At 37.6% G+C, this 52,827-nt stretch overlaps 5 protein-coding genes and 1 long non-coding RNA gene across 10 annotated transcripts; 4 read left to right on the forward strand and 2 right to left on the reverse strand.

Annotated features, from left to right (window-relative positions):
• The first annotated feature begins 1,623 nt into the window (after nt 1–1,623).
• On the forward strand, nt 1,624–7,767 carry LOC103946157 (protein ZINC INDUCED FACILITATOR-LIKE 1). 4 transcript variants are annotated; one of them, XM_009356799.3, is made up of 17 exons: nt 1,624–1,972; nt 3,230–3,270; nt 3,393–3,453; nt 3,542–3,644; nt 3,766–3,868; nt 3,975–4,028; nt 4,117–4,179; nt 4,987–5,036; nt 5,152–5,227; nt 5,690–5,896; nt 6,020–6,107; nt 6,254–6,339; nt 6,478–6,585; nt 6,873–6,917; nt 7,029–7,117; nt 7,467–7,510; nt 7,597–7,767. In XM_009356799.3, exons 1-17 carry the CDS (start codon nt 1,828–1,830, stop codon nt 7,683–7,685), a joined length of 1,452 nt encoding a protein of 483 aa, XP_009355074.2. In that variant the 5' UTR covers nt 1,624–1,827; the 3' UTR covers nt 7,686–7,767. The 4 variants fall into 4 exon arrangements, with proteins under 4 accessions (XP_009355074.2, XP_048428596.1, XP_048428598.1 ...); XM_048572639.1 differs by lacking the exon at nt 3,230–3,270 and having other exon boundaries at nt 1,836–1,972; XM_048572641.1 differs by lacking the exon at nt 3,230–3,270 and having other exon boundaries at nt 1,836–1,972; nt 3,564–3,644.
• A 4,427-nt stretch (nt 7,768–12,194) lies between these two features.
• On the forward strand, nt 12,195–20,121 carry LOC103946159 (AP-4 complex subunit epsilon). The gene is given in 11 exon segments (XM_048572650.1): nt 12,195–13,136; nt 13,269–13,484; nt 13,599–13,709; nt 13,801–13,998; nt 14,104–14,235; nt 15,267–15,323; nt 15,416–15,532; nt 16,635–16,708; nt 17,224–17,371; nt 18,550–19,246; nt 19,249–20,121. Coding segments are annotated over 11 exon segments (2,910 nt in total). The 5' UTR covers nt 12,195–12,347; the 3' UTR covers nt 19,620–20,121.
• A 6,656-nt stretch (nt 20,122–26,777) lies between these two features.
• LOC103946160 (mitogen-activated protein kinase kinase kinase 20-like) lies at nt 26,778–29,519 on the forward strand. Of its 2 annotated transcripts, XR_007253987.1 has the most exons (3): nt 26,778–28,012; nt 28,236–28,520; nt 28,604–29,519. XR_007253987.1 is itself a non-coding variant. In XM_048572797.1 (2 exons), exon 1 carries the CDS (start codon nt 27,017–27,019, stop codon nt 27,989–27,991), a length of 975 nt encoding a protein of 324 aa, XP_048428754.1. In that variant the 5' UTR covers nt 26,778–27,016; the 3' UTR covers nt 27,992–28,012; nt 28,236–29,519. The 2 variants fall into 2 exon arrangements, 1 of the variants encoding a protein (XP_048428754.1); XM_048572797.1 differs by having other exon boundaries at nt 28,236–29,519.
• A 3,880-nt stretch (nt 29,520–33,399) lies between these two features.
• Nucleotides 33,400–36,400, reverse strand: LOC125471851 (histone-lysine N-methyltransferase, H3 lysine-9 specific SUVH3-like). The gene is made up of 2 exons (XM_048572709.1): nt 36,237–36,400; nt 33,400–36,002 (listed from the first exon to the last, which is right to left on the reverse strand). Exon 2 carries the CDS (start codon nt 35,762–35,764, stop codon nt 33,695–33,697), a length of 2,070 nt encoding a protein of 689 aa, XP_048428666.1. The 5' UTR covers nt 35,765–36,002; nt 36,237–36,400; the 3' UTR covers nt 33,400–33,694.
• Nucleotides 36,401–44,637: 8,237 nt separating this feature from the next.
• On the reverse strand, nt 44,638–48,089 carry LOC103946163 (MATH domain and coiled-coil domain-containing protein At3g58370). The gene is made up of 5 exons (XM_009356807.3): nt 48,062–48,089; nt 47,866–47,990; nt 47,593–47,768; nt 45,659–46,543; nt 44,638–44,948 (listed from the first exon to the last, which is right to left on the reverse strand). The coding sequence occupies exons 1-5, from the start codon at nt 48,062–48,064 to the stop codon at nt 44,929–44,931; spliced, it is 1,209 nt and encodes a 402-aa protein (XP_009355082.2). The 5' UTR covers nt 48,065–48,089; the 3' UTR covers nt 44,638–44,928.
• A 1,024-nt stretch (nt 48,090–49,113) lies between these two features.
• Nucleotides 49,114–50,221, forward strand: LOC125471858. The gene is made up of 2 exons (XR_007253926.1): nt 49,114–49,266; nt 49,877–50,221. It is a non-coding gene; the product is annotated as an uncharacterized LOC125471858 (long non-coding RNA).
• Nucleotides 50,222–52,827: the final 2,606 nt, after the last annotated feature.

The following is a 52,827-nucleotide window of genomic DNA, read 5'->3' on the forward strand; positions in this document are numbered from 1 at the left end:
TGGCTAGCCCGATAGCCAAAAGACCATCCTTTGGTGAGATGGGTTCCACTTATTTTTGGCGCAACCCTCTATAGAAGTTGGGTTTTTTTTACCAAAACGGGCTAAAAAATGGCCTTTAGACTTTTAGCCATCTCCAATGAAGATGATCTTACATGACACAAGCACATCTTTATATAAAGTCTCATGCCAATAAAATAAGGACATGTTTTTATTTTGTTCGCGCACTACATTGTTAATAAATCATTTTCTTATTAAAGATATATCATGTTTACAAAAATATGATATATCTACGACTTTTCATGTCACGGTAGGGTTTTTATTGTTCTCAATCACATGTTAGAGAAAAACTTGAATTTGTCCATTATATATAATAAGTTCGTTTGGCGTTTAGTAGTACATGATTGACATAAGGGAAATTTTATTTAAACCCATTTAACCTCTTTCTACACCCAACTTAAAATTTAAATGTTAACTGTCTGTTTTATCATCTTGCATAATTACCATCAAGTACAAGATAAAATTAATAATAAAACTACAATTTATCAATAAACCCACACATTAGAATTAAACGTTACCATCACTCCTTATTTATCCTATGTTCATTCCGACTAAAACTCTAATAACTCTTATACAAAAAAAAAAAAGTTTTTTTTATCGATGGCTAAAACCTTATTTCTAGCAAGGATGGAGGTGTTGGATGAACCAACATCTCACTCTCAAACCATTCGAATTAAATAAACAACATATAAAACAAGCAAAAGCCTTGAAGAAGTACCTGAGTTACAGGTCACATCCTTTATGTCAATTGTCAACAACCTTCTATAATCATGGTTAGATGATGTGCTCTGGACTCAAATCTTCAAGGAGTCCCTCAAAATAATAGGACTTGCATGAAAACAAGGAGGGAATTTATAGGCAACACGAATCGAAGTTCAGCACTGTGTTCAACACTGCCACCCATGAACGCTCTATAGCTTCGTGAATTTTTTCCTCCTCTTTCTTGCCTCAAATACTGCAATTGCATCTGCGAGCAGGTACATAGGACCTAGAAAATTCTTGACTTTCGAATTTCTTTGAAAACAAAACTACTTAGTTTGAAATTTTGTTTTATAAATGGGTGTAAAGAGAAATTAACATTTTGAATTGGGTATGGGAGGACATTTTAGGTAATATATTTAGGTTTACAGAGAGATTAATTATTTAATTAAAAATAATATGAGTGTATAGAATAAGTTAGGTGTAGAAAGAAGTTACATGAGTTCAAATAAAATTTTCTTACCTAATTGTCGAGCAAATATTTGGAAAGTGGTTGAATATCGCCACGTCATCAACAAACTCCAAAACTCAGTCCACAACAGTTCCTACTCCGCTAATTACAATCCTAATTGTGTTTTGCTTTCTTTCCTTGTCGTATCAGTAACAACAAAACATAAATATCAATATTTTTTTGTTCTGCAAAATCTACAACTTATATTTTATTTCTTATATTGAAAATTTGCAGGTTCATTGGATCTTATATACTCACTTTTAATAATGATGACCTAGTATATGTTTTATTGAAAAAAAATACGTTAATTAAATACTTAAGTAATATGTATTTTTTGTTCTGAAATAAAATACGTCAATTGCAAACCAAGCAGCCAACCCCCACTCAAAACATGATTAGCAGTCCATGATATTTTTTCAGTTTTCATCTTAATATTAATTCTGACGTATACAAAGACAAAAAGTTTTACGTCTCCTCCTACTCCTCCTCAGTCAGCTTCAAACAGATTCAGAAAGCCAATTTTCTGGGTTTCGGGTTCGAAGCGATTGATCGTTCGAACCATGGCTGAGGAGTGCAGAGAGAGGCTGCTGAAGAAGGTTTACTATGACGATTGTCCCGGCTGTGTAGTGGAACAGCGTAAAGAGCTGCAGAGAGGCCTTCCTATTAAAATGCTTGTTTCTATATGGCTTATTGCTCTTTCATCTGGTAAGAAAAGTTTTTTTTACTTTCTGATGTTATTTATCTGTTGGAGTGGAAAATTTTGGATACTAATTCTCCATCAACAAGTAATCTTAAATTTATTGAGAAGATTTAGACACCATTTTCGCTTGCCGATGAGGGAGGAAGGGACCTGCAAAAAATCACTCTAAAGGTCAACTTAGTATTTGTTCAGAATGCCCTAAAATATACGATCTCACCTCTATCTTAGGGATGCGTAAATACCTATTGGTTATGGGTAATTGCGGTTATCAGCTTATTTAAATTAAACGGCTACGGTTATGAGTAATCGTTTAGATAAATAAACGGTTATAGGTAACCGTTTACCCGCGAAATTTAAATAGGCGATTATGGATATTAACCGCGGTTATAAACGGGTAACCGTTTACCTATTTATTTTATATATGTAAAATTAATACAAATCATGTTCTCGATCCACTAATACTTAGCACCTAATAAATTAGCAAGGAATTCATTGGTCATTCTCTCAATAACACTGCTACAAGAATGATGATTCTCATCATCAAGGAATTAGCCAAATTAATTTAAATTCCTTATGGGTAACCGTGAAATTTATAGAAATGCTTTGATAGAAATGTCTTCTAAACAATTTTTGTAACCCAATAATACTTAGAAAATATTATATTTACCTTCATTGGTAACAGTTAAAAATATCGTCTGTAAACAATTATTTCAATTATTGGAATGGTATAAAGACTTAAAAAATTAAAATATGGAAATGTATGATGGATATACCTATAACGGTGTTTAATTGTCAAAAAAAAAAGAAAATTATGACAATTTTTTTTTAATTTTCAAGTTGTTAAAAAGCATGTAGACGAGTGAAAAAGTGATAATGATAAAAGAAAAAAAAGATAAACGGGTTAAAAAAGGGTAAATAGATAAATGGGTATTAAACGGTTACGTTTAAATGGGTATGCAGTTATGGGTATGGTTAACCGTTTATAAATGGTTATGAGTACAATATAACCGTTTAGACAATTACCCAATAGATAAACGATTATGCAGATATGAGTATAAACGGTTATCGATAAATAATCATGGTTACCCGCCCACAATAACCTTTGCCCATCCCAAATCTTCAACCCATGCTGGTGTGATTGTTGTATTAGGTTGCTTGATTGTAGCTACACTGCCCATTTTTGGCATGCTAGTGACTTGTTTAGTGGAGTAATTTTTTTAAATGGTTTAACCCTGATCTATTGTTTGGTGATCGTTTTGCAGCGCTGCCAATATCATCTCTCTTTCCATTCCTTTATTTTATGGTCGGTGCATACTTATTAATACTGTTGTTACCTGTATTTCTAAAATTTTATAAAAAAATGCAACCTTCAAAACCCGTTGAAGTCGATTTGGTATCTCAGGATTCCAAATTATTGTTTTGCAGATCAGGGATTTGCATATTGCTAATAGAGAGGAAGACATTGGATACTATGCTGGATATGTAGGTGAGTTGATGATCGTCGCTAAACTTTCGTATTCTTCACCATTTTGTTCCTTAGTAAGTGCCTTTACGAACTTCTGTACGTTGTGAAGGGGCTTCATTTATGCTTGGCAGAGTTCTGACATCAATTTTGTGGGGAATGGTGGCTGATCGCTATGGCCGGAAGCCTGTCATAATTATAGGGATTGTTGCAGTGTTAGTAACTTCTGTTCTGCAATTGAGTTTCAATTTGATCATTTGGCAATTAACACTGGCTGTTTTCTTCAACACTTTTCTCTGCGTATTTACAAATTATTTTTACCATTTATTGGCTCAGGGTTATTTTCAACACTCTATTTGGACTCAGTGTAAACTATTGGATGGCTATTTCTACACGGTTTCTTCTTGGAAGTTTGAATGGTTCACTTGGGCCGATTAAGGTACTACATCGTGTCATGTACGATTATTAATGATGTCATTGCAACTGTACAACCACGTATGTGATGTCCCCGTTACTTAGAATATATGATTTAACTGCATGACCAGGCATACTCATGTGAAGCCTTCCGAGAAGAACACCAAGCTTTAAGCATGTCAACAGTAAGCCACATTGGCCTCTGGGTTCTGCAGCTTCTTTTAATAAATGTTCTACATCATCAACATTGAGAGTTATCATCTTTTTTATCAGGTTAGTGTAGCCCGGGGTATCGGATTGATCATTGGCCCAGCTATGGGAGGTTTCTTGGCCCAGGTAATTCTACCTCGTGTACTTTCACGCTAGGAACCACACTTCAGAAAATCCCTTAGTGTGCGTGTATTTTGTCGTGCTAATTGTTTCAAGACCATTCAATGAAACTTTTTTGTGACTCCGTGTGTGTCAAATGATGGAAGAGGTGTATCGTTGATGTGCCTTTACCTAGACAACTTAATTTCTTTAATCCTCTAAAAAGAACAATAATAACTAGCTCCATTCCAAACATGATACTTCGGAAAAGTCACAGAATGTTTCAATGCATGTTCTTTTGTGGGTTTTTCAAGCGTCAAGAACTAGATATGTTTAACACTACATGTTCGACAGTCAACCACATACATGAATAATTCACGAAAGCTGCAACTTACTGCAAAAATCATGGGAAGCGTATGTGGTATCACTAACACATGGGAATTAATTTTAAGGCTGAAAGCAAGCATGAGGTGTCCCAGTCGGTTCTGAATTAGTACAGGTGTTAGAGTTTGAGAACGTTGGTTTTAGAAGGAATAGGCTAAATAGAGCAAATAATGGCTCACTGTCGAGTACGCTTAGTGAAAATTATGGGGTAGCAGATGATTTTAGTATTTCAAGGCTGTTTCCTGCGAGTTTAAGGTTGTGGGATACTAAAACGATCTTATTGCTGCGCAAGCATGTCTGTATAATATGATGACCATTCAGAGCTATTGGACACTAAAGAAGAAACTATTCTATTTCTTTGTTAGTTTTTCCTGGTTGATCTCTCTCTCTCTCTCTCGCTTAGCGTCTTGTCTTCTAGATTATTAATGTGATGTACCTAACAATATGCAGCCAGCAGACAAATATCCAAGTATATTTTCCCAAAACTCTATATTTGGGAGGTAAGTTTGGCTACTTATTAAGTACACTGCAAGTGGATTGTCAAATTTCTAAAGTTTTCGTGTTATTATTTGTTGCAGTATGATGTTCCATATATAATGTGAAATATTTGTGCAGGTTTCCGTATTTCTTGCCTTGCCTATGTATATCGGCTTTAGCGTTTGGAGTAACCATTATTTCTTTCTGGCTTCCGGTACACATCTTAGTATAAATTCCTTTATGCTGATGAATCTCTTTTATTTTTTTCTCATTGCTGTTTTTGGCCTCTTATAATTTTTTTTCTCAATTTTCTCAATAGATGCCTCCATGAAATCTTGAGTGCAGGTCTCCCTTACTGTCCTGCATTGCATATAGACGCAGTTCCTAAATAAAAAGTACCTGTTAATACTAAGTTCCATTCTTATATTATATTATCTAATCATATATTCCGTGCGTTCTATACTCATTCATCCTAGCACGCCTTAACGTATTTTTACGTGAATGAGAAGATTTCAGACATCTTGTCTTTCACTCTTTATTTGAATTTAACTTCTTGACAATCTCCCAAGAAGAAAGAAACTAGTAATGCTTGGTTCATCTTTAGCACATGCTTACATTAAGTACTCTTTGAAACTATACGTATTAACAGAAAATTTCTGTATTTTGATGGCTGCAGGAAACTTTACACAAGCACAACGGAAAAGCTAGATTACACGATGATTCTTATGAAGCTTTGGAAACTGCTTCTGGTGGGTCTGATGCAAATGAAAAGCAAAAAACTGATGAACAAACACCTAAAGAAAACCTTTTCAAGAATTGGCCCTTAATATCTTCAATCATTGTTTATTGCGTTTTCTCACTTCATGACATGGCTTATGGAGAGGTAATTCCGTGCGTTTTTTCATTTTAACACAGTATAGTACAAATTTCAGCAGTCTTCCCTTTTCCTTTTCCTCTCTTTTACTTGAAGTGATACTATGTGTTTCTTATGATTCATTTGAAACAGATATTCTCATTATGGGCCGTGAGTCCTCGGAAGTTTGGGGGTTTGAGCTTTACAACTGAGGACGTTGGTGAAGTTCTTGCAATTTCTGGTAATGCTTGATATTTCTACATGTTCCTAAAACACATTATGATCTGCATAACATATCTGGGATATTTTATATGCAGTCTCTGCTTGTTTCGGTTTGTGACTAACTACATATACAGAACAATGGCTGACAACTTAATCAACTTGTAGGTTTTAGTCTTTTTGTCTTCCAAATTACTCTATATCCACATGTTGAAAGGCTTCTTGGTCCTGTTATGATTGCTCGCGTTGGAGGGGTAAGTTTTCCGCTCCTGTTCCCCGTGAAGTATACTACCTTCCGCACTTCAGTTCTTTTTGAGAATAATTGTCCTTTGACCTAATTCCTGGTGACTGATAATAATTTTTATCTCCATGGTTTTTTCATTCGCGTGCAGATTATATCCATACCTCTGTTGTCAAGTTACCCGCTTATAGCAATGTTGTCCGGTTTCTCCCTTTTCGTGCTGTTAAACTGTGCATCTGTGCTGAAGAATGTCATCTCTGTATGTGCATCCATGAATTTAGAGCTCATTTTAATTAATACACTGTATGCATCATTGCATGAATGCCCCTCATTCAGTGTATTAATCATAATACGAGCTACGAAAGCAAAACTCTACTTTTATCTACTCCATAGAAATTGATACATAGTTTGTCAAATTTTATTTACTTTTCTTTCGGGGGAATACTCTCTGGTACCGATAAAAGATATCGAGAGGCTTCCAATTGCTTACCATATCTTCTCTTATACGTGTGTGCTCTAACTTATAAATTTTTTGTGTACAATTAGATCACGATTATAACCGGCATGTTCATCCTTCAAAACAGAGCGGTGGTAATTTTCTTCTCGAATTAACTGTTTTAAAGTTCTCCCCTCGTCTCAAGTCATGAGATTATTGGTCTTCAATAGAAAATGTGTCGTAACTTGGTCGTGATTAAACAACAGGACCAAAAACAAAGAGGCGCAGCGAATGGACTTTCTATGACAGCAATGTCACTGTTCAAGGCAATTGCTCCAGCTGCTGGTGGTGCATTGTAAGTTCAGCTTTCTTTTACTTATGGGCGATGCTTAAATCCATATATTCGTTCTACTAAGTACGCCAACTGGGAGCTGACGTGATTTTGTTATACGATGTTTCTTGTTGATACTGTTCAATTACATGAGTTTGTGTATATCTTATACATACGTTTTGTTCTGCATATAGTTTGAAGATTACTAGTAGACATTAGTATTGCATGCTGTAAATCGGTGAAGGTGAGTTTACATGCCCGAGTTTACAAGCCTCACACTTTACCAACGATATGAAATTTGTATTGCATGATCGCATCGTAAAGAATTCAAAAATCTTCCTTTCTTATGTTAATCATGATTTTGTGTCAACAGGTTTTCTTGGGCACAAAAACGTCGGGATGCTGCTATCCTACCTGGTATCATACTTGACCAACTTTTCATCCTGGATTTACTGACAGCTCGAATGGTTTAGAAACATAACCGTTTCAATTTTTGATTGCAGGAAGCCAGATGATATTCTTCATCTTGAATGTGGTCGAGGCAATTGCAGTTCTGATGACATTTAAGCCGTTTCTCACTCTACGTGAATAGATCGAGATCAATGTAAACGGAAGTTCATGTCGATGTCTAAGGAAACTCCCTCAAGATAATTATGGGCAGATCATTGCATGCATTATAGTTGTCCACACTCTAGCAAGGATATAGCTTAGTAGGAATATTAGATATGATCCTCATTATTAACATAAGAAAGGACTTGGATAATAGGGTTGCGATCGAGCGATTTTGAGTGCAAAAGGCACTTGGATTAAAATCGTATGCAAATGGGACTTAGATTGCCACACAAGAAACAGTGCCTGCATATGTAACTTCACTGTCAAGCAACAAAAACGCCGTGTTTATAATCGGAAACATAAAACAATAAAGAAGACCCGAATCTACATGAGACTTCATGAAAAAAGTCCCCAACATTGTCACGATGGAGCTCTAAATACCATTATCGTAAACAGCTCAGCTAAATTGTTCCTAATATCTGTTTTCAAATGCTACTTCCAAAGTTTCTTTTCATTTGATTTTGGCACTGCACGACCACTAGGCTTAAGCTTGATAAGCTCGGAGGCTTGGAGCATCGCAGTAAGGTAATCTCCAACCAAGGGCTTGTTTTAGCCTTCTGGCCCTCTAAAATATTAATATTTTAATGAACCATCAATGGCCATATTTGCCTCCGTCTCCAACTGAGGGTCAAAGGGTCATAGAGCTCGTTTTAGCCCTGTCACAAAAAACCGTCTCCAACCGAGGGCCAAAAGGCCAAACATAATTTATTATTTAAATTCAAATCTAACAACTTAAATTTAAAAACTACAACTTATATTTAAAAACTACAACTTAAATTTAAAAACGACGAATTAAATTTAAAAACAATAAATTAAATTTAAAAACTACATTAACTTGAATTAAAAACTATAACAACTTAAACTTAATATCCATAATCAACATCATCTTCATCATCCGCCATTGTTGGAGTATAGTCAGAGGTAAACAACTGCCTCCGGGTCATAATTTCTTTTTTTTTTCTTCTATCAAAATAGGCCTTACTCATTGAAGTGTAATTCGAAGTGTTCATTTCCATATTCTTATCATCCATCTCTTCTTGTATTTATTTGGCCCATTCTTCATGCCTACTTTTCCTTTCTTCCGCCTCAAGGGCATTTTGCTCCGCCATTAATTGCAATGAGGCCGCCACTTCATGTTGAGCAGCGTAATCATCATTTGCCTTGCCCTTTTCCTTCAACCTTCGCGCCTTGTTTCGTCCCATAGCTCTAGGTATGGAACTTTCACTCCAAGACGGATTTTCTACCCTTGTTTGTTGAATGGTTGGAGATCCATTTTCATCCATATCTGCAGCTGACGATGCAATTTTGAACTCCGACGTAGGAGCTCTATGTGGTGGATCTTCAAATAACACCCACCCTTTACAAATTTCCCAACAACTGTGAAACTGAAAGGGTTTCGAGCTGCTCTCCATATACAATTCTTTCGCTTGGCGTACCTAGAAAAAAATTAAAAGAAATTAATTTATGAAATTAAATGTAATATAATTAAATATTTAAAATAAATTATGAAAACACTTACTTCGTCGTAGTAATTAACGCCGCTTTCATGTCTACTTGCGGCTACTAACCATACTTGATGCCATTTGTTCAAACTTGGCTGAAGATATTTCTTCCATCTTGAAGAACAACTCTCGTGGTTTCAACTATTCACTGGAGTGGTGCCTTCATAGAACTCTAAGTATTTTTTGGACACACGAGTCCAAACACCATCATTTGTTTGACAATTCCCTCTCACACTATCTTCCGACGCCCATCTATAAGCTTTGCGAAGAGCTTCATCTTCTTTTCGGGTCCAAGTCTTACCTTTCATTGCAGACGAGGTCATTTGAAAATTATTGAAAAAATTGAAGAACAGATTTTTGAAAGAGGAAAGAAAGTATAAGAATTGAAATGGTGTAGGAACGGTGAAAATTTTGTGACAAATGGTGAAAATTTTTGAAAGATGATTAATATTTTTTCTGGCCAGCCCGCAGCTAGCCCTCCAGCCCTTTGGCCCTTTTAGATTCCGTGGGACCCTCTCAGATTCCACTAGCCCTCTGGCCTAGCCCTCGGTTGGAGACGGTTTTTGAGTTATTTTCAACCCTCTGAACCCTTCGGTTGGAGATGGCCTAAGGTTCTTACTGTAATGGCCATAACATGGCTGATGAACCTGCATTTACGCTTTCAGTAAATCGTGCAGGAGTCTTATCACGTCGAGAGTGATTTGAAGTGGCTTTACCGCCTCTCAATATGCTTCTGCTTTTAAAGATTCATTGATTGCGGAGATGAAAAAGGATTTGGTTTCCATGTGGAGACACTTTTATACTTTGCTTTAAGGTTAGCACTGTCATTTGGTATCATACACTAGGGTAGGGGGTTGATGCTGCAATTAGATCTCACCTCTATATTAGAAATTTAGAAAGGCGCTACAAATATGATTTCACAGAATAACAATATTCCTAGCATTTTCCTCCAACGAATATAGTAAACTTTTCCGAAATTGGATGCCAATTTGTTGATGGGTAAAACTGGTCAGTCAACTAAAGATCATCTTTAAAAGAGATGTCAAAAAGTTCACATTAACAATAACAGTAAAAAAGACAACATTAGTTTTTCCTACCGAACCAATTCTTATGTGACATGACATGGATCAACAGCAAAGGTGGTTGCTGTAAAATTTGATAGCAACTTCAAATTCATTTTTAAATGATTAATAAATGTTTTTTTTTATCATATTATTATTGATTTTTGTTCTAAAAGTATTTGTTACAATTATGAAAAATTAAATTATTCTTTAATTTAGTGAAATTGCCTAAAACGACCCATTCTCTTAATCTTAGAATTGAAATAGGACAAACTGAATATACACATAGTATGCACATGCCATCCACATCAATAGGACAAAAATAGGATTTTTCTAAAACTTACAATTACCAAATTGCACTCTCATTTCTTAAACTTACAATTACTCAAAAATTCCGACCCTCATTTCTTATTTTGTAGAGAGAAATAGAGAGGAGAAAGAGAGAAAGATGAAGACAGATAGGGAGTTGCTGGACAGCTGAAGGCTTGTGGGAAGTGGTGATATAATTTTAATGGGTGGTACTAGGTTTGTGGGAAGTGGTGATATTCTGCTTGGAGTGGCTGGTGCTCATACTCGCCTTCTTCTTGAGTTACTATGCCTGGTGGTGGTGGTGCTGCTATGAGGAGCTCCAAGGTGCAACAAGCAGCTGACGAGGATTTGAAGGACCATCCATAGCCTTTCCAAGTCTAACATGGAACATCCAACATAGATCGATTCGATTCCTAGAACATCAAACATACCCCGCAGCCATGGCGTCCCTATTTGCTTCCACCACTAGAACAATTTCTCCCTCTCTCGATTCTGTTACTTTTCTTAGCGCATCCTATTGATGCAATGGGTCATTTTTTGAAATTCGAGTGTCGCGACAAAGATCAGAGCTTTTAAATTTTAATTTGAGATTTTTGTTTTTACTGTGAGAAATTAGGGTTCTTGATGCAATATTTAGAACGTGTATCAGTTTTGTTGTAGACATATATCGTGCAATAAACGGCATTGGGAGATATGTAGAGGCCTAGATTTTGGAAATCCGTAAAGATTTGTAATTTGTTGTTTACAAATCTTTGACCCGAACTTAGATTATGGAAATCCCATTAAAAATCATTTATTTCCAATGACATGCACACTACATGTACACGACATGCACACGATATGCACATGATATATGCTCACAAATCTAAGAACCTAGCGCTCACAATTCTTTCTTCAAAAAAAAAAAAATGACATCATCACTTGTGAAAGTGAAATTGTACATTTTTTTTAACAAATGATATTATCTACACTAAGTGAAGGGGGGTTAGGCTTAGCCTTTACATTTTATATGTGGGTATTTTCGTCATTTCGCTTTTGTACATGTTGTGTGCATGGCGTTTTGTCATATTTCAATCCTAAGATTCAGAAACTGAGTCATTCTTGGCAATTTCCCTTTAATTTAACATATCGGATGAATGATAAAACTTTAAAAGATTAAAGTGCTAGATAAGATTTTAAATTTAAATTTAAATTTTAAAATTTGACATCTCATTTGAAAATGCTATCAGAACATAATAAGTCAAATTCGAACATTTCATGTGAAACAAAATACATATTAGCCATAATATTGTATTAATTTGAATCTTAACAGCTTAAAATATTTTACCAAAAAAAAAAACAGCTTAAAATATTTCACCTCCAAACAGAACCAAAATACGGTTAAATTAGAGAGACTAAATTTAGAAACTAAATTTTGGAAACTACATATAAGTTGATAATTGGTTTATTATTAAATATTGATAGACAAACTCATCTCAGTTGGTAACATATAATTTAGTTTGCAATTTTAGTCTCTAATTTAGTGTCGCTAGCATTATTGTAACCTATTTTTTGTCACCTCTGCCGTCTTTCTTACTCTCACCATCCACCTTGAAATCATAAACACACACGACACGAGTCATGACAAACACACTCTCCCTCCGGGATCAGATCTGCCCACAGGCCCTCTCGCTCCCTCTCTTTCTGCAATGGAAATTAACTCATTACTTCCCCCAAATTGAAACCCTAATTCTCCATCCAAAACCCTAATATTCCAACCCCCAATCATCAATGGAGCAGCTCAAGACCATCGGCCGGGAGCTCGCTATGGGCTCCCAGGGCGGCTTCGGCCAATCCAAGGAGTTCCTCGACCTCGTCAAGTCCATCGGCGAAGCTCGATCCAAGGCGGAGGAGGAGCGCATCGTCCTCCTCGAGATCGAAACCCTTAAACGACGTCTCTCCGAGCCCGAAATCCCCAAGCGCAAGATGAAGGAGTACATCATCCGCCTCGTCTACGTCGAAATGCTCGGCCACGACGGCTCCTTCGCCTACATTCACGCCGTTAAGATGACTCACGACGATAACCTCCTCCTCAAGCGCACTGGTTACCTCGCTGTTTCTCTCTTCCTCAGTGACGATCACGATTTGATCATCTTGATCGTCAACACCATCCAGAAGGATCTCAGGTCTGACAATTACCTCGTCGTTTGCGCCGCCCTCAATGCCGTTTGCAAGCTCATCAACGACGAGACTGTGCCTGCCGTTTTGCCCCAGGTCGTCGACCTCCTCGCCCATCCCAAGGAGGCTGTCAGGAAGAAGGCCATTATGGCGCTTCACCGGTTTTATCAGAAATCGCCCTCCTCTGTTTCGCATCTAGTGTCGAATTTTCGGAAGCGCCTTTGCGATAACGATCCGGGCGTCATGGGTGCCACGCTCTGGCCGCTGTTTGATCTCATTACCATCGATGTGAATTCTTATAAGGATTTGGTGGTCAGCTTTGTCAGCATTCTCAAGCAGGTCGCCGAGCGCAGGTTGCCCAAGGCCTACGATTACCATCAGCTTCCGGCACCCTTTATTCAGGTTTTACTTACTATGATTGGAGCTGAGCTACTTTATGTGTGAATTTATCTTTTTTGGTATAACAAAGTAATTGAAATATAGCTCTCCTAAGTGTAAAGCGATGTAATTTAGTGATTGAATTTGACAATGCAGATTAGGTTGTTGAAGATTTTGGCATTGTTGGGGAGTGGTGATAAGCAATCAAGTGAGAGCATGTATATGGTAGTCAGCGATATATTTCGGAAGAGCGAATCCACAAGTAATATTGGAAATGCTGTTCTTTACGAGTGCATTTGTTGCGTTTCTTCCATATATCCTAATCCTAAGTTGTTAGAACAGGCTGCTCAAGTCATCTCAAGATTTTTGAAGGTTTGAACTTTTTGATCTTTTTTGTTTTTCAGTGTAATTTTGTGCAAATTATGGTCTACATCTAGACGTTTAAGAGGGTTAAACACCAATTCATGTTAGTTATTTTGTGGACAGAGTGACAGTCACAATTTGAAATATATGGGCATTGATGCCCTTGGTCGACTGATAAAGATTAGTCCAGAGATTGCCGAGCAACACCAACTAGCCGTCATTGATTGCTTAGAGGTATGAGATTCTCATTTAGTTTTAGGTATTCTGTTTTAGAGTTGTGCTTGTAACGTTTTAAGTTAAGTGAAGTTTGATGTGCATGATGCAGGACCCAGATGATACTCTGAAGCGAAAAACGTTTGAATTATTGTACAAGATGACCAAGTCCTCCAATGTGGAAGTAATTGTGGATCGTATGATTGATTACATGATTAGCATTAATGACAACCATTACAAAACATACATAGCTTCTAGATGTGTGGAGCTTGCAGAGAAATTTGCACCAAGTAATCAATGGTTTATCCAGGTAAGTGTAATACATGCTGTAATTAAATTCTAGTTCTGTTAGGGAGCAATTTTGTTAATGCTTATTGAACATCCAATGTCATTGTCTGATATGTTTTCACTGCAGACCATGAATAAAGTCTTCGAACATGCCGGGGATCTAGTGAATGTTAAGGTGGCACATAACTTGATGAAGTTGATTGCCGAGGGATTTGGAGAGGATGATGATACTGCAGATAGTCAGTTGAGATCATCTGCGGTATGTAACTTTGATTTTGCACTTAGGTTTATAACTGTTTCATTCAATATTAATGAAAATACACCCTCCTATAGTTTTATTTGATTTCAAAGGTTCCCATTAAACTCTAAAGGATAATTTGTCCCTTTAATTGTAGATTCCTCGAATAGTCCCATAAATACTCAGACCATCTACAATTGATGGGAAAGCATGGACACATCATTTTAGAAGGATGCGTTACTTCAAAAAATTTGATACATTAACCTACAAGGGCCATGTGTTCTAATTTGTATGAAATTATGTAACTTACCCTCAAGCTTCTGTCTCTTTTTACTCTCATTTCTCCATTATTTTTTAATCTTCATCTGTCTCCACCACACTACCACCACCTCCTTGTCTACCACTGAACTGATAAGGGGAAATAATGAGAAATTAGTGTATACCAACACCAAATTATGTATAGGGGCAATGTGGAACACAACCTGCAATTCAGGGGCATTAGCAAACTTTCTCGTATAATGTATATTGTAGCCAACAATAGGCAACCTGATTTTTGTTGCCAAAGAGTTTGTTCTTTGAACTATGTTGTAGTTATGATGTAGAGCGATGGTGGGTTGTTTTGCAAAACCACCACTGGACCTATGTATTTTTTATTCTGACCTTTTTCACCTGTCTAATGCATATCTCCTATTCTTTTGAGGCCACAGAGGTAGATATTTCTTTGTGATTTAGTTTACCTCATTGGGAAAGAAGCATTACTTGTTACTGCCTTGTTCATTGATTGGGATGAAAATTTTTGGGGTTGCTAAATCACTAAGTTTTCGTTTGTTTGCCATTAGTTCAACAATCCCCATTAAACTCAGCAGAGAAGATATTTTGCTGCAGTTACCTTTTTTCTTTACCTTATCTAGCTTTAAAAACATTGGAAAATTATATCAAAGTAGCCTGTTTACGATATTTATGCATTGCTTGCTTCTGCACTCTGTCATTCACCAGTTCCTTTATTTTTCACTTATTGTGTATGGTAAAGAAAAAAATTTCTTTGTGTGCAGGTGGAGTCATATTTACGCATAATTGGTGAGCCAAAGCTTCCATCTGTATTTCTTCAGGTACATTATCTCCTCTTTACTTTTTTTCTTCTTTTATGTTAATTTTTTAGAAAGAATTTTCCTGTCGATGTCTTAATTTTAGTTGATCTCAGGTTATTTGTTGGGTTTTGGGGGAATATGGAACTGCTGATGGAAAATATTCTGCTTCCTATATCACTGGGAAGTTATGTGATGTTGCAGAGGCATATTCAAATGATGAATCCGTCAAGGTATTCTTCGAAGTCAGATTTTCGTAACTAGAGTTTGCATTGTCTGAATTTGTATTTTAGTTTGAATGGAAGGGATTTCCATGCTTCTTAAATTTGGATATTAAGTCATGGTACCAAATATTTAAGATGCATATTAGACTATGACTTCCATTTCATTTCCTTTTCCAAAAAATATGTATTTTTAAATTGTTCAGAATAAGTTATACATGGCAGCAAGCTGTTAACATCTACGAAACTGAATGATTTCGTAATTCAATAACTATTCCCTTGTGAACATTAATTTGCTTTGAGTTTTAGTTAGTTTTCTATGATGAATCTGTGAGCCATCTTCTGCTTATGATTTTGAATTTTATTTTTCTGCTGCCTTTTGGTAATACGTTTCAATTCCTAATTGCTCAATGACTGCATATTTTGAGTTTTGGTTTCCATTTGGTAACCGGATGGTGATTCTATAGGTTTTCACTTGGCTGGGGAAGCAAAATGCTCAGTGAGATGAATTAGTTATTGATTTTAAACTTGGACATACTATTGGCGCTTTAAAGTGGCATATAGGATATGCTGGCTTCCTTTATAAAAAGCCATTGAACCTCAACTTTGTACAGTCTTTCATGTTAATTTTGTATGTTTAGCATGTGCATGAAGTACAAACATCTGCTTATGTTCTTGTGTCTTCCCTTAGTGGCTTAGGCATTTTGATTCTATGATTATAAATATCATACCAGAGCTCATCAGACAAGTATTAGATGCGGACTCTCAACGCGATTTTGTTTTCCTTGATTTCTCTCAAATTAAAATATTTATTTAAGAAAAAGCCATCAAAAGTACAATTGTGGACAAGAAATCCACTCTCAAATTACATCAGCTAGAATTGTAATCCTCTATTTAGATTTTCATGGGCTGAATGGTGTTTCTGTTTTTCTCTTATCCTTTTTTTGAAGTTATAACAAAAATTAAATGCAAAAATATTCTATCTTGTATGTTATCTGGTTGAACTTTAATTCTTTCAATTCATAGAAAATGCACCATCCTTGTTGTGTTTATTTTATATGTATGCTTATTTCTTATTTGTTGAAACTGAAGTGAGCATGTTCTTCTTTTACAGGCTTATGCTGTTACAGCAATCATGAAAATATATGCATTTGAAATATCCGCTCAGAGAAAAGTCGAGATCCTACCCTGAGGTGCATTTAATGAACTCTTTAATCCTAACTTCACTTTTACAACAATATCAATTTCCATGCTTATAGTGTCTGCTTAGATTTAAACATCTTCTCATAAGGATCTTCATTTGGTAGCATGCTGTAGAATTAAGGATGCATGTAGTCATACCTTTCCTAACCTTTTAACAATTGAATGCCTATCTGACAAGAAACTGAATCAGTGTTGGATTTTCTTTTCTAATCAATGTTTTTTTTTCTAAATTTATTTAAATTTTGTTGTTTAAGGATGGTGTACTCCTTCTGTTTTTAAGAAATTATAATTTGATGGCTGGACTTGGAAAAGTTCGAAGATAAATCTAGGAGAGATGTTTTAGAGTTGTACTGATATGAATAGTTGTACATTGAAATTCTATGGACAGAACTTATAAGATCACATTCATCTATCATTGGTTAGCTGTAGTGTTGTCATGTTCATTTTGTTTTGGCTCTTCATGGAGGTACTTTTCGATTGATAAAAATCTTTATTCCCTTGCAGTGTCAGTCTTTGGTGGAAGAATTATCAGCTTCTCACTCAACAGATCTACAACAGCGTGCATATGAATTGCAAGCTGTCATTAGCTTAGATGCTCCTGCTGTTGAGAGTATAATGCCGCTAGACGCAAGTTGTGAAGACATTGAGGTCATATTATCTACTTGTGCTATGCTTTTATGTCTTATCAAGTATTAAGAATTACAGCAGTCTTACATTAAGATTGTTGAGCCTTTTACTGTCTTATACAAATGATTTTTTCCATGTTTAGAGTCCAATTCTGATAGACATATTTTCTTTTATTTTGCAACGTCCATTAACATACCCTAAAAATAGGATTCCATTGATAGTGTCTAATAAGACAACTCAAAGACATTGTATAACTTTCATTATTTTCAGGTTTGTTGTACTAAATTATTTGTTTGGTAAGAATTTTTTGAGATCTAATAGATTTAACCCTTAATTATTGTAATGTTAGTATATGAAAAGTGAACTGATGTATTTGTCTCATAAAAATGTATTTCTCAAAGCTTATTGTAATGCGACATAATTCACTTTTCCAATTCAAATCTCTCATGTTTAAAAATCTTGATGAAACGTAGTTCAATTTTTCACATCGTGACGATGTATGTGGTAGTGTTTCATGGATGCATTCTCAAAAATCATGATGCAAAATTATTCATGTTAGACAAGAATATATAGATTCTGAAGAATGTAACGCACAATACAAAAACTAGGAAAAACGAACATGGATCCAAATGAGACTGCTTGCTTGCTTGCTTGCTATTCAAATATGCCCCATATGTCTTTTATACATCGAGCAATCAGCTCCCCCTCCTTTTCCATTTTCATTTTTGTATATTTTCAAGTATATGTATGGAATGGATCAATATAAAGACAGTCATCTTCAGGTACCAGTTGCGATGATCTCAATTAATATTATTAAACTGTACATTGGAAAACATTTTGGAAATCTTGGTGTAAATGAAGAAAACTTCACAATCGGTTTGTGATTAGAATTTCTTACCTTACCAACATGGGTGAAACTTGGTTGGTACTACCTGGATGCTGAGCAAGTGTTTCAACCAAGTGTTTCACAATCGGTCTGTCCTTCCTAGTCCTTGCATCTTATTTCTTCCCTTTAGTTGTGGGTGTTTTTTTAAAAGGTTTTGCATATTTCTCCGTTATTCTGGAAAACCTTTGATTTGGGATTCTGATCTGCATATACACCTTCTCCTGTAGAGGTTATTTATTTATCTAAAATAAAGATTACATATATAATTATATATGTACTAATATCTTACTAATATCTTCACCTTCTTTTGCAGATTGATAAAAACCTTTCATTCCTCAATGGCTATGTCCAAGAAGCACTAGAAAAAGGCGCTCAGCCCTATATTCCCGAGAATGAGCGCTCTGGAGTGTTAGATGTCAGCAACTTCGGAAACCAAGATCACCATGAAGCTTTAACCCATAGCCTTAAGTTTGAGGCGTATGATCTTCCAAAGCCAGTAGTGTCATCAAGAGTTCCCCCAGCTGCAGTTGCTTCCTCAACTGAGCTTGTTCCAGTGCCAGAACCATCTTATGCTAGGGAGATCCGCCAACCTGCATCATCGCCATCTGTCTCAGATGCAGGATCGTTGGAACTTAAGCTACGACTTGATGGTGTACAAAAAAAATGGGGCAGGCCAACATACTCCTCTTCTGCATCACCGAGCTCGAACTCTTCAAGTTCTACTTCCCACAACACAACGAATGGGGTCACACAAGTAGATAGCGTGGGCACTTCAAATTCAAAAGCACGTGACACTTATGATTCAAAGCGGCCACAGGTTGAGATTTCTCAAGAAAAGCAGAAGCTTGCCTCTTCTCTGTTTGGAGGCTCATCAAAAACTGAGAAGAGGCCATCTTCTACCAACCATAAGGCGTCTAAGGTGGGTAGCCATGCTTCAGAGAAGTCCCAGGCGCCAAAGGCTGCAGTTGTACACACTGAAGTTAATCATGAACCTGTTCCAGACTTGCTCGACTTGGTGACTCAACTAGTTCTGCTCTGTCTGTAGATCCTTTTAAGCAGTTAGAAGGGCTTCTTGATCAAACTGATGTTGCGTCAAATGTGAATCATGGTACAGCAAAGACACCTGATTTTATGGGACTATATGCAGATACATCTGTCAGTGGGCTCAGTAGCAGTGTTGGGGATCTTTTGCCGACCAACAGGGATGAGTTTAATCTTACATCTGAGTTATCAAGTGCTACAAGGACTGCTCAAGGTGGGGTAACACAGATTAATAAGGGTCCTAACCCTAAAGATGCCTTGGAAAAGGATTCACGTGTAAGGCAGATGGGCGTGACACCAACAAGGCCGAATCCCAACTTGTTTCGAGATCTACTTGGCTAAACTGTTCAAACAGCGGAACTTTGGTCATGATTGTTCGTGAATATTTTCTGTGGTCTTTTGGAGCGGCTGCCTGTATATGATAGGAAATGCTACTCATTCATGAGTTTCAAAGCCAGATGCAGAATTGTAGAGACACCCGTATGGAGTGAAAACCAAAAAAACCAGGTAGAGGCATCATGTATTTCCTTGGATATTGTTTTGAGCCAAATCAACATGGAGAGTTTTCTTTGCGGCAGCGTGGAGGGGTTGTGGCGGGTTTTTCAAGCACCCGTAGGAATCCAGTTGTGTCGTGCATGTGTATTAAGTGAGTTTTTGTTGCGAGTTTTACTTAAAGTTGTAGACTCTAGTAGTTGCCCTTTTGACATTATTGAGCCCCTTTGTATTTTTTGGCGGATGGAATTGAACATTCAAACACCTAAAAGCACCCGGTCAAATGCAATGACAGTGAGTAATAATGCTCCTTGGAGAATTCAGAAGCTATACATCCTCACTCCTTTTTACACCTCTTATCCAAACTCAATCGCATCTTAACTTTCCTACAGAATGGCGACTAATGTGCGTACGTAATACTTTTTTAGAGGAAATTTTTTTTGTTATGTTAATTGCTTAGGGCGTAAGGTCTAGTTCTCAAGGTCCTCGTAATGACATTCTAAAACTCTAAACTCAAAATTATCAGCCCCAAACATTAACGGATATTCAAATACCACAAACCCTCAGAGTCAACCCCGGGCTCTGAAGGGCCTTATAAAATCTTAAAAAGAAAACCCCGGGCTCTGAAGGGCCTTATAAAATCTTAAAAAGAAATAAGCTTGAGGACGAGATGGTAATTTCACACGTCTTCACAATACATTGGGAAGTATTTTTCCTAGAATATTTAGTTAGACATGGTATTTTTCTTTAAATATGATAATTTTCCTTAAAATATAGGCCCAACTTGATATTTAATATGAATTTACCTTTTAATAATCATATTGGTTTCACATCTTGTTTAATGGATGGATATACTTGTTTACCTTTTACTTCTTCGGTAATCATACTTTTTTTTAAGTACAACGATATATTTTACACTAAGAGGATGATGAAGTTCGGTTAAGCCACATAATAGGTAACTAATTTGATATCGAATTTGTCATTCACAAGATTCGAATATAAGACCTCTCACTTACACGTGAAGATGAATATTATCAGACCGTAGTATTGAATAGTCCTTCAGTAATCATACTTGTTTCCTTATCACCAATGATTTTATTAGGGCCAGACTTGAGATTTTTGGGGCCCTAAGCAAACCATTGTTACGAGGCCCTTCAATTCATTGATCTTTCAATGCATGCATAACAATCATATAATTTGTCTTTTTTTGATAATTAGTTCTTAAATATATTATCATATCATCATTTATGAATATCTATACTGAAACAAAAAAATAACACGCTAAACAATATATCTACAACAATATACTATAAATTCAAGTTTACCTAATTAAAAAGGATTAAAGTCATAGTTTCTATATGCTGACCTTGAATTGCAATCTTCTAAACCTAATTATATATTTTGATTCGCTTCTTCACTTGTATAGAGAGACTTAGAATTTGAAAAAAAAAAGAGATAGAGAGGAAGTGACACTACTACAAAATAGAGCTTTCATGACACTTATTAAAATTTTTAATGACATTTATTTATTAAAAATGTTATTAAAATAAATGGATGACGCAACTTAAAAAAAATCCACGGAAGCATTTAAAATTTCAGAAGAGAGCGAAGATCCCGCAACTCACAACTTCCTCACGACTCATTCACTCCACTACCCAACCCCCATTCAGCCAACTCCCAGAATGCAAGATCAAAGCTCTCATTCTCCTCTCTTTCTCTCTCGCTCCGCAGTTCCAACCCCGATTCCCTCCGCTCTTCCTCACCCTCCTCCCGTCGCGTCCTCCACTTCTGGTAATTTCTCTGCCCCGCTTTTGATTTCTCTGCTTCTCGCCTTTGTTTCTAGTGTGATTTCAGTTTTGTTCTGGTTTTTAATTTCAGTTTGGGAATGTAGGGTTTCTGGATTTTTCTAGAAGAACAACAGGGAATGTAGGGTTCTGTCTCACTCTCTCTGTCTCTCTAGGACGCCCACAGTTTTCATCAACCAGATTGATTGTTTTCCTCAAATTTCCCTCAAAAGCTAATTGTGTAAGGTAAGTTTGTTGGAATGGTTATGGGTTTTCTAGCAAATAATTTCTATATTAATCTGTTTTGTGAAGTTATATTGATTACTTTGAGCTATGTGGCTGGATAGATTTTAGTTTAGCCTTGTCATTTGCTAAAGTAGTTTCTGAACAAATTGATTACTCTGAGCTGTGTGCGCATGTGTGTGTATGTGTATGTGTGTGTAGAACGCTATTTATATAGAATAAAGAGACCCTAATTAATCCAGTTAAGCAATTGTAGTATATTGTGCATGCACATGCTATAATTAATCCACTTGAAAAATGGGGATCCGAGGGTTCGATAAAACTCCTCATAAGCTCTGCTTCTGTTTATAGCACACCACGTGTTTGATAAAACTCCTCATAAGCTCTGCTTCTGTTTTTTATCTTTAGCTTGCAATAGTTTATATATTGTGCAATCTCATTATATGTGTTATTCTAATATCAATCAATATAACTATTTTAGAATGGATAAATCTTGGATGTCTATGGATAGAAGGTCACAAATGTATTCTGAAGGGGTTGAAAACTTTTTGAATTATGCTATGCTTCACGCTACTGATATTAACTACATACGTTGTCCGTGCCTAAAATGTGGTAACATCAAATCAAGGACGGTTAAAGAGATAAGAGAGGATCTCTTTTTCAATGGTATAGATCAAAGTTATTGTACATGGTATTGGCATGGAGAAGCTGTTCCAGATAGTAAGAATGAGAAAATGAGTAATCGGGAAGAAATAGTTGAAGATAACATTATCGGGATGGTGGAAGCAGCTTATGATCATTTTGCTTCAAATCCTGAACAATTTGAGAAGTTGTTAGAGGATGCAGAGAAACCTATATACCCTGGTTCAAACTTCACAAAGTTATCAACCTTGGTCAGATTGTACAATATAAAAGCAAAGAATGGGTGTAGTGATAAACTATTTGCAGATTTACTAGAATTTTTAGGAGTATTGCTGCCACAGAAGAATGAAATACCCCCCTCTGTGTATGAAGCAAAAAAAACATTGTTTATTTATGCTATAATCCCGACAATAGTTGATTAATGAAATATATTTTTTTTAAGGTACAACAGTGCAAGCTTGCTATAGACACTGCTAAGAACATTGTTGCATATGGATCAGTCATCCCATTAGACGGGCCAATACATGGAATTCCACTTGGGCCTAAGAACCTACGTGTTTCTATTGATTTAGCAATTAAAGAAGATGCTCTTCTTCCAATACCTAGTTGTGAAGCTGTGAATATCAAACAAGCAATTGGGAGTCACGTAGCTTGGCCACGACATCTTGTCGTGATAAATGATGAGGTACTCCTATGTGATTTTCTTATGAATATGTGGAAAAATTAATTATAGTACTAATATGTCTCATTTCACTATATTTATCTATCTATGCAAAGTTGAGAACGAATCCACCCCTCAGGCAAAGATCCCAAAAACAACCTTTGGCTTTGCGTTCACTTATGCTCATAGCTCAAAACATGCATAAGGATGTTACTGTACCTATCATTATGGAATCTGACCTATTCGGAAATGAGCACACAACATTTATTGGTGGAGATGACATCATTCAATTTTGTTCCATGGCTGAAATATCGACTGTTTGCATTTCAATTTACATCAGGTTTGACATAATCTTAAATTTATATACAATACAGTCTATTGCATGCACCCACATTGGGTAATGATAAGATACTAATTGCCACATTTTTTGTAGGCAACTTTGGTCAACGTTGAAGAAGAACAATCTTGATGGAAAGTTTGGATTTGTAGATCCTGGCAGAATTTCTCAAAAGGCTGGCAAAAAGGAACAAAGATCAAATGCACTGGCTCTTAGATTACAGAACTGCAAAAAAGGACAATTAATTTTTGCTCCGTATAACAAAGGGTTATTAGTACTATGTGTTTTGAACTTTTGTTCCTAACAGATCAGTAGTTGACCATTGTGTGATAAATAATGCAATTATTTATGTTTTGTAGGTTTCATTGGTTGTTGGCTATTATTGACCCCTATGAGGAACTAGTGTATTATATGGACTCGCTTAATTGGATACAGATAGATCCTGTAATGAAGAACATTGTTGAACTGTAAGTATTTGGATATACGTTTGTCTTTATTTAATGCATTTCAAGATTTGTATATATTTCATGTGTTATTATCCTTTACGTGCAGAGCATTGAAGATGTTTAAAGCTCAAAAGGGAATAAAGGGTCGAAAAAATATTAATTGGAAAGTAGTACAGGTAAGGAATCTTTGTCTCACGGGATCAGCATGCCTGTAAGCTTCTCATTATTCTTGATAATATTTTGGTGGTGTTCTGGAATACTGAATGGTTTTTAAAGTTACGCCAAACGATATGTGGAAATGATTATTTGAATTGCTATGGTCATGATATGCAGTGCCCTTTGCAAGAAGGAACTGTAGAATGTGGATATTATGTGATGAAATACATGAAGGAAATCGTTGATGATCCGAACTGCTCAATTATTACCAAGGTTAGTACTACTGTTACAAAGAGCACTTAAGCGCGTGTATTCGCTTGACATTTTATTATCTCTATATCGAGTGAAAAAAAAAAAAAAAAGAACACATCAGTGAAAAATACGAGTACAGAGCCCTTGTTCTTTTTGGGCTAGTTGATGCTAATTGACCACTTCCTTATTAGTTAATGATTGAAATTAGTTTTTGTTGTAACATGTTCTCTTTGGTTGTGATTTGTTGCAGTTCAAAGAAAAAGCTACATACACTCAACAGGAAATTGATGCATTAAGAATAGAGTGGGCTGAGTATGTTGATGACTTCATCCCAATTGATGAAACACTAGATTAGCTAGTTTGGGAAATTTTAAATTAAGTGAACTTATAGTTTTATTTTAGTAGGAAACTCTACACATTATATTGTCTTTTGTAATACTTCGGTACTGGATGACGTTGGAGTGCTATAGTACATGACGCTATACAGATGTCATGTTTACTGTACCATGACACTTATTCCTCTGTTTATGACACGTATTTTGGTCTCCAATTGAAATAGATGACACACTTTTTTAATTCAATGATCCTTGTTAGGTGTCTCTAAATGCTATACATGACATTGTGCGTATGTCATGATTAGTATACCATGACGCTCATTCCTATGTTTATGACACTTATTCTGTGTCTTAAATGGTAATAGATGACACAAGTTCTTAATTTAATGACACTTATTGGGCATCCTTAAAAGTAATACATGACACTCTTTCAACGTCATAAAAAATATCTTTAATGACACCCACAAAGATGACGCTAAACCCTTGTGTCATTAAACTTTTAACATGACCCATAAAATGCGTCATGTATGTAAAAATTTGTAGTAGTGTGAGAGAGAGAGAGAGAGAGAGAGAGAGAGAGAGAGAATTGCAGAGGAATGATGGTGAATGCTAGGGTTCATACTTACTTTAGAGAAGAAGCCAAGCCAAAACAATTACATTTACAATTCGTTCCTTTGTGTTATTAGGGGTTGTTTTTGTCTGTCTTGATTAAGTAAATCAAGGCCTACAAAGCAAATTCCTAAATTGGCATGGCCCTCTTAAAGGTACATGGTATGGCATATTCCTAAATTGGTATGGACCCTCTTAAATGTACATGGTATGGACCCATTTTTTAACATAAAAAAATGTAGAAAGCGGGGTACGTACAGAGGGTTCAAACCATGAACCTTGAGGGAAGAAGCTTGCATATTTTCCACTACACTACTTGTTAGTTTGTAATATTCTTTCTACATTTACTAAGACGAAGGCGAAGAGTCAAGGGTTTCTGGACAACGGTCTGGGAGCCATATCTTCACTGTGGATTTTGATAGTCGTTGGCGATTTGGAGGAACTAACCTCGTTTCAGCTGTGAAGCTTCATAACGACAACCAAGAGGTTGTCTTGTTTCAGCTTTGGAGCTTCATAACTCCCAGAAACTGAGCTTCAAACTCCCTTAGAGCTTTAATCGAGATCGAGAGGTCTTGTTTCAGCTGTGGAGCTTCAAACGAAACTTCAGACCCAATTCTACCGATACACTCGAATCGTTACAGCCGTTCGATGTTGGTAGGCACAAGAGAAACGCTCGTTGTAACTCTACGTTGGCATTGTTTGGTGCCTATTGTGAAAAAACTGTAAAATGTCCATACACAGAAAGTCACTGAAAATGTGTTTTATCCAGACTTAAAAATTAGCTGCTGCGGGAAATTCCAATCCACTCCCTCCACAACATGCAGGCAGACTTTTGCTATGGAGTTCGATCGTTTGTAAGGGTGAGGTTTAATGATATCTTGTGGTAGTTATACAAATAGGTACAGTTATCACTTACAAATCAAAATCAAATGTATTTAGCACTTCTCTGTTTTATTTTGACTCATATGTATCCATGTTGTGCAATCAATTAGATTTACACACAAGTATATACCAAAAACGAAGAAATAACGCTTTTTTTTTTTAGCGATATTATTAGTGGGTTAAATTGTTACTTGTTAGGGGAGAGAGAGAGAGAGAGAGAGAAAAATTAGTTGGGATTGAACTTACGCCGAGAAAATAGGTATGAGTTATATTGGCATAAGTATGATTTTTTTTGGTGGTCAATGCGTTAAACTACCATGTGCACGAAGAAATACCATTGAGTGAACCCAACAAAATTATGTGACAATATCTAAAAACTTGTAAAATGTAAGAAAACTGAATTACGTTCCGAAAATTCCAGCAAAACACTGATTCCTAAAAAAGCGTGATTAATTTGAATATTCGAACTTGGAAAAAAATAAAAGTTATAATTTCAAATTCAACAAATTAATTACCTTTTATAATTACAACAAAAGTTATAATTCCCTTTTACATTTTCATTTTTATTTATTTGAAATACTCTGTTCTTACCGTCAGGTGGCTGTCAATTATTACTAGTTTCACAAGACCGTCAAAATAAAAAGATAAATAATTTACCAAAAAATAAAATAAAATGATAAATAGGAGAAGAAATTAGTAGCCCTAGCCAAAAAGAAGAAATTAGTTGCTTGATGCTCACGTCGTCTCTGTAGGTAGCTTCAATTCAAACCCTAGACGACCGTTAGAAGGCAGAATATCACCGACTACACGTCTTCAAAACCCTAAGCCACCCAACACACACGCACTCATACACTAGCTTGTTTGCGTTCACCACTGATTCTCCGCAACAAGTTCGAAATCATGAAAAGGAAGGCCGAAGAAGAAGAGCTGGGGAGGTTGTGGGGCGACGGCGAGGAGTGGGAGAGAGGAGATTTGCTCGGAGAAGGCTGTTTCGGGTCGGTTTTTCTTGCCTTTTCCAAGAAAAACAAACCCATTGTTAGTGCTCGTCCACCACTGCCTCCGGTCATGGCTGTCAAATCTGCTGAGCTTTCCCATTCCGAGTCGATTCAGCACGAGACGGAGGTTCTCAGCGAAGTAAAAGGCTCCGCTTTTGTGATTGATTGCTTGGGTGAAGAAATCACAACCAGTGAGGATGGCGATCAGATGGTCTACAATTTGCTGCTCGAATTTGCCGCAGGGGGAACCCTTGATGGCCTGATCAGGAGATTCAAGGGCCGGGGTTTGCCGGAATCCGATGTCATAAGTTACACAAGGTCAATTCTCCGAGGGTTGATACACATTCACGAGTGCGATTACGTCCACTGCGATTTAAAGCCGGAGAATATTTTGCTTGTGCCTGTTGCTCATACTGGAAGGTTTGTGGCCAAGGTTGCAGATTTGGGATTGGCTAAGAGAACCAAAGAGGATGTGGGTGGATGGAGAGGCACTCCGAGGTATACGGACCCGGATGCTTTGATGGATAACGTGCAAAATCAGTCCTCCGATATCTGGTCTGTTGGTGCCATTGTTCTAGAGATGTTAACAGGCAGCCCCCCTTGGGATGTGAAGCCCGGCTCCGATCTTGAAGACTTCTTAGACATGGTTTCTCAAGAAATTACCCCCAAAATTCCTCCCGGTATCTCAAGTGCGGCAAACGATTTTCTCAAGTGTTGCCTAGCCATCAATTCTTGGGAAAGGTTAACTGCTGAACAATTGTTGTTTCATCCTTTCATGGCTGAGCCACAAGTATCCGAAACATGTCATTCTTCTCTGGGCTATGCCGTTGTTCCGAAAATTCAGCCCCCAGTGGGTTTAGTAATACCAGCCGGACTATAGAAGCCCTCTGTTATGTCACAAGTGAGTACAAGTCTGATGTTCTGATCTTTATTGTTGTAGTTCTTATTTCAAGTTTATAACCACAGAATTGCACAGATATTGTAGTTTTTTTTCCCCCTAATTTTGTCTACTTTTATTAATCCTGATTGTGCAATTGTGCAGCCATGGCCATGAATGGCTAGTTGTGGTGATTATGTTTTTTCCCAATTGTTGATTGATATTCTGTGTTTTGGCGCGTTACTAGATTTGAAGCAGAAGTTTCCCATTATCGACCTCAAAGCAGCAAAACTACATCCAGGCCCAAAATTTTGGTTAGTATGCTGTTGTTGGGAAAGTTACCATCGTAGTTTTTATCTATAATTCTTCGCTTGCTTAGGCTATAGATAGCAGAGAAGTGCCGGCAGCAAGCAGAGGCACATTAATCACATAGGACTAGGCGTGAAAAGATGATTTGAGATGCTATGCACCAGTAAGAGTGAAAAACAGCAATCTGAGTACAAGGGTTAACAGTTTCTACTTTTTTTAATTTGTAAGTCAGTTCTTTATCTACCAAGAATCAAATGTAGAATGCTTTTATACAAGGAACTAAGAGTGTATTTTGTGGAATAACAGAAGATACATGAAGCCTCATTATCACAGAATGAAAGTATAATTACGTTGCAGAGCAGGGCTAGATACAGTGTTGCAAAAGAGGACGAATAGACACCTAGATTTTGGTAGGTCTTGCTTCTAATTTTCTTTGGCAAGCTAGTCATAACTCTTGTTTGTGTTTACAAAAACCCAATTTTTGTTTTAGCTTGCTAGTTCTTGTATTTGACTAGTGTATGTTTGTTATTGGTCGGGTCTTACCTATGTCTTAAACTACCCCAATTTTTGCGTATTTTACTGAGAGAAGGGGAATATAAACTTACTTGTTCTTCACTTCAAAAAAATAAACTTATTTGTTCTAAATCTTGAAATGTTTCTAAAATTTAAATGCTTATCCGCTTTTTTAAACGTGATTTGGTTGATTCAAAAGATAAAATGAGGATCACTTGTGATATTTTCGTGATGCTTAAAGCTTAAAGCTTTTGGTTCTTCCTCTGTTCCTTCCGTTGCTTCTTTTGTTTGGTGGCTCTCTATCTGCAGTGTAGTAGGTGCCATTTTCTCTGTTTGGCTTGCAGATTTCAGTGGTCTTCTCTGTTTTGTTCCTTCTAGTTCAGCATTTGATCCTGACATATGGTAAAACAATTATTGGTCATCACCATAACTCTCATCACTCTTTGGATACAGAGAAGGCTGCTATTCTGGAGTCCAAGAGGACTGTTACGTATGATCCGTATTCCACACTATCTTATTGGAATAAAGTCACTGTTATCTGCAATTTCACCAATGTCAGCTGCAATAAACTGCATTGTCCTGCAGAACTTCTTCTGCAAGGGTTAAGAACTTGTAGGGCAGCCTTCACCTGCCATTTCTAAATCTAACATTACTTCTCAACTTACTTAATTTCTTTCGCTAGCTGATACTTTGTTACTGACTTTTTGACTTGTTTGGTTGGGCACTAAACCTTTTGTTCAACAATCCCAAGTTAATTTAGCACATTTTGCAGAAAACTAAATCATGAAAAGTAGCAAATAGGAGGAGGTGAAAAACATAAAAATGATAAGATTATGTAGCTAAGAGCAGTTGGAATTCAGAATGCTGTTATAGTTGGAGCCCCGACCCTCATTTTGAAATTAATCACTAAGATTTGATGAAACAAGGAATATTAACATATTTGGTGGTTGAAAATGATTAAAAATGATCGATTGTGGTGTTTAGTTACGTCATGTTTTGTAGCAAAGTTTTTGACTTCTGAATGCAATCATAGTTACTTGTTTCTCAAAATAGAATCAATGAGATTAGATGAAAAGGTGGTTTAGAAGAGTTGGATTATAGAAGCGAATCTGCTTTCTTTGCTGAAAGGGTAGCTATCGTATTGTTCTGCACTCCAGTAGTTTTAACTTTTAACTTTTAGTTCCTTTATTTTCTCCAGCTAATCCATGGATTTGCACAAAGGATTCAAAATTTTGTATCCGAAGTTTGTTTAGTTTTTGTGAGTCTTATTATTGCAGGCACTATTATGGTCTTGCCTAACTATTGAATTTTAGCATTCAAAGTGGAGCAGTTGGTTCATTATTTCTCTTCCATGTTGTTGCTTGTGTCCTAAATCTTCCAATTTGTTGCAGTGTCCTTCTACCAGATTAGTTTTTCCCATGTTCTTAATTACTGACCTTTTTTTTGGCTGTGCAGGATCATATGGACGCCTAGCTTTTGGTTGGTCTTGATCCTAACTTTCTTTGGCAAGCTAGTAGTAACTTTTTCTTTTTTTATCTTCTATTCCGTTTTCAATGACCCTAATTTTTGCCTACTTTGCTTAAAGAAGATTATACAATTGTTTGTCCTAAATCCCGAAAGGTCGCTAAAATTTAAATACTCGTCTACATTTCTTAAAACATGATTTAATGGATGGAAAGTTAGAGGTGGTAAAAGGTGCAGTGCAAATGATGTTTTTGAACTTTTGAGAGAAATTATATAGTTAACCTCTTTATTAAAACAGAACCGCTGAGATTTGATTCTACAGGTTTTGATCTCTGTCTCTCTAGCGTGCACAATAGTAGGTGCTATGCTTGGAGTATGGTTTTTCATGATGCTTAAAGCTATGATCTTTTTTGTTTAAGTTGTTAGAGAGTATGAATCCCACATCAAGGAAAGGAAGAACCTTGCATGTGCTTGTAAGTAATTGGGCTACTCTCTATATTGTCAATTGGTTTTATCGTGGATCCTCAACTTCTTTCATGAAAGCGACTCACTGTCTGCAAAATAGTAGTTTTAATTCATTCTTGTGTTTCCAGATTGCAGCAGTCTCCTAATCTATTGGCTTTCGGTTCGCTGCTAATGTGATGTTGTCTCTGTTTTGGCTTGAAGTATCTCACTTATATGTATTCAATCTGAAAAGGTAATCCTAACTCTTGTTATTGTTTTCAACAACCCAACTTTTGCCAATTTTTGCTTTAGATTGCTGGTTCTGTATTGACTTGTTTACATCTGTCGTACGTAGGTTTTGTCTTAAATCTATATGTATTTTCAACAAACCCGACTTTTGCTTACTTAGAGAAGAAGAGTATATAATTCTTTGTCCTAAATCTTGAAAAGACTACAGCTTGATAACGCATCTGCTTTTTTAAAACGTGATTTGGTGTTTGAAAAAAACATGATTTAGAGGATGCAAACTATAAAAAATGATGGATTTAACGTTAATCAAGGCATATTTTGTAGCAACGTTTTCGATTTGAAGTCTCTTGAGTGATTACGGCGATTGTAGTGATGTCACTATAATGTTTGATCACGTATCTAGTCCCAAAATCCCTGCAAAAATTTCAAGTGTAGTTAGGGACCTTCTTAAGAGTTGCCTTAGCACGAGGTCTTGCGAAAGGTTAACTGCTGAGAAGCTATTACTTCATCCATTTGTTGCTCGACCGCAACCATCAAAATCAGCTAGTCGTACGAAGATGGAGGTGGTGAGATCTTTGAGCCATGCAGGTTTTTACAAAAGCTCCGTCGTTGTTCCGAGAATTCCGCTCCACCGGCACCGGGTTCTGAGATAGCAGCTGGTTTATACAAGTTTGATTTGAGAAAGTAGAATGTGTAATGGCTCCGTGTACCACCAGCTTGGTGTTATTATTTTGAACTCTTGAGTGTGAGGAGGGCTTGCTTGTAATGAGGGATGGTATTGTGAGTAATGACGGTGCTGCGATCATGATTAGGATGAATGAATGAATATTATTCTTATGTATTCAAATTCTTCACTTGCTGTTAATGAGGTTTGGCTGTGTAAGTGAAAGGTTATAGGTTCGGATTTCTTGAATGATAAATTCGATAACAACTTAATTGGTTGACACATTATTTGACTTACCCCAAATTTCTTCGCCAACTTAGGGTAAATAATATAGTTGTATTGGAAAAACAAGAAAGTAAAATTCGGAAAAATTAATAAGGGTAAGATACATTTTACACGTCAATTTTGGGTCAAATAACAAACTCATATCTCATTTTTCAAACATTGCAATGTCATACATTAGCTTACGAAATAGTTACAATGTCAAACCTCCGTCCCTTTCTTCATCAATTTGTCTGTTAACTACTGATGTGGCAGGCACCCACTCATAAATTACAATTTGTTTGATTAAAATTAATGAAAAAGAATTTATCCCCGAGAATTCCTTCTTCTTTCTCACTTGTCGGGATGTTTTGTTAGGGTTTTTGATATATGTTTTTTTGGTTTGGGAACGATAACGAAGGCTGCAAAAACATTCTTAATATATTAATATTAATTAATTTCTCAATGCAGTTGGGTGAAAGTAGGCCCACGATTGCGATGTCAGCAATTAACATACCAACGTATAAAGAGAAGAAAGTCTAACATTGCAATGAACTCGTAAGTTGATACGTGACATTACAATGTTCAAGAGAATGACACTCTCAAACTGGGATATCAACTTCCCCTTCCAAAAACCTGCATCTCTCTCTCTTCGAAAGCATACCGCATATGGTATATTTTTTGCAAAACTTCTAAACCGCTATGCTGGGAACTACACCAGCCCAATTACCCAGAAAGCTAAACTGAGAAACAATCTTCACCTAATTGTAACCATTCCTCATTTATGGGCAACGCCAAGGAACTAGCAACCGCCACTCTAGAAGATGACCAAACGTCGTCGAGGTCAATCTCGAAACTTCTAATAGTATCATTGCAGAATGGAACTAGAACCTCCTGCAGAACATAAAACATATCACTGCTCTAGGGATACTATAACACACCAAATATGTAAACCCAGGGGTATAACGTCCACACATCTCTTAAATTGATGAAGGGCTAACATCTAAACGGCCAGACGAAACTAAACTTTGATGAACAAAGTAGTTGCCTGGTCATGACTCACCCGAGTCATCGCCAGAAATCATAGGCAGATCAATTAGTTTGGTTTAGCTAAAGCTGAATATGTCATGAAAAGAACTTTTGGGTCCGGTTGTACGAGGGTTATATAAGTAAGGAAACGTCTAACTGTGTCTACATGGACCTCCAAACTTCAGTACAACAAATGGGTTACGATCAGAGCAAACGTTAACAATGAATAATCAAGAAGTAACTAAACTATAATTCCATCCATTTGTTTCCTAACACAAGTACATGACTTGCCCACTAAAAACAGAGCAATACCATCCTATAACAGCATCTCATGATATTATTTATTAGAAATTCAAGCAGATTCCAAATACGACGTTTCATGAATCCGTAGCATAAGCATCTTCTTACACATATATCCTAGATTGCATTTCTGAATTGCCATGCAGAGAGTTTTTATATAAGAAAAAAAGATGGGAACTTAAAAGTAAGCAGGCATGCCTCCCCTAAAGATTGAAAGATAAACAAAATCACAGTCATGTTAAGTTCAAAAGCATATAACATGATGGAGATTCCAGACTTTAACCAGGATCATGTTTGTCGGCACCATGGTAGTCTGTTGTTGGAACCTAAACCATCGACCAGAAATTGAAAGACAAAACAACAAACTACAGCTATGCTACATTCAAAAACATTTAAACAAGATGAAGTTCCAGTTATTCGAACCAGGATCATGTTTGTTGGCACTGCATCAGCCTGTTTTAGAACCTACACGATCAACCAAAATAACCCCGGCATTTTGACGATCCACATAAGCATTTATTCTTCCTGTTGGGTCCACTGTTACTGCCAGCTTCATTAGAGCTTGAACTCCCATAATCATATGTCAACTCTGTCATCGGGGGAACGTGTCTGATGGCATAAAAAGCAATATGGACAAAAGACTGATTGTTGTGCTCATATACAACTGGTTGCCAAAAAACATTTGGTGAGCAGCTGTGATTAATGAACCGACCTACATTCCCAACATTCTTGGCACTTATGATCAGGCGATATGGAATGTTATACTCCTCAACATCATTAGGACTCTCCTCTATTAATCCAGGTTCATAACTCCACTTGAATGATTCATAATCACGGCCTGTGTCAAAAATATATTCATCATTTTCCCCTCCCTCCTCTTTCTGTTTTAACTTCGCTTCATCTATAACCTCACCAGCATACTCACAAATAAAAGCACCAGCACGAATAGAATCCCATGACCGGAGGCCCCATCCCCTATCCTTTGTCTTAAACACTTCCAGCCGCAATTTTACACCAGTTTGGGATACTCGGTTTTTGCAGTTGGGAGTGCATGGACACGTAGGACCACATTCATGTAACAATTGTTTACGGCTGACTAGAATCCCATTGCTAGTATAAGGAAAATCACCTCCATTTTTCTGAATGCAAGAGCAATTCGTATCACCTGGCTGGCATGCACTGCGGCAATTGCATCCAAAAGAAGGTGGCATTAGACTGAATGACTTAGTATATTTGAGCGTAGGGAAATAAGTGAAAGAAACCAGCGCCTTCTCATTATCAACCTCATTTACAAGGGAAACAGGTACAGGTTCAGTCCCTGAAGTGAGGTCTTGAAGAACAAGTCCAGCCCTTGAGGAAAAACCATCCTTCCACTTACGAATAGCTTGCCAAACAGCAAAAGCTGGTGGCTGTCCAGGCACCCTCAACAACTTGTACTTGAATATATTGCAACCAGCTTTCCCCCTCTCTGTCCATGACTCATGAACTTTATATAGGCCATCATAGACATAGATCTTTATTGTTGAACTAACATCATCTTTCACGCCCCGAATCACTCGTACTTCATTTCCATGATGCAAGCTTCTCTGAAGAGCAAGATTACCCCTTTCAAGCTTCTGATCAGCAACCTCCCTATCTTTGTCTTTGCTGTTGCTATTTCCACCCTGACCACTGTATATCAAGACATCGCTGGCCTCTGCCTCATCATCATAGCCCCCTGAAGATACAATGCTTAAGGCCACTGGATCTTTGTCACCATCACCATTGCCAGTCATGTAGTCAATTCCAGCCATAGATGGAGCATGTAATCCGACCGCACACATTTCCATTCGGAAAAAGAAAATGTCGCCAATCTCAACTCCAGGGATAACCCCAACTCTCCTCCTCATGTTTGTCCGAACCTTTTTGCTCATCACGATGCCACCAGCTTTCAAATCTGCACGCTTAATAACGCCAGTTTTCGATTCCTTGTTATCTTCAATCTGGCATATCCTTCTCCGGAGTGCATCAAAATTCATGAGCACATAATTAACCAACTCCCTGTTACCATCTTCAATTTGAAATGAACTCATAACAGAAACAAAGGTCACACCTGACCCATTGTTTGTTAACGAATCACCATCTCCATTTTTCTTGGTCTTCTTCCGATATGAACTAGCTTTTGTGGTCTTCTTTCGAGACGAACTAGAACCTACATGAGGATCAAAGTACCCATCTCCATTGGAATCCTCTGGAAAGTCATCGGCGCCAGATGAGGCTGGGGCTCTATATGACCGGATAGGAGCGGGCATGGGACCGGTTGGCGTCCTCATCTCACTATTTAGATCAGGTGAGGCCTGGTAGCTTGGCGGTAAACCAAATGGGTAAAATGGAGGAAACCCATTAGGGGTATTGCCAAAGGGAGGCATGCCCGGAAAGGATGGGGCCTGAGACGCAGCCGGGAACACCGGCATCAAACTACGCAAAGGTCTAACATCCAAAACCCTTGACTTATCAAACCCAGCTGAAGGAGGAACGAAGTTTTGGCTGGACCCTCCTTCCATTACAAACCCTTGTTCACAAATCAACACAAAACCAAAGTCTTTCGCTTTTTCGACAAACCCGAAAAGCCCTTTTCCTTAATTTATCTTCCTTCAACTTCTGGGTTCTTGTGATGGTTCTCTAAATTTCAACTTCTGGGTTCTTGTGATGGTTCTCTAAACTCTAAGCCCCAATTTGATCATCTTTTTTTTTTTTTTTTCAGAGAAAAAAAATAGAAATTTTCACTTTAGACATGGATCTCTGCAAGACAACATCACAAACGACGCTACACATTACTGAAAAGTTTCATAATTTAAAGAGTACAGAAAAACTCGAGCTGAAATCTACAGAAAGTGAGATCTAGAACATGGTACTGAGATGGGTATTTGGCTAAGATTTAAAATATTGGCCAGAAATATTCAAAATTAAGCATCAGATTTACATGCATGAATGCTTCGGTGGGAAAACAAGAATTGTAAAACCATTGTCACTCACCTCTTTTGCATTTTCAGTTGAGAGCTGGGTATTTCTCCGTTGGCGACTTTCACTTTCAGAGTTAGAGAGAGAGAGAGAGAGAGAGAGAGAGAGAGAGAGACGCACTACCTCAGTTCCGGTTTCTACCTTTTTTACTGGGTCCAACTTTAAACCGTCGTATGTTGCTATGTTTTGCCAAATGGTGTCCATCTAGACCAGTTTACACTTTTAAAAGTTTCCTCATTTTTCGCTTTCTTAAAAAGTAACATAAAAAAAGTTTAACTGCATCTAGACTAAAAAATTTGGGATCATTTGTAAAATGAGTCATTAGTTGCGGAATCATACCAATTTAAGATGTTCGTCAGTTTTAATGTCTAATTAGAGGTTAAGTGTTGATGTAGCATATACTGAATTCACATTTTAAGTACACGTTGATCGTCAATTTCATAAAATAATTAAAAGAGTAAAGCATTAAACATTAAAGTTAACAGTTGACGAGTGCTTAAAATGTGGGTCAAATCTATGCTACATAAGCATATAACGTCCAATTAGATTGTAAAATTGACAGAGATGTTAAATTAGTGCATTTCAAAAATCACATCGTGTAAAATACAAAAATTGGAACCTCATGACTCATTTTGCAATTGACCCCTAGACCTTCTGGTGTATAATGTAGTTGACCCGAAAGCAAAATCATGAAACTAGTCAAATTTATGTGGCTTCAATGCTATGTAGCACTCAATGCTATAGGTATATTAGTCATTAGATTTGATTGCCACAACTGATGAATCTTCTATTTTTTAACTCAGTCATTCATTCTTCATATCACTTAATGCTACACGTACCATTGAAGAAAAATTGTAAAGTTAGTATCAAAATTAACTCTTGTATTAAATTGTTGATTTGGTCCCTAAAATATTACATGAGTAAAAATCAAGTCTCCAAACTTTTTTTTTTCAATAAGTTCTTGAATTCATTGAAACCTGCTACTTTATTCCCTATTAAAAGATTTAAATGAATTCTATGCAAATTTCCATCAATAGAGGTCACGAGACACATTCTAAAGCATAATAATGTCACTTCATCACCCATAAGCTCTTGACATTGCACATAGTTGCGAATCCACTCCTCTTTCCCCCAACTATTGAGTTCCGTCGACCATACTCCACTCTTCTCCTCCAACATTGGGGGTCAAAAGACTCAAAACTCAACTTGACAATAAAAGTATGTGCATTGAAGATAATTGGAGTCAAAACTCAAATCTTAGTTTTCTTAGTTGGCATTTGGCAAAAACTCTGTATTGGGTTCAAATCTCATATTGGAACCCAAATTTGGTCTCACTTTAGTTGAAAACTTATATGAGTTTCAAGTTGTGAAACCCAGTCCCTGATTTATCATATTTTGTATTATCGGACTTATGAAATTACCAAATTACCCTTGAGTTGACTTTCGTTGACCATCTCGTTGAAACGTGTAGTCTTAAGTTAATTAATTTATTCGTATCGTACTCATCGTCACGAACGCGTAGGTGCAAACGGATTCTAAATCAGATGTATAACTAAGGTTCTACGTTCGAACCATTGAACGTTTTCGAATATTTGTGTTTCATTTTATATGTTCTTAAATTGTGAACCAAGGCGGACCCACTTGAGATTCTTGTCCCCTTATATTTTTACCCAATCCAGATTCCCCTTCCTTTTTGGATATTTTCTTTATAACACACTCTCTCCCCATCACTTTCTCTCCATTTTACCTTAAGACTCCCCTGAGCTTTCTCTTCTCTGCAAACTCTCCCTATTCTCTTTGAGCTTTACTCACACAACAACAACCACAAAACTCACTGGTTGGATGTAGACCTCGAAACCCCAGGCCAAAACTTGATACTTCAATCGTGACAGTCACGGTGCACCCCTTCTCCGACGAACTCTGCAATGATTTTTCCAACATGGGTAAGTTCCTAGAAATCTTTAGGATGTGTTTTAAGGTTAAATCGAGGCTCATTTTAAGTTGTACACACTTGTTAAACGCAGATATAGCTCGAAGTAAGCTTTTCCCAGTTTTTCAACGAGCACTGCCACTTTCGAGGCGTTTTTCAGCCAGACCACAATGAGTTAGTCGTCGTGCAAGGTACCATTCTTTTCATCTCGTTGAGAACTATGTTTTTCATTTTTTAATCACTCGATTTGGTTAAGTATTAAAGAAGTTATGAGAGTTTGAAGGTTTGCCCATAAACCTAGCGATCCACGGCCTAAAACCGGGTCGACCCAACCTGATACCCTTAAACTCATATCCAGAACCCAATTACTACCCGGGCTAAATCTTAGGCCATGCAACCAAGCCCAACCCAGAAACAAACCTAACCCATAATTAAGCCCTAACCTAAAACCAAGCCCTAACCCAGAACCAAGCCCAAACCCAACCCAGAACACAACCCAGAACCCAGAACCAAGCCCAAACCCAGAACCCATTCAGTGCGTGGGTTCGTGTGTTAACTTGCGCATGGGCATACATAAGTGCATGTCTTAGCCAGTGTGTGGAGCACACACGCCTCCACTAGAGGTACCGTGCTCTACCACCATCCACGATGGCGACCGCGACAGCTGTGGATGCAAATTTTCGCCATCTTTAGTCTCGACAAAAATGCACCTGCAAAACAATCAACGCCTTTGATTAGAGACCTAAGCCTCATGCGCCCACGAGGTTGGGGGGGGGTTAGGTCAACGGATCTCCGATGCCTAAGCTAGTTTCTTTTAGAGAGTAAAGTGTTTATGCTTTTTAGGGTTGCAACAAGCTCTTGAAAATTGGTAGAATATGGGGTATTTTTAGGGTTAGGGCCGACCATATAATGTTTAATAGGGAGATATTCTCTAAATATTCCCATGATATTTAATAAGAAATAATCTCTTGAGATAATGGGGTAATTATCCCTAATTGACTTAAATTAGGATTACTTACTTGATTGGAGCCAATTTTCGAATGGGAATGTATTAAAGATAGGATTTGGGTAATTAATCCTTATCTTTAATTCCTTGCTAAGGGCAGGTGAGCTGTAGGCAGTCGTAGTTAGTTGTTGAGATCTCTAGGGATGTGAGCTACGCATGGGAACATCTGAGAAGCCTGCCCATTTATTGAGGGCTATCTTGTATTTCTTGAATAAATGTCCACATGTCACCTTTAGAATTTTTGGGATTATTTTAGGCTCCACAAATACCCCCACACCTACTATGCTGCATGCAAGAAAAGGATAATAGGTGTAGGAATCCCAAGCTACTTAGGCTTGTAGAATTGTTTCCCAGTTTGAACTTGATCTTCTTTCTTGATTTGGAGATAGACTTCTTCTAGGAAAAGGAAAATAATTATTCCCAATACCTGTTTAATTCTGCCTTAAGCAGAGGATTAAATAAATTTGAAGAACAATTATTATCACAACAAGAAAGAGAAGCCAGAGGAAATTTTTATTCCCCCTCCCCTAGCGTTTTTCTTTTCTTGCCTTTGCAAAGAGTTGTTTCTCGTTGTTCTTCTTATTCTTCATGCCGCACCAAGGTAAGAAAATTTTTAATTTTCTTCTTCTTGAATTTTTTTTGGAGTCTAGGGACTTGAAAAATTGACTTGGTGGGTGCCAAGGAGGTTGATGACACACAATATGGAGGTCGTGGGTTGCTAGGTGGCGCGACACAGGTTGGCTTGGCTTTGTCAAGGTGTTGGCGGCGTGGGCCAGGTGGCACGATGTGCTAAGGCGCAGGGAGACCAGTCTGGGCCTGGTCTTCATGGCTGCAGGGTTGGAGCCTGGGCTGGCGGGAAGAGAATGAGAGGGACCGACATGGGCCGAGCCTCTTGTGCTTGTGACCTGATCCGAGAATCCTAGGTTACTCCTTAGGGTGCCTAGCGCGTGAATGAGAGGAGATGAAAGAGGCGTGGGTCTCCCTTCCTGTTGGGCCGAGTGACTTAGGCCATGTGTAAGGAATGAGAGAGAGCATGAGGGCCATGAGGCCTGGCGTGGGGGCGCTGGGCTTACGGTCCTCCTCCTTTTTTTTATTTTTTTTATTATTCTTTCATCTCGAGCAATCTTCTAAATATTTTCCCTTGTACTTTTTGCAGAGACTTTAAGATATCTTCCTCCTATCGTAAAAGTGACGAATATCCTTCACCTTTGTACCGTCAAGGTGGTTCTTCTGGTAAGGGGGTTACTTCAAAGTTGTGCATGTCAAGATTAATTCCGACGAGCTATTTCGGGATTTTCTTGAGGCATACAAGCATGCGATTTTGTCTGGGGTTAGCATCAAATGGGTGAAAAATGATAACGGCTATGAACCATGCAGCGAGAGTGCCTTTGCTAGGAAGAGAGCTATCAAATTCCATCCGTACTACTTTGTGTTGGGATTTACTTTTCCCATGCCGCATCTTTTCCAAGAGGTGATATGCTCCTTGAAATGTGTGCCTGCTTAGTGTTCCCCAAATACAGTTCGTGTGATGGTGGGATTCTCAAACTTGAGCAGGTTCTTTGATCTTGGCTTGACCGTAAATGAGTTTTGGTACTTCTTTGAGATCAGCCACAAGGAAGGTCTAGGACAGTTGAGATATCGCCATAGGCTGTTCGATGCTTCTAGCAAATGTGATCATGAATGGGCGAGAAATACCTTGAAGGTGAGCGGAGTGTAAGAGTCTGACTCTTCTCCTGAGTTGCGTGTGCCGACTACCTTTATTAGTGGTAAGTGAATTGCTTCATTCTTGTCCTACTTGATTTTTTGTTGAGATGCTCCATGACTTCAATTTATTGATCGTCTTTCTTGCTTTGCGTATATTCGAAGTTTGGCTCAACCCCAAGGACTTCGGCATATATGAAGAAAGTGCACGTTGCCTTGGGCATTCCTACTGAGTACTGTGAGTGACGCTGGCTGCTCAGCCCTCTTCGTTGAGAGAAAGATGGTTTGCTGCAGAAGGAAGAGATAAAGCGGATAAAGGGTGAGGTGTTGGCTTGCCCGATCGCTGCTGTAGAGCCTGCTGCTAACGACGGTGGAAGGAAAAGATCTTCCTCACTTGCTTATGAGCCTTCGACCGAGAAAAAGCCAAGGACTTTTTCTGCTACTCGTGGAAGCTCGTCTGCTGCCGAGAAGCTTATTATTGATCTAACTTTCCCTAAGGGAGCGAAGAAAACCGTGGAGCCTGAGCCTGTGAAACTTGTTAATTTGAAGGTGATCGCATCCATTGCTGAAAGACTTGCCTAGCGAAAGAGTTCGGTGGTGCCTCCGGTGTCCAAGTTTGTATTGAAGCGTTCGTCGGGAGTTAAGTTTGGATCGGCTTCCGAGAGGCTCGCCGCTATGAAGAGTGAAAAGGTGGATTATGTTGCTAAAGTGGCGTCTGGGCCTACTCTTCCTTCTGTCGTGATCGACTCGTCTGCTGAGAAGGGGAAATCTGTTCGCACAGGTAGTTGTGAGAGATCCACCGAGTTTGAGGCTGGAGAGTTTCCTGATGTTTGTGCGCTGTTGAAGGTTGACCTGCTTGAGGATGTCGATGCATGCGTCAAGTTTGTTGACAGCGTTGGGAAAGTTGTTATCTGCTCAAACTCTTTTACGAAATGTCTCATCTACTCGAGGAGGTCATCCCTGATTATTACAATGCATAAGACTTTAATCATAGCAGCTGAGTCTATGCGTGTTGGTCAGGATGCTGTTAAGTGTGCTAAGGAGGCCGGAGTGGCATTGATGGCTCAGCTTCGCTAGGCTGCTGAAAAGATCGAGAAACTTGAATCTGAACCTGCTGTTTTGAAAGGGTCTGATGTCTCTGCCCCTACTTCTTTGCAGTTAGAGATCGCTCATGAGGAGGCCTCTTATTTAAATGCTAGGCTTAGTGCGACTTAGGCGATGTTGAAAGCTGCAGAGAAGGAAATCAGTCGTGTTTCTTCATTGGTCGAGGACTTTGAGCGTGTCAATTTGGAGCTACGATCTGCTTGTTTTGCCAAGTACGAGGAACTTATCTTCATGCATGTTGAAGTGTCTCATCTTAAAGAGATTGCCAGTAAGCTTGAGTCTAAGGAAATAAGTGTGCAAGGTGTGTTGTCTGCTAGCGTGAACCTGAAAAATGAGCTGCAAGGTGCTCACACTGGGCTTGTTGAGGAGAATGCACAGATGAGGAATAAGAAAGTTGGTCACGAAGTAGCGCTTGCTTCTTGTCAGGCCAATTTCTACAAGCTTGGCTATGTATACCATCTTTAGGGCAGGTTGTCAGATTATGAGTTTTTCCGAGAATAACTTCGAGACTTTCTCCATTTCTCTAGTTGACCTGCTTGATTTCTCGTTTAAGGCTACCTTTGGTGGAGCAGCTGAGGGTCAGGCAGTCCAAGCAGAGAGGGTTGAGGATAAGCTGATGAGAGCTTTAGTTGCTGGGAGTAGAGCGGCTGCAGAAGGAATGGCAGTCGAGGAACCAGTGGTTGTGCAAGCTGCCAAGGAGTAGTCTTTTTGCTTAGACTTAGGAGTTTTTCTTCTTTTCTTTTTTGTTCTGCTTTGCTTGAACTTTGTTGGCCTTCAAGCCGGTTTATCAATTTGCTAGAAATTTAATGAACATCTTTCTTTGTTTTTGCTTCATCCTTATATTTTGCCATGTCTTTTGCGAAACTTTACCATATGACAGGTGGTTGGGTGAACTGCTTCAACAAAGCAGTCGATCCCACGTTGTCACTTAGGTTTTAGTTTCAGCTTCGGGCCTTTGCCTGCTTAAGGCGTCTTGCAAAACTTTGATGTAAGAAGGGTGGTTGAGTAGGCTACTCCGATGGAGCAGTTAACTCACGTGGTCACTTACTTGACTTATATTAGGATTACTTACTTGATTGGAGTCAATTTTCAAATGGGAATGTATTAAGGATAGGATTTGGGTAATTAATCCTTATTTTTAATTCCTTGCCAAAGGCAGGTGAGATGTAGGCAGTCGTATTCAGCTACTGAGATCTCCAAGGATGTGAGCTGCGTGTGGGAGCATCTGAGAAGCTTGCCCATTTATTGAGGGCAATCTTGTATTTCTTGAATAAAAGTCCACGTGTCGCCTCTAGAATTTTTGGGATTATTTTAGGCTCTACAGCGGTGCCGGCGACTTTTCTGGCCAACTTTCCGACGACCTAACTCGGTGCGTGCGGTGGCAGGTGGGGGTACCCGAGGTTCCCCCTTAGATTTTTCAACGTCCTGAATCCTTTTATCACGTCCGTTTCCTGATATTCAATCGTCTTAGTATAGTTTTATTAATTAGTCCCCTTATGTGCTTAGGTGCATTGTTAGTGACGTTTACGTCCTCCCTAGTTCGCATGGCTCTTTGACGAACGAGTATTTGTGAATGGACCACTTCCAAAATGCATGATTTTATTACTAGAAATGCATACATGAAAAGCATGATTTTATGACTACGTTTTATGAAATGTTTATGAGTAAATTGGATTTACGCTTTATGAAATATCATGCTTCACTGGATTTATATTTATTGAGATATTCACGAATATGAGTTAAGATATGATGTTTGAGCTATTGAGCTCCATTGAGATATATACATATATTTTGGAAATATTATGTTCATGTTTTTATGTGCTTATTCAGTGGGTATTCATACTATGTGTCCTACGGGCGAATGATATCTATACATGGCTTTGGTCGGGTGATGTAGGGGCCTACGGGCGAATGAAAATTTATATATGGCTTCGGTCGGGTGATGTAAGGCCTACGGGAGAATGAAGATTTATATATGGCTTCAGTCGGGTGATGCAGGGCCTACGGGCGAGTGACGGCCTTTGGGCTATTTTAATACGACTACTAGCACACTATATATGATATATGTTTTATGAAGTTTTATGGCATGCTAGGGTTTTGGGAAAACCTATTATATATTATGCTATTGAGATTTCTAAACTGGGGGTTAGTACATTGATGAATAACTGTTTTAGTATTACTTATATATAAACTTGGTCCATTCATGTTTTGTTTTGCGCCCCCTCAGGACCTAGGAATGAGGCATACAATCTGAGTTACGAGGCATTCCCATACCAGTGAGCTTGTGTCCTCTCCGTGTTGGACATCTCTTGTAATAGCACCTTCTATTATAACTTTTGCTCGTATTCTGAATTAGCAGTATGCTTTAAACATGTCATGCGTTATCACTATTATTTTTGTAAGGTTTGTATTTGAATATTACTTTGTGTAGTCATGTGCGAAATTTATATGCATGTTTCTCATGTTCTCGGCATATGCATTCATAAATGCCTTGCACCATCCTCAGGTGTCAGCCAGCACGTGGCTATCCTGTTGTCCTTCGAACACCAGGATCGGGATGCGATGTATTAGGGAGATTTGGACTCATATTTAAGCTCAATTGTAAGATTTGAGTCCAAATTGTTAAGTGCATTGAAGATAAGTAGTAAAGTGACATATTGAATGAAGAACGGGAGAAGAACTAAATGAGAGATTATTAGATAGAATAAAGAGAATTTACAGACAGAACTAAGAAGGGCAGAGCAAAAGGTGAAAAAGGAAATCAAAACACGCCCCTACAATGGTCAGGATTGTTTGATCCCCTCGCCAGGGAGGAGGAGATCCGGAGAGGATCTCAACCCCTACTACTTTTATACAGGCAATTGGGGTAAAAATTTCAACCCATCAATCAAGAACCATAAATTTATCGGGCTAATTAATCTCGAGTCGAGTTTGAGATGGTCCACTTCACCTTGGCAGAAGTAGCTTCAGCTTCCAATTGTTTGATCTATATATTGGCATAAAAAAGAAAATGTGCGGTCATGCAAAATACTTGTTCGATCTACAAGATTATATCAGATTCGAACTTGAGACCTCTTCTTCTAACATGCGAAAGAGAATCACCACTAAGACCAAGAGCTAATTCCACTTTGCAAAAACAAACTTTACATAAACCAACTAGCTATTCCACTTTGCTGGAATCACGTCCCAAAAAATGAATCGACAAATATTGCTAAATCGACTTAGATATAAGATAGAAATAATGAACTATTCGCATAAATCCTTGCAGAGACAGCATATACGAGTAAATCAGCAAGAATCTAGTACCCAGAAGAAAGAAGAAACAAAAGTCTAGCAAGTCTCTCTAGCACAGAGCACAACATTCCAAAATTTAGATCGTTCAATCCAAAACAAAACGATGAAATATGAAAGGCGCAACTTGAAACACTGTACGAAATCTTAAGAAACAACGTTAAGTTTCAATATCAAAGTAAAAGATGCATTTTTTATGAAAGTAAATTCAAGTGCCTCACTTGAACACGGACATCCTGCCTAATTGATCAGACCAGGAAGTTGATGAAGGTGCACAAAATTAGTCCTAAACCATGAAATATATAAACGGTTCCCAAAACTAGCTTACTATTCATGTCTATCTCTCTCATATGTCCGTCCTACAACTTATATCAAAGAGAAACTTCTACGATAAGGCTAACTCACCACAACCTAGCTCAGAATCCATATCTTTCTCGTTGAAGCCCTCTTCCTCCTTAGCCAACTCTCTCTTCGCTTCCTCAAGCTCTGCCTCTGTGACAGCAAGGGCAGCACTCCGCCTCTTCTTCTCATTATCCAAAGCTTCAACGTCTTCTCTCAACCTCTTCACTCTCCTAGCCCTTTCCAGAAACTTCTTCATACCCAAAGCAGATTGAACATGTGGCTCCAGCCAAGCCAAGTCAAATCTGAACATCTCGACATCCTCCCATAAACTTTGAAGGTGAGCAAAGGCATCCCCATTCATATCCTTTACCTTTGTTGTTTTAAGAAAATGCAAGAGCCCTCCGAGCACTGTCAAAGCACATTCAATAACTTTACGATTCTTCTTACGTACGCACTCAATCAACAAAGGATGCAATGAACAAGCTTCCTCCAGCAGCGGAAAGAAAGCTCTCTCTATTAGTCCCAACCCACGAAATTCCAAAAGCTCCCCCGTTGGCTTGGTGGGAATTTCCTCAACCTCCTTGACTAGAGAAGGGTCAGGAAGGCTTTCAACAATAGCCTTAGTGCAAACTTGTTCAGGACCTGATGTTTCTTGGAAAGGAGTCAGCGGTTCTGAACTTGGTGTCTTAGGTGTCGGAGAAGATTCTGGAGTATGCACTGAATGCACATGTGAAGGTTCCTGCCCACCACGCTCTTTCATTTCGGGCTCCATAAGTGCAGATTCTGCAAAACCATTAGCTCTTTGGTATATTGGAATATGGACCTTCACTTCAACAATGCATTTATCATTCACAAGATAACCTGCAGTCTCGTCATAAAGTTCACTGAGCAGCATGAATGAATTGAAGCCCCATTCACTTGTGGGTTCTTTGAACTTTTTATAAGAGCCTGTGAATAAAAATATAAAGGAATACAAAACTTTAATCAGGTACGCAAAGCACATCAAAGGTAATACGGAAAAAACAATAAAAGAAGTCCATTTGGGAATTTACTACAGAAGCAAATTGTCAACAAAGATGACCTCAATCAATGATCAAGAACTCATGCTAATTATAATAACATATTTGGAGATGGACTTCCTTCCATGTGTAAACGTACTTAACCCAGGCATAAATCCATTAGCTTTAAAACCAGAAAGTTTAAGAAAAAATAAAAACTAAGCTGCCACCAGTGTCCCAAATCCATAGCAAATCTCATATAACATTGACAACCATCCATATAATTATGCAAAACAAATCAGAGTCTGGGATCCAATAAATATTATCACCACCAAAGCTTAAAGGAAGAGAAATTCTAAATAGTTCTTGATGACACATCCAAACTAACTGATCCGAAAATCAAAATTATGGTTTCATTGATAAAGATCAGCTACTCAATCTATACTAGAACCTCACTCCAAAAACCTTGTTTGAAATCTTTATATCCAAATGCAACAAACTTGTTCCAACAACCAACAACGCGTGTCGCATGAATGAGATAATGATCATTTAAACAATTTGTACTAGAAACTCACTCCAAATTCTTTGTTTTCAATCATTCAATCCAAATGCACCATAACTTATTGCAACCAACAACGCATGCCACATAAGTGATCAGTATCAGTCAAACAATTATGCTAGAAACTCACTCCAGATCAATCAGTTAAAACAAGTTATACTACATATCCAAATACACCTCATGTTGTATAGATGACAACGCTCAGCAAAACAATTTACAATCTTATACTAGAAACGCACTCCAAATCCCTTGTTTTAAATCTCTCCATCCAAATCCACCATAACTTGTTACAAGTAACGAACGATGCGTGTCACATATAAACAACAAACAACAACAGAATCATGATGGAAAGCACAAGGAAATCCATTCAATGAGTTTCGATTGCCAAAACCACAAGATCACATAGAAAGAACATAAACATGAAACGGTAAAAGTTATACCCTTTGTAGCCCTTGTAATTGTCTTATTGCTGTCCAGTTGATTGAGCACACTCAAGCTGAAGTGGGCAAATCTAGTCCAACCAGATTCCAGAGTTGAAGCACTTGGGACACACAAGTACATGGAGAAGTGCATTTCAGAATTTACTTCGTTGACCTTCGGCCATACTAGGATCGTCCTGACCAAATCAAAATTATCAAACCAAAAAGGTGATCTTGAAGTGTTCACAATCAAAAAAAAAAAAAAAAAACCAAAATATTAGAGAATAATTTTACCATTTGAAACCAGCGATGGTGAAAACGTCAGAGTAATGCCTTTCGTTCTTGAGCTTAGAGAAGTTTTCGATCACCCATGTGAATGTCCCAGACACCTCTTCTTCTTCCTTGTTCTTGCTCTTCATCTACAAAACAGAAAAATTCAAATAAATAAAACCCATAAAAATGGTCACCCAACCATCATAGCAATCCTAACCATGATCAACGGTGAGAGAGAGTGAGAGAGACAGAGAGAGGGGAGAGAGAGAGGAAAATACTCTCCACTCCCCAGCAGAGCACACACTAACACTGCAGCACGGAATCTCTGAGTACAAAACCTCCAATTATATGATGGCTCAGTCAAGCAATGTCCAAAGGGGTCCCACGCTCGTGGTTTTATTTTTTATTTTTTTTATTTTTTGAACTTTAGTTAAAAAATCATATTTTTATGCTAAAAAATTAGTCTTAGTACTATTTATTTTACTTTTTATTTTGTCTTTATCGTTAAAACTCAAAGTCAATCTTAGTACTATTCATTTTACCCTTTATTTTATTCTTATTGTTAAAACTCAAAGTTTCAAACTTTTTTATTAATTTTTTTTAGAAAATATAAATATATTACCAACAAATAAATATTACACATGAAGAGCCCAAATATACATTGAACAAAAGAAAAAATGGACCCTTAAAACACACATTAAAACATACATTGAACCAAAGCCCAAGAAAGCTTTAGGACCCAGCACAAACACACCACACAACAGAAGAAACCCTAAACCACATTGGCTACTGTAGCAGTTCCTCTTGCCATCGAAACTCCCCAACGAGTCGAAGCCATCTCCGCCATAAGGACCTGCCATCACACCATCTCGAGTCCCAAAGTTAAGGAAGAAAAACGCCGCTCCATCATCCACGAACCACCAAAATGATCGTCGCTCCATCCTCCACCCACGCTCTTGCTTTATGTCTAACAAAAGGGGCGGATATTGCCATCCCAATGTCTTATTTTTTCACCTATTTAATAACATATTTATCCTTTTGTAAGAAAACTTTTAAATCCTTATTTAATTAATTACTAAAATTTGGAAAATATTGTTATGTAATTTGTGGATGGCCCACGAATACTTTGTTACTATTCATCCAAAGAAAAATCAGATGAGTTATCATTCATATGAAGAAAGTTTGTAAAGCAAATAGTCTTGGAACAGTAATCTTTTGCCTATAAAATGAGAGCATACGGAGGAAGAAAGAAAGAGATAAAGAAAAGAAGAGAGATGAGAGGAAGAAGAGAAAGAAGAGAGATACAGAAGAAAATACCAGTAAGCTGGGTTAGAGAGAAGAGAGAAAATAGTATGAGTTATCCTTGTACTCCTATTATTTCACATAATGAAAGAAAGTATTATTGCTGCCCCGATGACGTAGGTACGCTTGCCGAATCTCGTAAATATTGTGTCTCATTTACTTTATGTTCCACTGCACACATACCGTTGATTTTATAACACGTTATCTGCACGTGAAGCTCTCGTGTTAGTGAAAATCGTACACTATAAATCTGATGAAGCACTACCTACCTCTCACATTTGTCGGCTGTAATCCCAAAGATAAAAAAAATCTTTTCATTTCATTTTCATATCTCTATATGACTAATTTTCTTAAGGTAAATTTACATTTGTTTATATAACTATTATTATTATTGGCAGAAAATCTGACAGTCATGAAAGCAGCTTCTGAACTCCAACTTGTTAACCTTAGATTGAGATACTTCCTTCTTAAAAGTTGTTCGTCTGCCTAGTACCTATAACATATAAAAAATTTCAGAAAATTCCAACACTGCGATCGTCCTAGATGTTTGAAACACCAACTCAGTTTCCAATTCTGCAGAAAACTGGACAACCATATTATGAGTGGCAAAACTCCATTTTAGGTAGCTCAGATCGAAAATGTCTTCAAGAAAGTTGTTCAATATCCTCTTATCCATATCACACTAAAATTTGAGCCAAATCTAATGATTTGATCTTCTCATATTTTGCAGAAACTACTCTTAACTCCAAAACTTTTGGGAACCATTTCGATTTTTTCGAAACTCACCAGAGGAGGAACACCAATTGGGACTAATTGTTACTTTTACTTCATGGGTGACTAAAAGGACTTAAAATTGTGAAATGAAAATAAAATAAAAATGATGAAATAAAAGAAAAGTGAAATGGGGCTAAAGCTTTTGGAATGGAGTGGTTTTAGTTGCACCATAAGAAAAAGTAAAATTGATAGTGGGAAGTAATAACGGCACCACCACTATGTGAAGAAAAGGTTTTTGGAATGGTGTGCTGACACCATGTGAAAAAAAGAAGAAAAATAATGATATTCAAAATGGACCCGCCAGTACACTTCTTTATTAAAAGAGTCTGATACTTTTGTTTTATGAAATATGTTGGTTTAAAGTCCTATCACAAGTTCTATTTATTTACAGTGGGTAGAATTATTACCCTTTGCTTTAAAACTTTGACATTTATGTGAATGGTGCTGGTTCAAAGCCCTTGTCACAAGCTTTATTTACTTAAAAAAAATTTATTTATCATGGCTGGAATTCCCGCATATTGCTTTAACTTATTTAGTGTATTACATTTTGTTATGATGAGTATTTAAAGGACCCGAAGTTCCTTAATCAGATTAGAACATGGAGTTTCTAGATCCTAATCATATAAAAAGATTGGACCTGAAGTTCCTCGATCAAAAATCAAAACATGAAGTTTTTGAATAAATTGAGAGAGCAGTAGTTCCTCAATTAAAATAGAGTGACGCCCATAAATGCCTCAGTCCACAAACTATTAAATGAGGGCCAAAAGTTTCTTGCTTCATGTAAATGAAGACCATAAGTTTCTTCATCCATGTACAGATTAAGTACAGGTATGAACTCCAGAAATATGAACCTAAAGGTTCTAATGATGTCAATATTGAAAATAAATTTCGAGTACATATGAATAATGTTTTAACTTGAAGTTCAAAATATGAATAATGTTAAGAACTTGAAGTTCTAACATTTTGTGTGGGCATATATTATACGTGGTATGAGTTAATTATCGCAATTTCCGTCATACCTGAATTTCTTCCTTTTGGGAATAAGAAAATGGTGAACGTAGTAAAACCCGATTTTGTGACCATCGTCATCTCACACAAGAGATGCTTTCATGAATTCATAATGCTCGAGAACTTATGTGGAAGCATATGATATTAGAAAATATATATACTTAAAGGCTCATTGAATCATATTCATGGAACCAGAAGTTTCCTTTGGTTCCCATATATAATAAGCCAAAGTAGAAGCTTTCTGACATGTATAAAATCAAATGGGAGAAAAAAAAATTTATATATACACATGAGTTACAACAACAAAAAGTAAACAAATGGGGGGCCTTCATAAAGGTTGTTCATGTGAAGTCTCAGTACTTGGCAGTACCCCAAAAGAGGGAGGCACTGGAGATTGATCATGTAACGCTCTAGTACTTGGCAAAACACCAGAAAGGGGAAAACACCAGTTGCCTTCAGAATATAGCCACAAATCTTTGGTGATCACTTTGAATCCGACTTTCGGATTCCAGCGGCTGGTCGGGCTTTATTTTCATGCTCGTCGAGTAAATATTTGCAAGTTTGTGAAACTCTTTATTCTTATGCTTGAGCCATCTAATTTCTTATCTAAGACTTGCCATCTCAGCCATTAATGTTTCGACTTGGCGAGTTCGAGCAAGTAGACGTTGGCCCATGTTGGATACAGAACTCGCACACTGAACACTCAAAGCCAAAGAGTCTTGAACAACCAATTCATTAGACCTCTTTGAAAGTATTCTATTATATCTGGGAGTGAGAAGCTTACTACTGTAGCCTATTATATCATCCATCATCATAGAGTCTCCAACTGTAAGAGGGCCATTAGAAGATAAAAAGGACGGGCGCCATATATTATCTTAACGTGGCTCATGTGTATCACTCCCGAAACTCAAATCTAAACAAATGTTAGAAGGGCAAGCCATTTTCAAAAATGATTAAAGATAATGATTGGATAGAGTGAAATCTCAGAAATACAACATAAACAATTTTCATAGGCGGGCGACCTTCAAAGCATGTTTTTGGATACAATTGATATCTAAAAAGAAAGGCAACACAGCCACTTGTTCAAAAATCAAGACACTGCTCTCCGAATTTCAAAAGCTGGATTTTCCTAAATAAAGTTCGTCAACATTTCTCAGATGCAATCTCAGCTTTCCGGATATCAAGAACAACTCTATCAAAATATCTCTGGCAAACTTAAAACGCGTAAAGTTCACTATTCTAACTACACCACTGTTGCCGACAAGCATGGGTGACAAGGCCACATCCGCATCATTACCTGATATTAGGAAATCCCTATATATGTCGACCTTCGTCCTCCATGGTAAGGCACACCTCCAAAATTCCTAGCTCATTTTCCTTGCCGAGAATGCATCTACACCCAAACCTCTTAACATATTCAGTCTTACTTTTCTCTGAAAATACCTCTTCAACCAAGTCCCTCAAAATGACAAACTCATTTTCTCAGCAAGAAAAATTTATGATCAAGAAGCTTTACATTAGCATCAAATCCTTCTATTGTTTTCCTTCAAGAGCAAAAGTATTTCATATCATTAGGGTCGAGAGCAAGAGTATCTCATATCATGCTCTTTCCCTGTCTTTTCATTTGCATTTGCTCTTACCTACAAGGCAAAGAGAAAGAAAGCAATTAGTCGAAACTTGAAGTCAAACTTCCAGTTAAGAACCGATTGCCTGGAACCTTTCTTGATTGCTTAACTTGCATTGCTCTCGAGTAGTCATCTTCAACTATTGTTAAAGCTGGGTCTCAAGTCACCAACACCGCAGAATAATTAGTATGTTGTTGGCTCTTTACACTGAAGTTGCCAAGTATGGACAAGTCACCAAGAAGTGATGGACCATATAAGGACAAAGGTTGCACAT

The sequence above is a fragment of a genome, unplaced genomic scaffold, assembly GCF_019419815.1.
Source record: "Pyrus x bretschneideri cultivar Hongxiangsu unplaced genomic scaffold, Pyrus_bretschneideri_v1 Contig62, whole genome shotgun sequence".
Taxonomy (NCBI): domain Eukaryota; kingdom Viridiplantae; phylum Streptophyta; class Magnoliopsida; order Rosales; family Rosaceae; genus Pyrus; species Pyrus x bretschneideri.

Bases quoted from the DNA above. Each gene is read 5' to 3' on its own strand.
- LOC103946157 (XM_009356799.3), top strand. From the start codon at position 1,828: ATGGCTGAGGAGTGCAGAGAGAGGCTGCTGAAGAAGGTTTACTATGAC. The intron at 1,973-3,229 runs GTAAGAAAAGTT...ATCGTTTTGCAG, and splicing joins GCTTATTGCTCTTTCATCTG to CGCTGCCAATATCATCTCTC. The intron at 4,180-4,986 runs GTAATTCTACCT...AACAATATGCAG, and splicing joins TGGGAGGTTTCTTGGCCCAG to CCAGCAGACAAATATCCAAG.
- LOC103946160 (XM_048572797.1), top strand. From the start codon at position 27,017: ATGAAAAGGAAGGCCGAAGAAGAAGAGCTGGGGAGGTTGTGGGGCGAC.
- LOC125471851 (XM_048572709.1), bottom strand. From the start codon at position 35,764: ATGGAAGGAGGGTCCAGCCAAAACTTCGTTCCTCCTTCAGCTGGGTTT.
- LOC103946163 (XM_009356807.3), bottom strand. The intron at 47,769-47,865 runs GTAAAATTATTC...TGATTTGGTCAG, and splicing joins ACCATCGCTGGTTTCAAATG to GACGATCCTAGTATGGCCGA. The intron at 44,949-45,658 runs GTGAGTTAGCCT...GCCAATATATAG, and splicing joins GGATTCTGAGCTAGGTTGTG to ATCAAACAATTGGAAGCTGA.